At 43.2% G+C, this 72,089-nt stretch overlaps 1 protein-coding gene and 1 long non-coding RNA gene across 2 annotated transcripts; both read right to left on the bottom strand.

The window, feature by feature from the left end:
- Positions 1–46,182: 46,182 nt before the first annotated feature.
- Positions 46,183–47,674, bottom strand: LOC143416831 (uncharacterized). Its single transcript, XR_013097083.1, has 3 exons — positions 47,585–47,674; positions 46,714–46,871; positions 46,183–46,279 (listed from the first exon to the last, which is right to left on the bottom strand). It is a non-coding gene; the product is annotated as an uncharacterized LOC143416831 (long non-coding RNA).
- A 7,352-nt stretch (positions 47,675–55,026) lies between these two features.
- On the bottom strand, positions 55,027–56,098 carry LOC143414103 (GTPase IMAP family member 9-like). The gene is made up of 2 exons (XM_076877773.1): positions 56,068–56,098; positions 55,027–55,853 (listed from the first exon to the last, which is right to left on the bottom strand). Exons 1-2 carry the CDS (start codon positions 56,096–56,098, stop codon positions 55,027–55,029), a joined length of 858 nt encoding a protein of 285 aa, XP_076733888.1.
- Positions 56,099–72,089: the final 15,991 nt, after the last annotated feature.

The raw sequence follows: 72,089 nt of genomic DNA, 5'->3' as shown, positions 1-72,089 counted from the left end.
TCTTGTGGTCAAAGAGCAGGTTCTGAGAACTCACGACCACGGTGCGCTTCCCAAGATGTGATCCAATTTTTCGCTCAGAGGTGTTATTCCGAGCGAGCCCCTCCAGATGTAGTCAGTTTGCACTCAGAGGTCTTGTTCTGAGTAGTCACTGCAGCCGTGCGGCTCTCCAAGATCTTATCCGTGCTGCACTCAATGAGCCCATTTTGAGAAACTCACGCCTCGTCCCATCGTTTCAATCCCAGCGGGCAGCCTTGTGGGGGTTTGAACAGCCGGTTCCACTTCCTTAATTCTTCGATAAGCCAGGGCCAAGCCAGCTCCGATCAGCAAGAACCCTGTTATCATGGTTCCGGATAGGTAGAAATCTTCAGCACTCAGGCTCACCCAAGCCCAGACTTCTCGTTGAGAAGGGGGTGTCAATTGCATTCAGAGAGTTGATCAAATCCATAATTCCTCTTTTAGGTTTTGGAGAACAGACTGTGAAAGAGTGTTCCAGGGAAAAGTAATACAAAAAACACGAGACTAGACAAGGACACAAGAGGCTAAGCAGGGAAGCTAAGGGAGAGGAGAGGAGGAGGAAAAAAAAGTGCGACCGCCTTCGCCAAGAGCAAGAGAAATTTGCGGCCTTAAAAAAGTGAAATTGTTCAGAAAATCATAAAAATGCCTCTCTCTGTGAAGAACAGAGATGGGCAGTAACGCGCTACTGCATTACTATTACTAATGGATTACTATTGCAAAGGGATTACTATTGCAAAAACGGTAATTAGATTACGTTTTTCCGTTTTTCCCGTAGGAACGCTGCATTACTGCGTTACTAAAAATGTGATTTTTTGCGAGAATGTCTCATGACAATGACGTAAGCGAGTGCGACGGCTGTGGTAGCACGTCTGTAAATCAACAATAGAAAACATGGAGCGAGGAATAGAGTACGATCGTGCAACATTTAATACTTGGAAATACCGACATTACTTTGAATTTGACTATTTAATGCCAACTCACATCCTGGGCCATCTGACCTCAGGAATTCACATGACAAGGTGGGGCCAGGTTTCACAATGAGCTCACCCGAAACCCTGGCTGATTAGGTCCCACACCCACTTTCACACCTTGGCTCGTGTGATTAGAGGATCATCAGGGGGTCCTTTTGTCCCTCTGTGGGGGGAAACTCCCACTGGGTTTAAATCTGGGACTCTCGGCCATTTGACCTTAGAACTGAAGAAGCTTCTCGGATGAGAGGTGAAACGTCTTCAACTAACTTAAAGAAGTCCAGACGCTTTTCTTTGCAAACTCCTTAGACTGCAAATGCTCTGAATTTTGTATTTTTATTGTGTTTGTATTTGTATCTGAATCACCTTCTGAGCTTGTTTGAACTCCCTTAAAGAGGCGAAGTGAGGCAGTGTGCCTCTCTGTAAATCTCTGGCTAAAACTGTCAGTTTACGCTCAAACGCTAACACCTCCTCCAGGTGTTAGCGTTTAGGTGTGTAGCGCCCTTTGCTGCTCATGAAAGTTTTCACCTCCCCCAGATATGTAGCAAAGCATTTCAGCACCTCTCCTCTCGACAGCTACCAGACTCTCTTATACAGCAGGAGATCAAAGTGTGCTCCCCACCTCATCCAGTAACGAACAGAACTGACATTGATTTAAACCTTTTGCCACTATTTTATTGATAATGTGAATGACAACATTTATGACCTCTGGACATTCTGGAGGAAAAGTCTGCACGCACAATGCCTCTTGGTGCAGGATGCATTGAAACTGCCATTTTTATGGTTCTGTCTTTGACATTCTTCACAGAGAGAGGCATCTTTATGATTTTCTGAACAATTTCACTTTTTTAAGGCCGCAAATAGGTGTTCTGAAATCTTATTGAATGATTCCTTTATATATTCTCCATCCTTGAACGGCTTCCCATCCCTGACTATTTTCTGAGTGGCCACAAAACTTGCATATGTTTTGTAGCCACTCGAGTGAAGCTACCATAACAGGTGTGACTGATCAGATTTGACCTGCAGGGTTACTCAGGCTTTTTCATATCAGGGTGAGCAGGGAAGACACTTGAACATTAAAGCATCCACATAATCTCCATCTGACTTCTGTGTTATCTACTGCAACACTCAGTGGATGAGAGATGAGGACTTTCCTTTATATCAGAGAGCCTGAACCAGACTTCTTGGATCAGGGTGCTGGGCCAGCAGATTGACCACAACAAACATCAGTCAGTTTATCAAAGCTCCAGAAGTATGTGGAAATACAGTGTCATCAATTCCTGTCACAATCAAATATCATGCACGTGTTTTCTGTACTCCCAAAACTGGACTTTGGATTGAAATGGCACAATTAACCTTGGGCAAAAATCCTAATACCTTTAGAGCTGCAGAATATGCTGATCAGCAAGTATAGATAAACTGCTCAGTATCTTTATTTCAAACATTAAAAGGTTTAAAGTGTTCACAGGTGCAGCAGTGACAGCCTGATAACTTATAACCCTGACACACGCATTGCAAGGTTAGGGTGGACTTGTTTTAGCAATCTGGGTTGAGGTACATATGAAAAGTATCAGAGCATTTTCTAAACACTGTTGTTTTGCACTGTCATCTAGCTTTTATGTAAAGTACAGTGAGAGGTTTCCTCCAGTGTCTGAGTGTAACCAGCTTCACTTTAAGATCTAGTAAGTTCTTCAACACAATAAAAGCTTGTTGCCATGTAGTTGAAGATGAAATGGACGATGAAATAGTGAACAGTAGATCACTGCTGTAGATGAGATGATGATTTTCATGTTTGCAGCAGCACACCTCCAATCTCCACAAGCAGAGTAGCATCATTAGAAGATGCATGACACGGCACTGCTTGAATAGAGTGCAGCAGGAATGATCATCCAAATTACAACTTGTCCTAACATTTGGATTGATGTTTTCTTTGTTGTTAATGTACTTGAAATATCATGAATAATTATATTACTCAGATCTAATTACTGATTATTCAACTGAAAGCAGTCAGAATGTTTTGCTGCAAGAGAATATTTTCAGAAACTATCAAAGCAATAACAACAATTACAAAAGAGACTAAAGTATGGCAGAGGTTTATAACATAATGAAGTATTAACTGCACAGACATTTATCTAACAAACTAAACCACAAATGGTGACAGATATCATGGACGGTGTATGTATTGTTTGCAAAGACTCTTGGCAAGGATCTAGAATTGTGTCAATATTCTGGTGTATTTGTATCTGTACCCCTCCATGAAGCGCTACCCTATCATGGTGGAGGGGTTTGTGTGTCCCAGGGATCCCAGGGGTTATGTTATCTCCCATTGTAAATTGGTTCTGGGTGAGGGACCAGACAAAGAATGATTCAGAAGACCCCTCTGTTACCGGGGCCCAGCCCTGGAGCCAGGGCCATGGAGGGTGCCTGAGGGTGAACCCCTGGTGACCGGGATTTGGTCGATGTGGCCCTGCTGGGCATAGCAGGCCCACCACCCGCAGGGGGCACCGTAGAGGTTTGGTGCAAAGTGTGCCGGGTGACAGCCAGGAGCAGAGGCCCTGGTGGACAGATCCCCAGCTAGGAAGACTAGCAATTGGGACATGAAATGTCACCTCTTTGGAGGGGAAGGAGGCGGAGTTAGTGCATGAGGTTGCAAGATACTGGCTAGATATAGTGGGGCCCACCTCAATGCAAAGGTTGGGCTCTGGACTGTGTCTCCTGGAGAGGGGTTGGACTCTGTCTCAGACTGAAGTTGCCCTGGGTGAAAGGCACTGGGCTGGGGTGGGTATCCTAGTATCTGCTTGGCTTGTTGCCTGTACATTGGGGTTTCTTCCAGTGGATGAAAGGGTTTGTTCCCTGTGCCTTTGGGTCGGGGAACAGGTAATGACAGTCATCTGCACTTATGTGCTGAATGATGGTTTACAGTTCCCAGGCTTCTTGGAGTCCCTGGGCAGGGTGCTGGAGGGTGCTTTACCTAGGGACTCTGTTGTCCTACTGGCAGACTTCATTGCTCATGTGGGCAATGGCAGTGAGACCTGGAGGGTCATGATTGAGAGGAACGGCCTCCAAGGTCAAGGTCAAGGTAACTTTATTTATACCCATAGGCAAGGTAAATTTGCTTTACAGAAAAAATGACAGCATTTGGCATCCCTTCAAAAACACACATAACTAGTAAAGATATAAACCTCACTGTGGCACATATATAGTAATTTTAAAATATCGAATCAAAAACAGTTCTTATTTAATTCAGTGACAGCAACGGGGATAAAGCTATTTTTATAACGCTTTGTCCTGCATCTCGGAAATAGAAACCTCCGTCCTGAGGGAAGAAGCTGAAATTCACCCCTTAGAGGATGGGAACCATTTTTAAGGATTGATAAAGCCATCCTCTGTACCTGCTTAGAGTACAGGGAGGCTAAACAAGACTGTGGCTCACCTATCAGATGACTGGACCATCTCACTATCTGATTTAGAGAGTTTTTCTCTGTGACAGAGGTCTGACCAAACCATGTCACCAAACAAAAGGATAAAACAGACTCAATAAAAGAACGATAAAACAAAGTTAATAATTTTTGGTCAATGTGGAAATGAGCAAGTTTCCTAAGTTAATAAAGGTGCTGGTGACCCTTTTTACAAACTGATTTGCAATTTTGATCAAAGTTCAGTTTTTCATTGATTATGGTCCCAAGATATTTATATGATTGTACTTGCTCTATTTTCTGACCTTTAATTAAAGTGACTGCGTGCCCATTTTGTTATTTCCTAAAATCAACAACCATATCGCTTGTTTTAGATATTTTCGGTTGGAGATAAGACTCCTCACACCACTGAACAAAGTCATCAGTGACTGGACCGTGGTTAGTTTCACCCTCTTTCAGTAAGCTGACAATAACAGAGTCATCTGCATATTTAATGATGGCCCTGTTTTCATATCTGCTCTGACACATGTTTGTGTAGAGAATGAATAATAAGGGCGATAAGACGCACCCTTGGGGAGAACCTGTGGAGCAGAACACTGGGTCAGACAGAATCCCATTTATTCTCACTCTTTGTGACCTGTCAGTTAAAAAATCTAAAATCCAGCCCACCAGGTTTTTCCAGATTTCAAACTGTTCTAAAAGTCTTTTAACTAAAATATGGGGCTGTATTGTATTAAGAGCCGAAGAAAAATCAATGAAAAGAAGTCTTGCAAAAGTCCCTTTACTCTCTACATGTTTAAGAATCAGATTTAGTAAAGTCAAAAGTGCGTCCTCCACTCCTCTATTGGGCCTATATGCAAACTGCATTGGATCCAGCTGATGTTCAGTCTCTTTCATAATCACATTTCTGATGATTTTTTCAAAGACTTTCATTACAACTGAAGTGAGGGCAACAGGCCTGAAGTCGTTTAGAATTGTTGGACGACTAGATTTAGGGACAGGAACCACGACTGCTTCTTTCCAAAGAGAGGGCACATGTTGTGTTTGAAAGGATTTATTCAAAATAACCTGAAATATAGGACTGAGTTCGTCAGCACAAGATTTAATTAGGCGGCCACTAATATTATCAGGACCCTGGCTCTTGTTCACATTGACTGTATGAAAGGCCTTTTTGACATCACTGAGTTCAATGATAAAGTGCTGAGTATCTCTCAGTTTCTGTTTCAGTTCAGAAATATCCTCGCTAAAATCAGAAGAACTAAAACGAGCATAAAACATATTTAAAGCATTTGCAAAGTCTCTGTCTGAATTAAAACCATCTAAAATGATCTGACTGCTGCTCTGGGGAATTTGAAACCCTGCTATGGTTTTCATGCAAGTCCAGGCAGACCCAAAAATTTTTGCAGCAAATTTGCTTTCAAGAAGGTTTTTGTAGCTCTGTTTTGCTTTCTAGATCTCGATTTTCAGTTCCTTGGTGGCTGTCTGAAAATCAGTAACAGCCCCCTCTTTAAAGGCATGTCTCTTTTTTCTTAAACAGGATTTGATGCTTTTAGTGACCCATGGCTTATTGTTAGCATAGACTTTAACGCGCTTACGGGGTATAATCATATCTTTACAAAATACTGCATAAGAGCTAGTAACATCCACCAAAGCGTCGAGATCATCTCCACAAGACTGAATAAAAACTTCCCAATCTGTACACTTAAAACATTCCTGCAAGGTAAGCACAGATTCTTCTGACCATATGTCAACATCCTTAGTCTTTGTCTTCTCTCGTTTTAAGACAGTTTTATAGATGGCAGAAGATGCACACAGTTATGGTCAGAAGATCCCAGAGGAGGAAGCGGGAGGGATTTATAAGCATTCTTCACCGATCCGTAACAAAGGTCCAACATTTTATCCTGTCTGGTAGGACAGGATACATATTGATACAGATTGCCCAAAGTTGATTCAAGAGAGACATGGTTAAAATCCCCCATTATAAAGTTTGGTGCGTCAGGAGAGAGCGACTGCAGCTTCTGCAGTACGTCTGAGGTGATGCTGCAAGTGGAGGCGGGGTGAGCCCTCGTGTGAATGTAAACTACGGTAATAAAAAGTTGTGGAAACTCACGAGGGAGATAAAAAGGGCGCAGTGACATGGATAAAAGTTCAACATCTGGTGTACAAATACACTCTCTAACAGTCACAGCGCTACAGTAACGTTTGTTCACATACAAGCATACTCCCCCTCCTTGAAATTTCCCTGTTACCCGTGCATCCCGATACTGGCGAAAGGGAGCTCCAAAACCGTCAATTGAAAAATCAGCGTCCTGATCCAGCTCCGTCAGCCATGTCTCGGAAAAAGCCATCACACAGCTGTACCTGAAGTCTTTCTGGAACCTGACGTTTCCCTGGAGTTCATCCAGCTTGTTCCTAAGAAACTGAACATTTCCAAGGATAACAGATGGCAGGGGAAACCGACTGACCTGTTGTCTCCTCAGACGCAATTTAACACCTCCACGTCTCCCTCTTTTCCTCTTCCTCTTCTCACTCGTTCTGTTAGAGTCTTTATGTATAAAATCCGGCATAAATGAGGTGAGGTCCTTAACATTATACGGTAAGTTAAGTTGTAACAGTTCGTCGCGGGAGTAAACAATCCTCAGCTGACTCACGGCCTCGCCCACATCATTGGAAACAAGCCAGCACAGTAGAAATCCAACCACAATGAAGAAAAAAGAATCCATGACGTTCTTACTGTTGTGGAGTGTCACTTTGTAAGAAAACTGTCACTTCCTTCAACCAAAACACATGCCAGCGATAGAAACAAAATTAAACGATAAGAACTTAAAAACTTAGGATGCCAAGCTCTCACTCACTGCCAGTCGCTGCGTGCGAAAGCGCTCCCAGATCTGAACCCGAATAGTGTGTCATTTTTGGACTAATGTGCAAACCACAATTTGTCGAACATTTTTACGTGGCATCAGGACACCCCAGGCCGCAGGTTGATGATTGATTTTGTAATCGTATCACCAGAACTGCGGCCATATGTTCTGGACACTCGGGTAAAAAGAGGGGCTGAGCTGTAAACCGATCACCACCTGGTGATGAGCTGGATCAGGTGGTGGGGGAGGACGCTGGAAAGACCTGGTGCACCTAAACATATAGCGAGGGTGTGCTGGGAATGCCTAGCAGAGGCCCTAGTCCGTGAGATCTTCAATGCGCACCTCTGGCAGAGCTTCAACAGCATTCCGCGGGAGACTGGGGATTGAGTCCAAATGGACCATGTTGAGCACCTCCATTTCCGAAACCGCTTTACTCAGCTGCGGCCGTAAGGTGGTTGGTGCCTTTCATGGTGGTAACACCAGAACAAAATTGTTGACACCAGAGTTGAAGGGAGCCACCAGGCTGTAGGAGTCCTTTCGTGGTACGTTAGCTTGTGACACTTTGAAGGCAGCTCATAGGTACCGACAGGCCAAGCTGAACGGGGTGGTGGCTGAAGCAAAAACTTGAGTGTGGGAAGAGTTCTGAGAGAACATGGCAAAAGACTTTCAGAGATTCTGGCAAACTGTCAAGCTACTACCCACTTGCACTGTGTGTAGTGCACATGTGGCACTGCTGACTTTGACTGAAAACATTGTCGGGCGGTGGAAGGAATATTTTTAGCACCTCCTTAATCCCAATGGCACATCTTCCTTAGAGGAAGCAGAGTCTCCAATGTTGGTGGAGATTGGGGCAGTACCTCTGGATTGGCAGACTAGGGTGGTGGTCCTTCTTTAAAAAAGAAGACTGGAGGGTGTGTTCCAACTACAGGGGGATGACACTCCTCAGCCTCCCAGAGAGAGTCTATAAAATGCAAGAGCTTGGCCCACATAGCCGACAATGAGTCGGCCTCATTCCTGGTGGGTGACAGACTCCACCGTGGCTGCCCTTTGTCACCAATTTGTTTCTTAATTTTCATGGACAGAATTTCTAGTCGTAGCCAAGTGGTGGAAGGCTTTTGCTTGGGTGATCTCAGAATCTTCTCTCTGGTTTTTGCAGATGATGTGGTTCTGTTGGCTTCATTGGGGGATGGCCTCTGAGTAGCACTGGAATGGTTCACAGCCCAGTGTGAAATGGTGGCAATGAGAATCAGCACCTCAAAATCTCCTCCAAGTGGAGGAGTTTAAGTATCTCAGGGTCTTGTTCACGAGTGACGGGTGAAAGGAACGGGAGATCAACAGAGGGATTGGTGCTGCAGCTGCAGTGATGCAGACGTTGTACCGGTCAGTCAGTTTGAAGAAAGAGCTGAGTGTCAAAGCAAAGCTCTCAGTTTACTGGTTGATCAATGTCCCTATACTCACCTGTGGTCAGTATAGGGACACTGCTGAGAGTTTAGTTTCCATCCCTGTATCTCATAATGTGAACTCCCTGATGAACAGAAGATTGACACAACTCTGATGTGATGCTCTTTACTCGTCCCCTGGATTGTTCACTCCCTACACACTAGTCTGTGGTTTTGACACAAAATCTCATGGTGCAAGGACAACTGTGTTTCCTGTCAGCCCACCTCTCCAACAGGAATCCACAGCAGACTCCTGCATCTTGGGCAAAGCAGAGATGTAGGGAGCACCAGATATAGGGAGTGCCATGGAGAGCTGAAGTTGAAAGCCAGCCAAGGACTTGGTCATGCAGTGCCCAAAAGGACCTGGTGACAGGGTTAATGATCCGTTCACAGAGTCACTGTTTACTTCCTCTAAATCTCACTTGTTAATCAAAACCATCTTTTTGACATCTTAGCTTGGGCTGAACTAAACTGTGTGTTTAAACCTTTAGCCAGAGGAAAAAGTACACTTCTACAAAGGAAAGGGCTGTATTTGATTTAAAAGAACTTCATAATGACTGTTAATGCAAAAAGAAATCATTTTATTCCATTGATCTTGTGTTCATGAGTGATGGAAGTCACTTAACGGAGGTTAACATGTGATCATTTATCCAGTCCTAAGCTGCACCGTGGGCTCTGCATCCTGCAACATTCTGTGAACATCGTCAGCATCTTCCTCATCAACATACACATGTGTCTGAATGTCAGCACCTCGATGCTCAGCAGGATAGAACCACCAAACAGAAATGCATCAGAGCTGGAGGATGGGGACAGACTAGTGTCTGATGGAACAGCTGTTGGTGGATGAAACAGGAGACAAAAAAGCTTTGAACCCCAAAGTAAAACTTTAATTTCTTTTTGGAGGAAGAGGATGACCTAGCAGGGAACAAGATTTGATGAGCAGGTGAGTAAAGATTGTGTGTATGCACACTGGTTTTGAAAGAAAAGTCTGTCTGGTTCTTAAGAAGGAGAATTTAGAAAAACTTGTGATCACACCAACCTTAGTTCTTTTACTTTGACTGTTGATGAAGAGAAACTTAATGTGGAAGTGTGAAGTGAAGGTAAAACATCTGTGAGCAGTGTTGCTGGGATGGGTTCTAACAGACATGTTGATGGTTTAGATCAGGGGTCCCCAACTCCAGGCCTCAAGGGCCGGTGTCCTGCAGGTTTTACATGTGTCCTTGGTCCAACACAGTTGATTCAAATGGCTAAAGGACCTCCTCAACATGTCCTGAAGTTCTCCAGAGGCCTGGTAATGAACTAATCATGTGACTCAGGTGTGTTGACCCACGGTTATATCTAAAACCTGCTGGACACCGGCCCTCGAGACCTGGAGTTGGAGACCCCTGGTTTAGATGAAGTTATTGTTGAAGTCAGCTCAGAGATCAAACAGAGAGTCTAAATAAAGATTTGCAGTTTTTAAAGCTGCTGTCCTTGATGATACATCTGTGACAGTTTGAAGGATGTTCAAAACATCATTACTGCTAAGAACTAAAGGAATGAAACAGAGAATCCAACACAGCTCAACAGAGTGCTGAGTTTGTCTGTTTCTCAGTGATAACAGGATGTAGTCCCAGATGTACAGAGGACTTTTTAAATACGGGCTAGTTAAGATTCTTCTGAGTTATTGGAAGTTCATAAAGATTATTTAAACACCACACCGGCTGCCTTTACCCAGTATTTTTCTCGCCAATGTCCGTTCTCTGGCAAACAAAATGGATGAGATACGGCTCTCCATCACTAACAACAGATGGATTATGGACTCAAATGTCATGTTTTTCACCGAAACATGGCTGAACAACAGCTGCCCGGACAATGCTATCGAGTTAGCAGGACGCCACACACACCGAGCCGACAGGCTAGCAGATGACTCCGGCAAGACCAGAGGTGGAGGTTTGTGCATTTATATTAACAATGCTTGGTGCATGAACTCCACTACTACTGAGAGTCACTGCTCACCTAATGCGGAGTTTTTAATGGTCAAATGCAGACCTTATTATCTCCCCAGAGAACTCACCTCTATCATACTCACTGCCGTGTATATCCCCCCCCGACGCTAATGCTAGGTTGGCCATGAAAGAACTTTCTGCAGCCATTAACAAACACCAGAATAAACACCCCGAGGCTGCTTTTATTGTTGCTGGCGACTTCAACCACACCAACTTAAAGACAGTCCTCCCCAGATTCCACCAACATGTCTCCTGCCACACCAGAGGAGACAAGACTTTAGACCATGTGTATTCCAACCTGGCTGGAGCCTACAAAGCCACACCCCTCCCCCACATTGGACAATCGGACCATCTCTCCCTGTTCCTCACACCTCGGTATTCACCACTCATCCAACGTGTGAAACCTGCTGTGAGGACAATTAAAGTGTGGCCAGAGGGGACAGACGCAGTGCTCCAGGACAGATTTAAAAACACAGACTGGAATATGTTCACCCACACAGACCTGGACCAGTACGCCTCATCTGTACTGGATTACATCTCCAAAACCACAGACAGTGTCACCACCCAGAAACGGATCACCATGTACCCCAACCAGAAGCCTTGGATGAACCGGGATGTTCGTCTCCTCCTGAAGGCCCGCAACACCGCCTTTAGGTCAGGAGATGCACACGCCTACAGTACAGCCAGGGCTAATCTAAAGAAGGGCATCAAAAAAGCCAAACAGCATTACAAAAAGAAGGTAGAAGAACACTTCTCCAACTCCAACCCCCGACGCATGTGGCAAGGACTCCAGACCATCACAGACTACAGGACCACCAAACCCTCCCCCGCATCCTCTGATGTCTCCTTCCTCAACGAGCTCAACAACTTTTATGCTCGTTTTGAGCGAGGGAACCCAACAACCACAACCAAAGCAGACGTGACGCCAGACCACCAACCTATGACTCTCTCCCCCACCGATGTAGGAGCGGTGCTGAGCAGGATCAGTGTCCACAAGGCTGCAGGCCCTGATGGCATCCCCGGGCGTGTTCTCAGAGCGTGTTCTGGGGAGCTTGCAGGAGTGCTGACAGACATATTCAATCTGTCCTTGGCCCACGCTGTGGTACCGGCCTGCTTCAAATCCACCTCCATCGTCCTGATACCCAAAAACTCCAACCCATCTTGCCTCAATGATTACCGCCTAGTAGCACTCACCCCCATCATCACTAAGTGCTTAGAGCGACTGGTCCTAGCACACTTCAAATCCTGTTCCCCCCCCCCCCCCCCCACCCTGGACCCCCACCAATTCGCATACCGCCAGAACAGGAGCACAGAGGATGCAGTCTCCATCGCAATGCACTCTGTCCTCTCACACCTGGACACCGTGGAGATCATATTTGCTCTTATTTACAATGAACATGTGTTGACCCGATTTACTGTCAGTTAACAATCACTGATAGTTACTTGTTGTTTTCCTTGTAGTCTATCTTGACATCATGAAGATTACATTAGTCATTAATTCACTAGAATTACTTATGCCCTCAGTTATCGTAGGGTTAGTGAATCTAATGATACAGCGACCTCCCCTTTGCACTGTGTAATATAAAAGTCAGTCAGGGTTGCAGATGACACAGAGACTGTTGAGTTTTCACTGACAGAATGGAGATCATGGTGTTTTTCTCGCTGTTGCTTCTGGCCTGCTCTGTTTCCACCAATCCGATAGACGCAGATATTGAAAATCATAACCAGCAGATTTCAAACCAACAACCCTCTCTACAGGATATCCATGCTGTGCTCAGAGAGCTGACCGCCTCACTGACTGAACAGAAAGTGGAAATTGGGAACTTAAGACAAGAGAAACAAGGTACAGTATCATGTCAGTTAGGGAAAAAAGTAAAAGCTTCATAGAATATACTGTTGTGTTACAGAGATGTAGATACAGAGAGTCACTTCATAAATATTCACAATGACAGAAAAGAGTTTATTATTATCATCATTATTATCATCATCATCATCATCATCATCATCATCATCATCATCATTATTATTATTATTATTATTATTATTAGTAGTAGTAGTAGTACTATTGGGGAACATATCCAGTGTCAGTTCCTGATGTCTTTTGTTTGCTGGAAGAAAAGACTTTTTCAAAAAAACTTTAGGTAAGTACAGTTCCTGGTTCCAGTTCCTGGTTTACAGATGGTCGGGATTTAACTATGATGATCATCTGACTCTGTTGAAAGAAAGACATGCACATTAACACATCCAAAATTTTAACCTCCTTTGTGGAGGTAATGGATTGACTGCAACAGTGTTCAGTAAACAATGCAGCACACATAGAACTAACTAAACCTATTAGTGCTGTTTCACCATTACACTCACAGGCTGTTTTAGCAAATTTAGCCTAATTTCTGTGATCATTTTATTCTGTATTTGTGCTGTAGCGCCACATGCAGACAGAAGACAACAACCTCTAATCAACTGTTGGGTTATTATGTATTCATAAACTATGCTACATAATCATGAATCAAACCCAAGCCTCTGTAGCCATTTGGCATATGGGTCACCTGATTAATGAACAGAGCTAAAGCAGCATGGTTACAGCCATCATCCATCCTTTGAGGGCTGAGTAGAAAGGTGCTATATGAGTGTAAGTCCATACAGTTTATCACCTCAAATAATGATCATATGAGTGGTGTGGATACTTCCATCTTTTGCATACAGTCTATGGGCACACAGCACCTGTAAGAGGTGTGGTTCTGTGGCTGTGCAGTGTGTGAGGTGGAGGATGAGTGGACGTGGAGGAGACCACCGCTCAGTGTAGCATGAACAGAATGAGAGTCACAATCACTTTCTTACTTACAGATAAAAACATGTGAATCACTGTGTGCTGTCAGTGAGATTTCCTTTATTTTGTATTTTTCTCAGAACAAGAAGCAAAGCTGCAGACTGAGATCGACCAGCTGAAAGGGCAACTACGAGGTACTGTGTGTGAAGCTGAAAATAGAAATGTTTTAATTCTACATATCTGACATGATCACATTTATATAATTGATGTTTGACATCAAAGATTACATTTACGAGTTTAGTACTTGTGTTTAAATGTCTTAATGTTAGACACTGAAACTAAAAGCTAGTCTGTTCAGCTCAACATCACGAGCTGACTGGAATGTGTTACAGTTAAAGACAAGACAGTTTGAAGACATAACACTGCTCAAACTCTCATTGCTGTGAACGTTCGAAGCTGTATTTGTGCTGTAACGCCACCTGCAGACAGAATCCAAGAAACTCTGGTCGATCAACAGTGATATAAATCTGTCCACAAGGTGGCGTTACTGTGTTTGAATATCTTTAGTTCATTCACAGTGGCAACTTTAGTACCAACAATGTTTTTTATTTCTTCCACATGATATCTGAGGGCAGAAGAGCGAGTAGAGGATTAGTATGATTGTCTGTGATTAACAGAGGTGTTGTTTACAGGTGTATCTCCACTCTGTGCAGGTCATTAAAGTGAAAACACTCTTTAAGCTTCAGAACACACATTAAGTTCATTACTGGATCTAATTTACTGATTGACATTAAACTGAGTTCATGTTTGTCTGAAGCACACACCAAGATGCAACTAAAACACTGAATAACACAGTTTGTTGTCTTGGCAGAAGCTACAAAATTACTTCCTGTCTGATCTTAAGGACGAATTTGGGATCCTTAAAAAATAGATTAAATCAAATTTCAGTTTCCAATCACAGAGTTTGATTTCATCTGTGAAAATGAAATCCTTTCAGCTATCAAACATTTCTTTCATTGGAGATTAAAGTTTTTGTCATTGTCACGTTTTTTGGGAAGAGTCTAACTCTAAAACAGAAAGTTTCAAATAATGACATTTCTTTCTCTCAGCCACACAGGTGGCTTTCTCAGCCTCTCTGATGAATGGAGCTTATGGTGATACTGGACCCTTTAACACTCTGTTTACTCTGATCTTCAAACGTGTTGTCACAAACATTGGAAATGCCTACAACCAATACACAGGTAATAACACTGAATGTCACTTCTCAGCTATGTTGATGTCAGGCTGATGCTCCAGATGTTCTAACAGCTGATTTTCCTTTTAACATGACAAAAACAAATGTCCCACAGGTATTTTCACTGCACCAGTTAGAGGAGTCTACCACTTTGACTGGAAAGTGTATGGATATGGAAACATTGCTGCAGGTGCTCTGCTGTACAGGAATGGAGAGAAGATTTTTTTTGCATATGAATATCCAACATCTGGTTATGTGAGCGCCTCTAATGCAGCCTCACTGCTTCTACAGGCTGGAGATCAGGTGTCTGTGCGTCTCTATCCTAATTCAAGGATACATGATAGTGAAAACCATCATACCACCTTCAGTGGTCATCTGCTTTTCACCATGTGAGAGGTGTGACAGCTCCAACACTTCCTGTTTGGACTGTCTGCTGTGCTGCTAGAAGTAAATCAGAAAGTAAATCACCTGCTGGAATCAGTTTCTTGCTCTCTCTCTCTCTCTTTCTGGCTGGGTTCTAGTTTCGTGTTTATTTGTTTCTACTTCTCTGATTCTACTGACTCAGATAATTTACTTCTTCTTGTTATCTTTGATTCAAATAAATCCAGTTAAATGCTCAGTGATTCTCCTCTCTTTGTCCTTTCTTTGAGTCGGCTCTTCATAAAGTGCTGCTCCTCCATTAGGTAATGACTATTTTCTATAAGTTGGTAAACTGCATTGTTTTTATTGGCTCCACTGTCCTGTGTTGGTCAGTCTGTTATTTTGGTGACTGGTGGCCCACATGTTTGCTTTTAACTGGAGTCTTTCCTGTTAAGTTTAGCAAAATCCAACAGTTCCTCTTTTTTCTCTTCTTTCAAAATCATGCAGGTATTTTTCTTAAACACTTAACAGATGTTAAACTTAATCTGACTATCATGATAAAAATGTAAACAGCTGATTTAGTTTGATATAAAAATGTGTGTCAGTGCTGTGGAGAAATTTCTAGAAGCCGAAATGTTTCCTTATTTGTCATCTGCATCTGAATCCAAATCCAGACACAGATAACTGACTGTAAACTTACTCGGATTCATTTCTTTCAATTCTTTAGTTTCAAAATAAAAGCTTAATTGAACGAATGCTGTTGATTTCTTTATATGTGTTTCATACATAGAGCAGAGATCAAACCTACACCTACACGTGCTGGGAGTTGCTATCACAGGTAAAGTGACACCAGGGCCCTATTTCAGGAAGCCGGTTTAGAAAACTAAGAGTGAAAAACGATACTCAGGGTTGAGTAACCCCGAACTGTCCAACTCGGAATATTCGGTTTCAGAAAGGCTGATAACAAGTAGTTCAGTCAACGCGGAGTTGCTTTAACCCCAAGTGAAGCGCGCGGACGAGGATGCATAAAGCCCTGATAAGCGGCGCACAGAGTAAGCGAGTCACCATGGAGACGGAGGGAAAGAAGGCGCGGTCAATGTATTTTACAGCGCTTGAGGCCGAAATTCTGATGGCAGCATATGCCGATAACATGCAAATTTTGCAGAAAAAAAGGTAACACAGCCTCAGCTGCAAAAGAAAGGGAGCATGCATGGCAAAACATAGCCGACAGAGTCAATGCGTGAGTGTTAATATAAACATTGATCTAGGGATTTCCACCCATTTAACACGTTATTTTATCATATGTTATTTTATTTGTTATTTTATACATTTTATGTTGTGATGTGATGTGAGCGCAGGTGCAACCCAACAGGCCCCAAACGTGCCTGGCAGCAAGTAAAAATGAAATATAAAAATATAGTCCAAACAGGTAAGGTGTAATTGTATTATGAGCCATAGTGCTTGGTCTGTTTGTCCCATGTAAATCAATTGCAGTTAGAGGCTACATTAATTTTCTTTCTGTAAGCACTTACTCTGTATGCTCAAATGTGACCCCGTTATAGCCAACAGAAAAAAAGCGGAGGCCCGAAAAACAGGTGGGGGTCCTCCACCACCACTCACAGAGGCTGAGCAGTTGGCCCTCAGCCAAAACAGTGGGCGCCCTGTGGCTGAAGGCATCTCTGTGGGGACATCCTCTGAGTCAATAACCCCGCAAGACACAAGTGCCTACATAGGGGCTAAATTCAAAATAATACATGATGTGCATACATCCTTTCTTCACAGTCACCTTTGCAGTGCTGCTCATTCATTTGATAAACTCTTCACCATAATGAATTTGTTTGTAGTGAAGTTATTTTCCTACTGATTTTGCCTTCCCTCAGTCTTGGTTGTCTTTGAGAGCATAATGACAATGAAGTGTAAGCTGAGTGCTATATGTTTGTTAATTGCCATTTGGTCCCTTGTAAGTTATAAGTGACCTGTGTAAACCTCATATTCTATCAGTTGATGGTGATGGTGTACTGCATCTGGTGCAGCCTCCTGTTGAGCCAGACCAACATGCAGTTGTGAGTAATACTCCACAGATTATATGAGTTTACAGTAGAACAGCAATGTTGTTTATTTCTTTACTACAGGAAAATAATGAAGAAACATTGACAGCTGTTACAGAGGAGGAAGCAACAGAGACACTTTATGAGGTTTACATCTTTTAATACTTTGTGTACAGGAAATACAGGCGACCAATAAAGCCAGTTGAACAAAACATCTGTTTATTCTTCTTTCAACATGTTGAGGTGATGGGTCAAAAGAAATGATTGTGACATATGGTGTCTCTGACTGCTCTTCCATCTTGTATGTCCGTGGGAGGGTCAGGATGTTCATGGTTTGGATCACTGCTGATGTTTGGTTCAGAAGGACAGTGTTCTCCTCTAATTGTGGCAATGTTGTGAAGAATCACACATTCCACAATAATGTCACATGCCCTTTCTGGGGTGACCCTGAGTCCTTGCAGGCACTGGAACCGGGCCTTAAGCATTCCGATAGTCATTTCAATTCTGGCTCTTGTCCTGCAATTAGCCAGATTATTTCGCTGCTGTGGGCCCGGTTCAGGGTCAGGGTAAGGGGTAAGCAAATAGGGTAAACATGGATACCCCCTATCACCAAGCAAGTAGCCAGTGAACTCTCCTAAGACAGAAGGATACACTTCAGTTCAAATGTCCCTGAATCAATTGGTCTTTATATATTTTAAAGTATTCTCAACTCACCATGTCCAAATTTTGTGCTCAGTGTACATTCACGGAATATTTGTGAGTCATGGACAGAGCCTGGCCACTTGGCTTCCACATTTGTGATAATGTTGGCAGCATCACATATGATCTTCACAGTGCAGAGAACACAAATTAGCATCCATTACTATAATGAAATAATTTGTTAGTTTGAAATGCTACAGGGAACTATGTACCTGTACATTAATGCTGTGGAAAGACTTCCTGTTCACATAGTCTCCTTCATTTACTGAAGGAGCAATGATTGGAATGTGAGTGCCATCTATACAGCCAATCACGCCTGGGAACCCTGAAAATAAATGTAAAATTTAAGTAGTAGTTCAAGTATCACCACATCATAAATTAAGTTTTGGTCATCCTGCTACCTGCAACTTTGTGGCATCCCTCTTTGATAAATCTTGTGGGTCTATGACCGGGGAACACCACAAACGAGTGCAGGAGACGTTTCAGTGCAACTGTAACATTCCTGACTGCCCGACAGACGGTAGCCTTGGAAACGTGCTCAGTGTCACCAATATTATACAGAAAGCTCCCGTTTGCAAAAAACCGAAGTGCAATACAAATAATATGTAATGAACTGAGAGCATGTCCGCGATGTGTCACATGCGTAATATATGGCCTGAGGATGTTATCCAAATAAATTATAGATTGTGCTGAGAAACGGTAACGTTCGCACAGAAAATCATCAGGAAATGATAAAATGTCCAAACGCGCTCTGATCACTCTCTCCCGGCGGAGAGCTCTGCGGAGAATTTGGGCTTCACGATCTACTGGCTCTTCAAGGACGGGGCACGCCATGTCCGACACTTCCTACTGTCAGGTTTCCGACAAAGGGGCAGAGACAGTCAGGGTTAGTTGTAGTAAACCTGCTAGGGGGCAGGTTAGCTTCACGGCGTGTGTCGTCATAGTGACTCACTCAGGCTTCAGCTGAACTCGCTTTGTGAAACCGAAAACCCAGAGTTTTCGTTAACTCAGGGTATACTTACTCAGTTTTTCCACTAAACCGGCTTCCTGAAATAGGGCCCTGGTGTTTAGAACAAAGTGCTGTTTTTAAAACATCATCTACAGTAATGCTGACAGCTCTGTGAGGCTGAACTCTGATGTGATCAGGGCTGTGACGAGCACACCATCAGTTACATCATGATCTCAATAAACACCTCAAACAACAGCATGAATGAAAAAATTTGGTTCCATAAATATTTGATCAGTTTTCTGATAAATGACTAGAGAAAATTTCAAAAAGGGCATTTTGGGTAAACGTTCAATGGTCATGTTACCATGTGAGACACGTGGACGGTGGAACTAATAACCATGTGGTTCCTCCTCCTTTTAATGCACAAAATAGTGACAATTTGGTCCGGGGGTGCTGTGGAGCAGGCAGAGACAGGAGCCAAATGCAGGATGCGGTAAGCAAAAGTTAAAGTTTTAAATGCAGCTTTATTGCAAGAAACAAACAGAATTAACAAATAACCAAACACGAGAATATTAACTGACAGGGAGACACGGATGGATACACAGCCTGTGACAAAGATGAAAGGGAAACTGAGGACTTAAATACACACAAGCTAATTAGGGAAACACAGCTGGGGAAAACAAGACACAGGTGAACTACGTCAGGCTGACGTGAGAAACAAAACTTTAAACTAGCACTGAGACTTAAACACATAAACTTGTTAAAACTTGTCTTTTTATCAAAGACAAAAGTGACTAAACATGGGAGACCTTACAGAAACACAGACTAGGTATGGGACACATAGGACAGGAAAAACCTGAACTTTAACAAAGAAAACTAAAAAACTAAACAAAAAATCAGAATGCAAAACAGAACTGAAAGCAAGGCTAATATTCAAACTGTGCAATCTAAAGTCAGAGTCTCGTTCGGCATCACGTTTCTAAGATTTTATAATAACTTCAGTTTTGTCTGAATTTAGAAACAGAATATCAGAGGTCATCCAGACCTTTATGTCTTTAAGTCGTGCTGTAGTTTAACTACCTGACATGTAGAAGAAGTGATGAGCAAACAAGGCAGTGCTTGCACTGTGTATGTGTGTGAGAGAAAGAGAGCACACGATTGTTGGGAAGTGTGATCTTTGTGGGTGTTGTGTAGAAACAGATGTGCACCAGACTTGGTGAGAGACGGTTTCTCCTTTAATCTCTTTTATGCTTTTTCTTTCCTCTCAGAAAGGATTACCGAGTTTTTTCTTCTGGTACCAACAATGCACTCAGAAAAATAAAGGTGCCAACTGGAACCAAAAGTGGTTCTTTAGACTGATGCCATAGAAGAACCTTTTTTGGTGCCACAAAGAACCTTTCAAACAATGGTTCTTTGAAGAACCATTTCTTTCAGTGGTTCATTGAAGAACCTTTAAAGGTGCCCCAAAGAACCATCAAGAAATGGTTCTTTGGGGCACCTTTAAAGGTTTTTCAAAGAACCTTTTTTGAAAATGGTTCTTTGAAGAACTATTTTTAAAAAGGTCTTTCAGATGGTTCTTTAAAGACCCATCTTAAAGAACCCTTTTCTGAGTGGTTCTTTAAAGAACCATTTTAAATCTTTCAAAATAAAATGCATCTTAAATTGAATTAACTAGAGTAGGGTAAAATAAATACAAGCACATAGACATATATTAATGGTTTATTGGCACTTTGTATTACAGAAAAAGACAAAAAGGCATTTTAATGCTAAGCACAACACCACTACTAATAATAGCATAAGTCATTTAAACAGTAATAATTAAATATCTTTACTATAAATACATATAAATATTATACTATAGATAAAACAACAATTTTTAAATTAGAAATAGCAATACTTTCATAATAGACAATTAAACAACACATTTTCATCAGCATGTTTGCATTTTCAGTAAAACTATTTCAAGAACAATCTTTTTATTTAAATTATCGATGAACTGCAGCCTTAAGTTATGTAAGTTAAGTTTAATGTGGGAGTCATGGTCCTTTGTTAGTCCACATTGGGACAATTTCAGTCTCTCACCTGCACTATGCTGGCAATCTAGGAGATATTTAATGCGTTTGCCACTCTTTGCACAGCTACTGGTACAGGTGTAGTCAGAGTTCCCAAGTTGAGAACAAATGCCTCCAAAAAGCAAAATGTCTTTTTTAGTTCACTTGGATAGGCAACATTGTAGACATGGTACAGGGAGAAGACAATACCCATCGCCAATGAAATGTCCATTTCCCCACTGTCCAGAATCATTTTTTGTCCATCCATCTGGACATTGACCTCAGTTGAATCACTCAAGGGCTTGCCGTCACTGCTGCTGAGTACGATTGTAGGTATCGGGCTGTGTGGATCCTGAAACAGAAATTAAATTCTTGAAATGAGGAGTATAGTTTAAATAAGTATAAACAACAGCTGTCCCAATGAAAGTATAAAACTCCTGCAAAATACTGGATTTGTTCAAGACCCCCCCCCCCTCACCATACCAAAAAATATATAAATTTACCTTATTTATGACGAAGAGATGAGAAGCATTTTCTTTGAAAATAGATGGCAGAAGAAGAACAGCTGTGTTAACCATCTGACCTGAAAAATAAAGAGAAATATGTAAATATTTTCTGGCCAATTTTGTTAATACAAAGCAGTAAAGGCCATATGAGTGCCTTCATCAGGAGTTGAATGTCTTGCAGAACATAAGCATTAGTGCAGTAAATGTATACCTAATTAACTTTTCAGTGTAATTCAGTGTAAATGTTAAGCATTTATACAAAACCCCCAAAATGTTGTTCAGTTCTGTAAGTTGCTAGCTTTAAATAATTTGAGTCCTAAAGAACTTGCAGAGCAAGTCTAGCTGCCATTCAACATTTTTTGGGATAAACATTGTGTGAATGACTGAAAATCTTCATAGAGATACATATAGCATCGAGGGTATATCAGTTAAATCTTAAAGTACATCATTGCAGAGACGAGACAGGAGAAATGTCAGTCTGTGGATAAAGTAAGGCAGCGGTCCCCAATCTTTTTTGCGCCACGGACCGGTTTATGCCTGACAATATTTTCCATGGACCGGCCTTTAAGGTGTCGCAGATAAATACAACAAAATAAAACTAGTACCGATACCGAAAAAAAGAAAATTTATTCATAACACATGTGAAAAGACCCAGGAAAACCGAGTAAACGATAAAAACGATAACAAAATAACGCTGAAAACCGATAAAAACCCTGAAAAACTATACATTTCACACCTGAGCCTCAACTCTCGTGGCCCGGTACCAAACGACTCACAGACCGGTACCGGTCCGAGGCCAGGGGGTTGGGGACCGCTGTTGTAAGGGACACTGTGTTTACTAATGTGCTGTATGTGAAACCTTAAAAAGTGGTATCTGAGATAGGAGTCAAAAATGTTTTTGCTCATTATTGCCAAGTGCCCTCACCTTTTCTTTCAGTGTCTGTCTGGCTCTCATCAACAGATTTTAAGCAGAGGCTTTTAAGGTTGCTGTTTGGGGCTATTGACACAAGCTTCGCTGCCAACATACTGAATCCTCGGATTACTTTTTTGTCCACATCAGTTTTAAGTAACATGGAAGCCTCTTCAAGAAGCTAAAATAAAGGATAAACATATACATATTAGCTTTATACCATAATATATACCATTATATAGCAAACCAGAACAATCATTATTTCACACATAAATTATCATTAGAGAAGAAATTATAATTTTGCATTTGTTTACTTTAATTCTCAAGTACACATTGCTGTGCAAAAGGGATGTTTAGACTATTCTTCCCAAAAAACTATCATTGGCATCAGATTAGTCCAAAATTATCCTGTAGCATGAAAATAAAACCAAAGAGAAAGACATAGTCAATGTGGCAATTTCTGTTAGTGTTCTATTAGTGTACTTTTATTACTCATGAAATCTGCTGATTCAGTCACTTTGCCTGTCCTGTAGGTACGTGATTATTAGAAGTCTGTATAAATGTGCAGCACATCAGTACATATTCGTGTTTTTGCTGTGCACTATTGTTATTGTTGTTTTTTGCTGCAGTTTTTGATAAAACACTCACCACAACAGGGATAGTGAGACATGGGAATTCTCGTAGAACCTCTTCAGTAGTATGCTGAAGAATGTAGTGTGTTCTGTACTTCTGTATTTTCCTGAGGTGCGTTCGAATGACATCCACATTTGGCCTAGTTTTTTGGCACTCTTGCTTAATCACTGATACATGTTGGTCGGTGCTCCTTTCATCCTCCCCATCGTCAAGAGGATTGATATCCTGGTTATTAAAAAGTGTAGCAAATATTGAGAGGAAAAACAAACAAACAATACTTTTAACTTTTATGTACAATTTAAAATGGCAAACAAACATTGAGCATATTTAACTTGCCTTGGTTTTTTTCAAAAGGATACAGGGCTGGATATCTGATGATCTTTTTCTTCCTGAATTTGGAACTGAGTATTTGTGTCTCATTTTTTCAATTTCCTCTACGTCTACTAGTGGTCTTCTTTCCTTTTTAAACTTGTTCCTGAGAGACTCATGCAGAGCATCCTACAAACGATAAAAATGTAACTAATTATTCATAAATAGGTGCAACTAGGTCCTCCCTTTATACAAGACATTTACCTAGACAACTTTGAGTGACATAAAGCTGGTAGGTTTGCTGTAATCATGTCATAACCTAATTAGTTCCTATTTACAGATCTCTTCTTTAACTCTTAGGAGTTGATCGAACACATGATATAAAGGTTTGGAGCACTTTAGATTGGCTAAATACACTATAAAAGGTAGATAAAGTATTAATGGCATTATGTCCTACAAGCATACTCATCGTGATCTTTCAGTCTATATGTTAATACCTCTACCTTTTAATAATAATGTATACTTTATTGATCCCCACAGGGAAATTTCTCTCTTTGCATTTAACCCATTCACTCAGTGAAGCAGTGGGCAGCCACTAATCAGGCGCCCGGGGAGCAGTGTGTAGGGACGGTACCTTGCTCAACGGTACCTCAGGGTAGCCGTTCAGTTGATTCAAACCCCCGACCTTCCGATCATGGGATAACCACACTACCTACTGAGCTATCCCTGCCCTATTTTCAAATTTAATTTTTTAAATACAAAAACTACACTATCCTGATACAAAGGCAAACAGAGCTAATATAATGCTGAATTTCACACCATTCACTTGAGAATTCACAGAGAAATGACACATTAATTTAAAAGAGCAATTGATATTTTATTTATTGTTTGACCATACTGCACGAGATCTGCCTCAAAAATCACAATACTAATACTTGTATTGTAGTGGCCACAAGGGAACAGATAACCTCTGAATATGTAACAATGAAAATGTTAGCATGTTACACTCGTTAGCCAATAATTGGGCAATTCAAAGACAATTTGTTGGACAATTGTATCAATGTTTGCTTTTCAGGAATACTTACATATCCAGAGCCATAACTCTCCTTCAAAAAAGGAAAACTCAGAAGGACAGTCCTCAGAAGCTCTACATACTGCACATGAGAGGGATACCTGCAAATTTTGAATGATGAACTTAAATTCTGATGTACATACTGTATTTTAAATGAATCAAATCTTAATTATATATAGACTTACATTGTCTCATTACTCAAGTGGTCAAACAGTGCTTGAATAAGCATGTTTTTGAGTCTGTTCTTGGTGGGTGGCTTTAGTGCTGCATCTTTATTGGTCAACGCAGTGAGCACAGCTGGAGGAAACTGCACTTTGCAGTTAAACATAGGTTGGAGTGCTGACACAGTATGCTTTTCTTTGTGTTGCCTTCCACTGCAAGAAGAAGTAAGAAGTATGTTTAGAGTTTGTTACAAGACATGAATATGCGTGTCCTTGTGTCCTGCATCAGGAATATCCGCATATTTAAAACGTACAATAACAGCTGCTGAACTACAGAAACACAACCATAACAGAGAGTAAGAGTGGCTGTGCCATTTCAATTTGAAAGTAAATGGGTGTGTGATGCACATCAACGCTGGAGAAACAGAACAGGGCTTGCGTCAACCCCTTGTCCCCCACCCTCCAACACCGTAAACCTAGGGGAGGGGAAACACTGGATAGTATGAATGTACAATTCAGTGAATCAACCAGTCAACTTAAGACTCACTCTTTCAGCTTCTCTACAGCAGACAAAAATTTCACTTGGTCTTTCACTTTTGGAAAAAGACGCTCACTCATTCTTTCAGTCACCTGCAGAAGTGTCGATCCATCGATTTCATTGTCTGTGGCACAGAAAAACAATAAGACACGATCAAAACAGAAATGAGCATGTCGAAGATAGAGAATAAAAATATTATAAAACATTACTAAAAAGACAGCTATGAGTTCATTAGTGACTATAGATGATGACAGACCTGTGGAATAGCCAAAAATTGGTTAAAATCATTTTAACAGTGGTTGACAACTCCTAACTAAAAAGTCATGGTTTAGGATGTATCTTACCTAACTTTGGTATGGACTGCCTTAAAAGGTCGGTGGATCAGTGTAATGAAGTCTTGACCATCACATCTGTATGCGTCCAAAGCATGAAAGTCTACCTCATCCCCAGGCTTGAATATCAACAGATCATCAGTCTCTCTGATGTGGTATGATTGAAGGTGTCTTATAAACTCCAGTGTTGTGAAAAGTTTTCCAACAAGAAACCAGTTGGCCCTGATATACACAATCAGGACTATTTTCACAAACAGTGGAATTTGCTCTGCATGCACAAGTTCCAAAATGAAGAAATCTCCAACTGCATATTTTACAGAGTTTAAAATGATGCATTTACTTGTCCAGAGTTTCTCATCCACAGTAACAGCTGTCTCCAAGTTTTGCAAACAAATCTGCAAGTTCACTGGAAGTTCTTGAAGTGATAAGTTATTAACTGCTGCTTGTGTATGATCGCTCCTGATGATCCGTTCAGGCTGCCACTCCCAGCATTGACGAAGCTGATTCCTCTTTGCCAAAGTCTGACAAATATTAATATAGTTATTGGTGATTCTTGCTACCGTCTTGAAATATTGATGTCTGGCTTCAAACCTCATGCACCAATGAGAGCGGAGTGACCCATAATCAAGGATGAGCCGAGGATAATGTAGCAGAAAATGCAGCTTGGGTGTAAACACACCAGGAAACAGATTGTTGAAATCTGTCAAAAAGTAAGTGATCAGTTCATGTAGATTACTAATCCAGTCAGTGCTGATGGTTGGAGCAAGAATAATCTCTCCTATTTCTCGAACCAAAAGATAAAGCTGCCAAAACTTGTTACCCTTTTCAATCCTGGAGCCTATGAGGAAAGGCAGAGTCCTAAATAATGTCCATTTCTCAACAGCAGTTCCAGAGATATTTCCATCCAGTGCTACCTTCTCAGGTATTAGAGCAGGTTTGGAGGTGCAGTCATTCTGTCCAAAACTAAAAGTCCTTATGCTGTCATTCACCTCTTGGATAGTAACGGTTTTGTCCTCATGCAAGGCTTTTAAAACAGACTTCAAAACAAGAGGAACGACCCCCTCAAGAAAATCATGCATTACATCAGGTGGGAATGCATTTGTGGTATCAAAATATGACAGCTTGTTGAAGGCACATGGGCCAGTTACACCATACACTGACCTACAGTGGGGGTCATCTTCAACACATTGCAGATGGTATGCATGAACAGTCTTTGTCCTAAGAACACAATCTCCCTCACTAATGATCCTAGACAGGTCCTTGTAATGACACATACAAAACCTGCATATTCTACCATTACTGAATGAGCAGCTAAAACCTGCAAGTGTGTGAGAGGTTAGATTGTCTGCAGATATTGTGGCCAGACCACCTTTGATGCAGTACTGTCTGTCTTCAAATTTTAATGGTAATCCACGTTCTTGCAAAACCTGTAGGTCACAAATTAATGGTTCTAATATTTTCTCAAATCCATATGTTTTCACCCATCTATGTTTGACAAGTATCAACAGATGAATATGTCTTAAAACAGATCTGTCTTTTGGTGGAATATTTCCCAAAGTAAAATAAAATGCAGACACTTTATGTAGACGTTTCTTTGATCCTAATGGATTAGCAACTTCAAATTCATCACTGTACAACTGAATTCTCAAATGTGGGTTGTCTGTGTTAAAAAAAAAAAATCACTTTCTTTGTAAATTTTCCCATCACTAAAATCTGTTAAGGTTTCAGGAGCACGGGATTCTGGCCTAAAAATTTGTCTTAAAATGTTAGGATCATTACATATTAATTCTAAGACTTTTAGAAGTGGAATATACTGAAAAGTGTCCTGTTTCCCAGTAAAAGGATCTATCCCCAGGATACATTCAACAGGTTCAATCAAGTTTAATTTCTCAACACAGTATCTGTCTAGTTGATATGTGTTGCTGACTGCACTGAAGCAATGTTCTACCAAACTATTGTCATCAATATAATGAAAACTTGATATATCAAAATTAAGAGTCTGCAAACATTTAGTAAATATCTCCCTATAGTTTTCAATAAAATACTTGAAAAGTGACTCTACTTCACTAAGAACAAATGTTTGAACTTTTCTATTTACAATACTTTTCTCTTGAAGATTCAAGGAAAACAATGCCAGTTGTTTTCTCACAGTCTCTGTAAAGTTCTCTATAAGTTCACTCAGAGTTCGTTCAGATGATTGGGGAAATTCAACAGTTTCCTGGATGACAGGGTCACAGTCTAGGGCCGACTCTAATCCTTGTTTCTGATATTTATGTTTCTTCCTTATGTGATTTTTCAAGGATTTCACAGACAAAAACTTTCTGGGACAGTCTTCTAGTCCGCAGACAATGAAGAATCCACATTCACTTTCATGGTATATCTGTTGATGTTTCAGCAGTTTTTCATATGTTGGTTTTCTTGTGGAGCATCGTGGACACTGATATGGCACATCCATAGAAATGCTCACCTACAAAGACCTGTTGATAATCTGCCAATTCATTTTCCCCAAGCCAAAGAGATACTTCTCCAACAGTCCACTGCTGAGCCATGATCTATTAAAACAAAACAAAAGGCCATTACATTGTTTTATTCTGTGACATCAAAAACTTATTTATTTATTTTTTGTTCATTCATTTTCTAAGCCGCTTTATCATCATAAGGATCGGAGGGGTGCTGGAGCCTATCCCAGCTGTTTTTTTTAGGTGGGGTAGACCCTGGACAGGTTGCCAGTCCATGGCAGGGTCGTCATTCAGATATGTATGTTTGGATTGTGGGTGGAAACCCACACAGAAACAGGGAGAACATGCAAACTCCACACAAAAAGGCACCCGGTTGACCCCGGGAATTGAACAGAGTCTTTCTAGCTGTGAGGCAGCAGCGCTAACCACTATACCACCGTTTATTCTAACTTTTAAGCCTTCTTCAGATAAATATTGATTATTTTATGCTTTGGATTATCTGGTCTTGTTAGTATAATGACCTCTTTTTTGCCTAATATATGATGTTGGATAAATGAAATGTACATAAAAAAATTTAACTATACTAAAAACGGACATTATCTTGGTAACATCAAATGACTGGAGCATAATTTGTCAACTACTCTGAAAATAAGTTATACAGTAACAGTCAAAGACACAACTTCTCATGTGTCACATTTCTATTTATTCAAAACACTTATGCATTGCTGTATTTTATACAGCTACTCCACAATTCAAAGTACAGGCTACTGAATTTCTGAGTTTCTAGACCAGACACAGAGCTCACACAACAGGCTTCAGGCGCCATTTTGGTGACTTTAACAATATTATTAATTTTAATATCTGTCTAGCTGACATTAGTTTATGTACGCAGCACGCAATAGAGCCACATATTTTAGAGGCCAAATTAATTGGGAGCACCTTCACTTAATTGTAACAGTGGTTTTGTTAGGAAAACAGTTCTATATACCAGATACTAAACTGCGTTAACGTCAAAGGCTAACGTATCTAACCATTACTGTTAGCACAACATTAACAGCAAGCTACAATGACGAGTAACAAAAACAAAACAATAAAAAGGTTTTATGAAAATGTTTTACCTTTTCCAACAGTCCAGGAATCCAAAATCATTTAAAGACCAGCAGGTACTGAAGACTTTTATCCACTGGCAACGTCCGAGAGAAAGTTTTTTCCCTTAGAAAGTTCAAGGCTCGCGTGATCCATGTGCGCATGCGCGTCCCTACAGTTGCCCCCCCCTTTTGGTTGTACGACGTGTTCTAACGTCTCTCTCTCTCTCCCTGTCTCTCTCTCTCCCTGTCATTTATTTGGCTTGACACAAATAATAATAAATTGCGCCGTGATAAACAAGTACTCAGATCACATGTGCAATTATTATTTATTTATATTATTTTATAATTTGACTTTACATACTGCTGGGTGGTTTGTAAAGTTCACAGTAACTAGTATTATCATTATGCTATATATATAAAAAAAAACACCCAGCACGCCCCTGCGGGCGGTTTATCCTTCAAGCTCGGGTCCTCTACCAGAGGCCTGGGAGCTTGAGGGTCCTGCGCAGTATCTTAGCTGTTCCCAGGACTGCGCTCTTCTGGACAGAGATCTCCGATGTTATTCCCGGGATCTGCTGGAGCCACTCGCCTAGCTTGGGAGTCACCGCACCTAGTGCTCCGATTACCACGGGGACCACCGTTACCTTCACCCTCCACATCCTCTCGAGCTCTTCTCTGAGCCCTTGGTATTTCTCCAGCTTCTCGTGTTCCTTCTTCCTGATATTGCTGTCATTCGGAACCGCTACATCGATCACTACGGCCGTCTTCTTCTGTTTGTCTACCACCACTATGTCCGGTTGGTTAGCCACCACCATTTTGTCCGTCTGTATCTGGAAGTCCCACAGGATCTTAGCTCGGTCATTCTCCACCACCCTTGGGGGCATCTCCCATTTTGACCTCGGGACTTCCAGGTTATACTCGGCACAGATGTTCCTGTACACTATGCCGGCCACTTGGTTGTGGCGTTCCATGTATGCCTTGCCTGCTAGCATCTTGCACCCTGCTGTTATGTGCTGGATTGTCTCTGGGGCATCTTTACACAGCCTGCACCTGGGGTCTTGCCTGGTGTGATAGACCCCAGCCTCTATGGATCTTGTACTCAGAGCTTGTTCTTGTGCTGCCATGATTAGTGCCTCTGTGAGTCTGGAGAGAAGGTGTGCCTCCTTAAAAAACAGCTGGATGAATGTGTTTGTCTCTGGTCCTCACTGATCTATAACATTACTGAGTGTTGGGCAGTCAGCTGTAGTCTCGTCTCCCCATGTGCCTTGTAGGTGGTTCCTGTGAGTTGGGGGTCTGTGGCTGCTGTTGTGAGGTATCTGTGTGGAAATGGTAAATGGACTGGTTCTTTTTTCTACTCTGAGTGCTCAAAGCACTTCACACAACTTGTCTTATTGATACCCCATTCACACTTTTTTCTGTGCTCCATCTATGTAAATACTTTCTGTCTAACATTCATACTCCAATGGTTGCATCAGAGAGCAACTTGGAGTTGCTTGCTCAAGGATATTTGGCAGACAGGAATGGAACCACCAACCACTCACTAGTAGATGACCTGCTCTACCACCTGAGCTACAGCTACCCCGTATGTCTGCCTCTGTTCGTGGTTGGGTGCTGGCTGCTTCTTGTGTCCAGATGCGGGGTCTGGGGCCACCCTGCTGACTCTGGAGGGTATTTGTTTCTCCAAACTTTAGAGGGTGGAGTTGATGTGGGTGGATGTGTGTCTTTGTGCAATCACTCTTTGTGTGTCTGAGCCAGTATGTGTCTGCGGATGTGTGCTTATGACTGGGCTTGGGCCTGAGTCTTCGCCTTTGTGGGATATGGTCATAGAGGGTGTTTTGGTTTGCTTGCTGACAGGCCACAATTAACCCTCGTGCCCTTCGGGGCAGCTCTGTACCCCGGGGGTCCCAGAGTTCCCCCTCCACCCTCATTTGAGACAGATGAACGAAAAATGAAAAAAACCCCCGCACAGAACGATCATTCGGGGTCGTCGAGTGCCCCGGAGCGATTGTAATAGGTTTGTCAGGAGATCGGGAAAGAAAATATAGCACTTGAGGGCCATGCAGAGAAGCTGCTGTGGCAATATGGGGTCATTGATACCCCAGTACATGAAAATGAAGCATAATCCAACACGTTCTCACTCCCAACTCGTCAAACGTGTGACGCATGGTCAGGCTCCCTCTGCTTCACTTATGGACGCGCAGGGTACCCCCCTCGCGTTGGGAATTGACGTGAAGGGTCCTCCGATTGAAGAGATTGCTGCGGAAGTGCCTGTTGTCGGTATATTTAGACATTTTCCAAATCACATTGTAGTGACGTATACAGAACACAATAAATTATAATGTAATGTAAACAACTACCTGAAAAACAGGTAGAATGATACTTTTGTATCGTTTATTACATTTATGGAGGGAGTGGTGTATGCTGGGTAATGGCACAGCTAGCTACTGGATGACTTTATTCACCCGCTTCGACTGTTATCAGTCCATACAATGGGCGTTATTAGCACAAATCAGTCCCATAGATATGGGCCATCTCCTGCTAGATTGTTCAGAAGGTGGTTCTCATCCATCCAGATGGAGGATCACTAACCGTCTTTATGGTGCTAGCTTAAAGATACGGTGTAAATGTTAGCTTATATTGGAGGAAAGCTGTTACTGTTTAAACGATGTTAGCACAGAAATATTAGCTTCTGTCATGACTGATGAAGTTACTAGTTAATAAAGTTTCCAGTAAAGTGATTAATCGCAGCCACAGACTGACAGCAAATATCTCGATTAGCTTCAATGCATCTGTAACAAATATGTGCAAGTTTCAGTGCTTCGTTTAAACTGTATGATACTTATACTGACCCAGGGTCAGTGTAAAATACAATCCTAGCTGTGTGAACAAAGCCTGGCTCCTTTAATCCTGCATGACAAACCTCAGGATGCAGGTTATTATTACTCTTTCCTGCTGGCACACCTGTCACACCTGAGAGTCAGCTAGAAACTTACAGTGACGTGGACATCATGCAAAGACTGCCAGACTCTGTAATACTGTAAATGATCAGTGACTCAGGTTAACACTAAACTTTAAACGGTATCTCTGTGTCTCTCTGTGTGTGCTGAACATCTAGGATTGAGTCAGACTGCATCAGCTGAAGCTGTTATTTGTATATATCAGTATTTTTTTAATTCAGGTGTGGGGAAAATACGTAAGACTGCAGTGAAGCGATGCACCAGATTAATCCCTGGCCAAAGGTATCGTACTTAAATCAGACTACTGATCCAGCCACATCAGCCTTTTGTGAGGTCTGTTTAAAGTAGACTAAAAGTGAACTGCAGGTTCCTGAGAGGTGGACTGTGAGCACAGAAACACATGTTCATACATACAGCTGCAGCAAACTTACATTAATTTTAAATAGATTTGTTACTCTGATGTCTGTCTCTGTGTTAGTCCTCTGACAGACTGGTGACCTGTCCAGGTGTGCTCTACCTATGACTACTGGGACAGGCTCTAGCCTCTGTAATAGAAATTTTCTGTTATTCTGTATTTAAGTGCTTATGCATATGCTTAGTTGTGACACTGTTACTGTTCAGTGAAAGTTTCTAAAACTAGACGAACTTACTTCAGCGTCAGCAGTTTGAGAAAACAACTCCCTTTACAGGTGCTGATAAGGCCAAGGGCACAAAACAGCATAACCATTGATACGTTAGGTTTCATAGCGAGACACGTGAAGTGTGGTAGGATCAGTTTGTAACTTCCTCCCTCTTCCTTGGAATGCATAAAGGAGGAGGAGCACCACTTCTGTGGCAGAGCTGACATGACTGAACTGTGATGTTTGATGTGTGTTGGCACAGTAATAAATAGCTTGATCACAGCTCTTTCTGTGTTGCAGACTTTATTTAAAAAATTCCACGACACCCCCCCACCCACAGAAGACATTTGTTTAAATAGTTCTAGAAATCTGAGCTGTTGGTGTGTCCTTGGATTGTGTGGTAATAATATTAGAGCCTGCAATCTTTCTTACTGAATCTCTACTATGAGTCATGTTACCTGAGATTAATTCTATGTTTACCTGTCAGCCTGGACGAATGTGCTGTGTGAAGGAAATTAAATTAAATCAGATCTGAACTGCGTACATTTAAGGAACCTGTTCATATTTAATTGAAATATGAACCAGTGATTTTTTTGATTGCTGATTCCAAGAGAGTCTTTGTGGAAATCCTGTTTGGCTTTTTGTTATTTTAATTCTCTTTTCTGTTTTCCAGAACAGTTCTCCACAGTCGCTGTCCACATGGGTCAGTGGGACCAAGAAGCACTCTGCTAATGTGGGACTCTGACCAGCAGCATCCAGCAAGACCCAGACAGCGTTTCCTATCTCCCAGCTGGAGTTTTTTGTTTGTCTGTGACTGGAGAGTCAAATTTTTGTTGAGCTTCACACTTGCAGAGGTAAGTCAGTTTGCAGAGATCCCTCCCACCCTGGCTTTTATGTCCTAGATTTCTTATCTGAAAGAGTAATATTTCAGTGACTGCTGCTTATACCACAGGTTAATACACTCTACTGATCCCTGATGGGAGAATCATCAATTTTGGCAACAAAGAAGCCTGGTGGATGTTTGTTTACAGTCTGATGATGGGACATCATGCTCTGCATCTTCAAAGTTTGCCTCCTCATTATTATTCATACCCAGTAATGTGAAGTATGCTTATATCTACTATAACTGAACCAACCTGGTGCTCTTCATTTATGGAGGCTGTTGAATCTGAATGTTGGATGTTGTGTATCTCGTGTTCTCTGGGCTTTGTTGTCCTCAGTCTTTTTGCAGGATCAGAAAACAAAACCAGGAGGCGCATAAATGTTTCTTCTCCATGATGTTTCTTCAAATGTTTCTTCTGGATGATGATATGACCGTGACACGGGATGCCATCTTTGGTCTCGTGATGAAGCAAAGCTCAGGAAGAAGTGTGATTAAATGTTACCCACATGTGTGCTGCTGAGAGGGATGTACAGGGGCACCTGCAGCCAAATCCAAGCTTCAGGTTAGTTGTAGTTGCAGAACGCTACAGGACTGAGACAGCTGAGGCATCAAATGTTTGATTAAATGGATGAAAAAGAGAAGTTTCTTCCCTATAATTATCACTTCTTAAAATCTGTAGCAACTTCAAGTCTGTCAGCGTGCTGAGCATGCTCAGAATGTGACAATATATTTTTGTTCAATATTTAATTTCTTTCAGTTGCAATTGTTAAATGAAAAAAAAAAATATATATATTCTTATAATTTAGCAAACTAATTTATCAAAAAAATATATATACATATATCTGTATTAGTTTTAATAAATTAATTTGACAGCTGTATTGAAAATACCATATTGTATTCATACAGAATCAGTTTGGTATCATTGTTTGTCTGTTCACTGATTCTTGAAACTAAGAGCTAGTTTGATCTGTTTAGATCTAAAGTATCCAAAGTTGAGCTCTGATGTTTCTTCACCCCTGTGTGTGTGATATGTGATTTCCTACATGCTGGCACAGCAGCAGTTTGTGCTCACAGATGGTGACGGTGTGGAGAGACGGTGGTGTTTCCTCAGAAGAACCAGCAGAGTCACAAAGGACACCAGTCCATCTCACCACTGTGACTCGCTGACTGATGCTCGTCTGCACTGCACAGAGGAAATCAACTGACCGAGGTTTGTCCAGTGACGTGTTACGAATGTATATTTGTTTTATGCTTACAGATATGTTTTTCTTGACAGAGGCTCTGCAGAGGTTAGACAAAGCAGAGAAAACATGTGCTTTACATTTTACTGTGATTTATTGAGATATTTGCTGCCTGATGTTCAGCAGGAATGGAGAAATAGAATCAAAGGGAGATGTTTTTGATGTTTTTGTAATGATGTAAGTAAATCTTCAATATTATTTATTTGCTTGGTTATATTAGGAGTGTTTCTGAGTGAGGGGAGAGGAGTCATCATCCAGGTAAAGTGACGTAGATCAGTGGATACACTTGTCTCCCCTTTAAAGGAGACGATCCAAGTCATCCTTAAATGTTAGTGCTTTCAAATACACAAACATTTTTAAAGGACAAAAATGAACATCCAACTTTGACTGTAACACAAAATAAATCTTTGCATGTGTGTTTTCAAACTCTCAGATGGGCAGCATATCAGTCTTGGACTGTATAACCTGCCGGAGCAGCACTGAATGACCACCGCACATGAGCATGTTCCTGCAACATTCAGCATCTGATCCTTCATCTGTGTGCTTCTGCTTTTGGTAAGTAGAGTTACCCAACTCCAGTAACTCTAAACACATGCCATCCATTTCTAATGGCCTGGTTACTTCCTGTCAGTTACTTTAGAAACCATGTGGTCACCTGACCTAACACTGTTTCATCTTCTTCCCCTTAATGTTCAAGTGTCACATGTCAAACAGCTGGAGAGGAAACTACACCAGTGTACTGGGATGTTTCAGCAACACGTGCCAGATGCTGTTCCTTCATGGTGACATCACCAGAGACAGCCCCACCCACCTACGGACCTCGCCATTGATCATGATGATTATAATGATGACAGCGAGCGGAACTAAGCCTGTAAAAATCCACGACCAGAATGTTTTTTTCTAATTATTAATGAATACTGAGAGCCTCTTTCTGTGTTTTGACTGTTTTGTTTTTTTTAACCTCATTTGTTACTAACAAAGTTCACAAACTCACACAGTTTACATTCTGTATGTTTCCATGTTTACCAGCCACACTCTAACTGCATTTAAGAAAATAATCCTTAGAAATCGTCATTTTTCTCTGTTGTAATTGATGATAATTGTCATGTCTGAGTGTGGGCAGGCAGGGAGAGAGGACCCAAAATGCAGGACTCACTGAGGCGGAAGTAATTCAAAACACACAGCTTTATTGCTGGTAAGAAGCAGAACAGAAAAACACTAACTAAACTGGAAGAACGGAATGAGTAGGCAGGAAGGCTGGCTGGCAAACGGAGGAAGTGAGGGTAAACAGACGTTAACGATGCGACACCGAGTAGGGGAAGACACAGACACTAAATACAAGAGGTGAACGGAGCAAAGAGGAAACAGCTGGGAGACACGGCTGACGTAGATTACACTGACGAGACAGGGAGAGCACAAAGCTGAACGCACTGACAAAGGGCACAGACCTACAAAATAAAACAGGAAGCACACGCCAGACAGAGACAGACTCGTAAACAGGCATAATGACGTCATGGACAAACAGAGGGACATACGGGCAGAGAAGACTAAGCACAGGAAACCTAAACCAAACATAAGGGCAAGATAACAAAACCTAAACTAGAAATAATCATCATCAACATAATCATCAGATAACTAAAGAATCAGAATATAATTGTAATCAAAACAGTATCACCAGAGAATAACTATTCCATAATGCAAAATAAACCAAAACATAAGAAACTCAAAATACTGGGTCGACCCGACCCAGGACCGTGACAATAATTCAGTGAATATACTGCGCTGCCTCCTTTTATTGTGTCACACATTGCTTTAAGTTTTTCAGTTCCAGTTTTTTTTACTGCTGTTTGAATTCTCTGTATGTTTGACCCTGTAGACTGTTTGATGGACTGCTTGTCTTCCTGTTTGTTACCGCCGCCTGTTTTTTAATAAAGATTTGGATTTCTGACTTCAACACAGCCTCTGCGTGTCCTCCCTTTGTGTCCTCTTCCTCTGTGAATGTGTTGCATGTGAGATTCCTTTTATTAACAGCTTTCCCACAGTGAGTTGCATCAGCATTCATTCACAGCACATTTCAGAAGGATTCAGATTAATACAGTGATCTTACAGTCAGAATGATCCTGACAGAGTGCCACTGTGAATGATCTTTCATCAGGTAAATTTTAAAGTTCAGTATTTCAAAGCAGGAGTTATGACGAATCATGCTGGCATTAGGACTAATAATATGTACTTACAAAGTGGATGAAACTGCTGCTGCAAGCGTGGATGAGGCTGCTGGTGGAGCAGCTGGTGGCTGGATGGGCTCCTCGGGCCCCCCAGCTGACGAGGCAGATGGCTGGACGGGCTCCTCGGGCCCCCCAGCAAAAACAGTCTCAGAACCAGTGGGCACTGGAGCCCCTGGCACACACAGAACAGAACCAGCAGGTGCGGAGACTTCTGGCAGGAACGCAACAGGACCAGCAGGTGCGGAGACCTCTGGCAGGAACGCAACAGGACCAGCAGGCGCGGAGACCTCTGGCAGGGACGCAACAGGACCAGCAGGCACACGGGCCTCTGGCAGGGACGCAACAGGACCAGCAGGCACACGGGCCTCTGGCAGGGACGCAACAGGACCAGCAGGCACACGGGCCTCTGGCAGGGAAAAAACAGGTAGCGCTGGCTTCTTTACATCCAGGGGGCCAGAGTTAACTGAATGCTGACATCTAACCTCTGGGGAGGCCCTGGAGAGAGCAAAAGTCACAAAGGTAGCCAGGTCTTGTGGAGCAACAAAAGTCTGCGTGGGGCTATCCTCCTCCTGAAAACGAGTGGGTGGAGATGGTGGCTGAGGTGCAGGCAGTGCTAGTGGCTGAGGTGCTGGCAATACAAGAGAGTGCACTGAACTCGACTGAACTGACTGGAGAACAGGAGGAGACTGAACCGGGGACTGCCGGGCAGCTAACTGAGCTTCTGGCTGAAGAGGTGTTTGTAGCAAATGTAAAGAAGGTGGTGGCCTATGTTCTCCTGAGCCTCCAGAGCACAGTTTAACCCGCTGGATGGGCTCAGAGAAAACAGTTTTCCTTGGGTTCCCCTGCTCTGAGTGGGCAGGTAAAAAACAGTCTTTAGCAGGCAGGCTGAGCTCGTCTGGGCTCTTAGTAGAAATAGGAGACAAAGACGGCTCGGCTGAGCTGCCAGTGGGGGGAAGAGCAGGCTGCACTAGCCCAATAGGGTCAGGAGACGCTAGTTTAGCAGCAACAAGCGCTTCTCTGGAATTTTTAGTCTCTGGGTTAACCTTCGGTTTGCCGTGTATGGTTCTAAGCTCCAAAGGACAATGAACAAAGTCCTTTAAATCCCCTGAGAGGGAACAGCCCCCCGCAGACGAGACAGAAAAAGTGTTCTTGTCACTCACCCCAGCCGGCTGCTCAGAAGTTCCCGAATCCAGTTGAGGTAAGGGGTGCCGGCGGCGTGAGCGGCGTTTCCTCCCAGACGAGGGAACGGAAGTGGCGGAGGAAACTTGTGATGGCGGAGGGATGACAACTTGCTCCTCATCCTCTGACCACATCGCTGCCAAGAAGGAGGCCGGTGAATTTGGCTCGGAACAGCACGCGGAGGAATCCCGCGGCAGAGGAGTGGAGACGCCTCTCCCCCGTGACCGTCGCTGCTGCTGCGGTGGCTTCGGGTTAGCAAACTGGGAGCGGGCAAAAGCCGCGAGTTCCCGAGCTTGTAGCACCTCCTGGGCTTCGTGCAGCTGGTCCATATAGCCCATAAATCCTCTCAGCTGGCGCAGGTGAGGATTTCCCTCCAGGACGGCTTTGATGGCGTTAATCCCAACCACTATAGTCTTAGTGTCTTTGGTGTGGGAAATCCGCTTCATCAAACCTTGGATGCGGGAGAGGTCATACTCCCGGGACGAGTCCGCTGGGTCCTGGTTGTGGTCGCATCGTTCTGTCATGTCTGAGTGTGGGCAGGCAGGGAGAGAGGACCCAAAATGCAGGACTCACTGAGGCGGAAGTAATTCAAAACACACAGCTTTATTGCTGGTAAGAAGCAGAACAGAAAAACACTAACTAAACTGGAAGAACGGAATGAGTAGGCAGGAAGGCTGGCTGGCAAACGGAGGAAGTGAGGGTAAACAGACGTTAACGATGCGACACCGAGTAGGGGAAGACACAGACACTAAATACAAGAGGTGAACGGAGCAAAGAGGAAACAGCTGGGAGACACGGCTGACGTAGATTACACTGACGAGACAGGGAGAGCACAAAGCTGAACGCACTGACAAAGGGCACAGACCTACAAAATAAAACAGGAAGCACACGCCAGACAGAGACAGACTCGTAAACAGGCATAATGACGTCATGGACAAACAGAGGGACATACGGGCAGAGAAGACTAAGCACAGGAAACCTAAACCAAACATAAGGGCAAGATAACAAAACCTAAACTAGAAATAATCATCATCAACATAATCATCAGATAACTAAAGAATCAGAATATAATTGTAATCAAAACAGTATCACCAGAGAATAACTATTCCATAATGCAAAATAAACCAAAACATAAGAAACTCAAAATACTGGGTCGACCCGACCCAGGACCGTGACAATAATTCAGTGAATATACTGCGCTGCCTCCTTTTATTGTGTCACACATTGCTTTAAGTTTTTCAGTTCCAGTTTTTTTTACTGCTGTTTGAATTCTCTGTATGTTTGACCCTGTAGACTGTTTGATGGACTGCTTGTCTTCCTGTTTGTTACCGCCGCCTGTTTTTTAATAAAGATTTGGATTTCTGACTTCAACACAGCCTCTGCGTGTCCTCCCTTTGTGTCCTCTTCCTCTGTGAATGTGTTGCATGTGAGATTCCTTTTATTAACAGCTTTCCCACAGTGAGTTGCATCAGCATTCATTCACAGCACATTTCAGAAGGATTCAGATTAATACAGTGATCTTACAGTCAGAATGATCCTGACAGAGTGCCACTGTGAATGATCTTTCATCAGGTAAATTTTAAAGTTCAGTATTTCAAAGCAGGAGTTATGACGAATCATGCTGGCATTAGGACTAATAATATGTACTTACAAAGTCAAAATTTTTTAATTATGCTAGAATACTGGAAGATAATCAACTTTTAGTGTTTTCCGCATATTAATTATTCTGAAATAGAGACGGTGACCCTCACTGTACAGAAGCACTAAACAACTGACAATCTAACAGACATCATTGGCCCGAGCTGTCATGCACAGTGAGTCTGATCCTTTGCTGTGAGAGTCTGACAAGCATGTTTCTGGTCAGTTTGGAAGAAATAATATCACAATGTTGATCTTTCTTTCCAATATTCCTTCTCTTTTACAACATAAACTGTGATCAAAGGTACTTATGTTCACAGCATGTAATAATACTGACAGTCCAGGGCATTGTGGTCTGTTGAGCTAGGAATAGGGTTAGGGTTAGCAATTCAGACATATGTAATCAATATTAAACGTCTCTGACGTGGGCCACTGTCCGCAGTGTTGGGAACCGTGTGACCGTGACTGTTCACTGATACCATGAACGCCACTTCGCTGAAGCCTTCGCTGATAGGTTTGTAGCTTGAACCCATCCACAGAGCCCAGAAAGACCCAGAAGGTCAAGTTCAGGGGGCCGACCCGGAGGCCAACAGCGCAGGAGGCCAAAACAGTTCAGGTCTGGGGGCCGACCGTGTGGACGGCAACTGCGGCGACGGGCAAACAGTTCCGGGGGCCGGCCACGCGGAAGGCAGTGGCGGCGACAGAGCAGATCCGGGGGCCGGCCACGCGGAAGGTAGTGGCGGCGTCCAGGAGGGTGTTCAGGAGGGCGCCCACGGTGGCGGAGATGCCCAACAAGCGGCCTGGCAGATGACCGACGATGTGGAGGCGGTAGTAGGGGACCTGAAGGCTTCGTGGCCCCTGCAGCCCCAGGCGAAGCGGAGGCCGGACCAGACGAGGCGGAAGCGGAGGCCGGACCAGACGAAGCTGATGCTGAAGTTGAAGTTGGACCAGGTGACGCTGAAGCAGGTGAGGAGGCTGAAGCCGGGCCAGGCGAGGCAGCAGCTGGTGAGGAGGCTGGAGCCGGACCAGGCGAGGCAGCAGCTGGTGAGGAGGCTGGAGCCGGACCAGGCGAGGCAGCAGCTGGTGAGGAGGCTGGAGCCGGACCAGGCGAGGATGAAGACGCGGGAGCCGGACCAGGCGAAGCGGATGAAGCCGAAGCAGACGCTGGACCAGGCGAGGAGGATGAAGCCGTGGCTGGACCAGGAGAAGCGGATGAAGCCGAAGCAGACGCCGGACCGGGCGAGGAGGATGCTGAAGCAGACGCCGGACCGGGCGAGGGGGATGCAGATGAGGATGCCGGACCGGGCGATGCAGATGAGGATGCCGGACCGGGCGATGCAGATGAGGATGCCGGACCGGGCGATGCTGAAGCAGAAGCGGAGGCCGGACCAGGCAAAGCAGCTGATGAGGATGCTGAAGCTGGACCAGGCAAAGCAGCTGATGAGGAAGCTGAAGAGGAGGCCACTGCAGGTGATGCGGAGGCTGGACCAGGCGAGGATGAAGACACGGAGGCTGGACCAGGCGAGGATGAAGACACGGAGGCTGGACCAGGTGAAGCGAATGAAGCCGAAGCATGCGCTGGACCAGGCGACGCTGAGGATGCTGAATCCGGACCAGGCAATGGCGTGGAGGATGCAGACGGAGGAGCTGCAGCAGGTGGCGGCATGGATGAAACTGCTGCTGCAAGCGTGGATGAGGCTGCTGGTGGAGCAGCTGGTGGCTGGATGGGCTCCTCGGGCCCCCCAGCTGACGAGGCAGATGGCTGGACGGGCTCCTCGGGCCCCCCAGCAAAAACAGTCTCAGAACCAGTGGGCACTGGAGCCCCTGGCACACACAGAACAGAACCAGCAGGTGCGGAGACTTCTGGCAGGAACGCAACAGGACCAGCAGGTGCGGAGACCTCTGGCAGGAACGCAACAGGACCAGCAGGCGCGGAGACCTCTGGCAGGGACGCAACAGGACCAGCAGGCACACGGGCCTCTGGCAGGGACGCAACAGGACCAGCAGGCACACGGGCCTCTGGCAGGGACGCAACAGGACCAGCAGGCACACGGGCCTCTGGCAGGGAAAAAACAGGTAGCGCTGGCTTCTTTACATCCAGGGGGCCAGAGTTAACTGAATGCTGACATCTAACCTCTGGGGAGGCCCTGGAGAGAGCAAAAGTCACAAAGGTAGCCAGGTCTTGTGGAGCAACAAAAGTCTGCGTGGGGCTATCCTCCTCCTGAAAACGAGTGGGTGGAGATGGTGGCTGAGGTGCAGGCAGTGCTAGTGGCTGAGGTGCTGGCAATACAAGAGAGTGCACTGAACTCGACTGAACTGACTGGAGAACAGGAGGAGACTGAACCGGGGACTGCCGGGCAGCTAACTGAGCTTCTGGCTGAAGAGGTGTTTGTAGCAAATGTAAAGAAGGTGGTGGCCTATGTTCTCCTGAGCCTCCAGAGCACAGTTTAACCCGCTGGATGGGCTCAGAGAAAACAGTTTTCCTTGGGTTCCCCTGCTCTGAGTGGGCAGGTAAAAAACAGTCTTTAGCAGGCAGGCTGAGCTCGTCTGGGCTCTTAGTAGAAATAGGAGACAAAGACGGCTCGGCTGAGCTGCCAGTGGGGGGAAGAGCAGGCTGCACTAGCCCAATAGGGTCAGGAGACGCTAGTTTAGCAGCAACAAGCGCTTCTCTGGAATTTTTAGTCTCTGGGTTAACCTTCGGTTTGCCGTGTATGGTTCTAAGCTCCAAAGGACAATGAACAAAGTCCTTTAAATCCCCTGAGAGGGAACAGCCCCCCGCAGACGAGACAGAAAAAGTGTTCTTGTCACTCACCCCAGCCGGCTGCTCAGAAGTTCCCGAATCCAGTTGAGGTAAGGGGTGCCGGCGGCGTGAGCGGCGTTTCCTCCCAGACGAGGGAACGGAAGTGGCGGAGGAAACTTGTGATGGCGGAGGGATGACAACTTGCTCCTCATCCTCTGACCACATCGCTGCCAAGAAGGAGGCCGGTGAATTTGGCTCGGAACAGCACGCGGAGGAATCCCGCGGCAGAGGAGTGGAGACGCCTCTCCCCCGTGACCGTCGCTGCTGCTGCGGTGGCTTCGGGTTAGCAAACTGGGAGCGGGCAAAAGCCGCGAGTTCCCGAGCTTGTAGCACCTCCTGGGCTTCGTGCAGCTGGTCCATATAGCCCATAAATCCTCTCAGCTGGCGCAGGTGAGGATTTCCCTCCAGGACGGCTTTGATGGCGTTAATCCCAACCACTATAGTCTTAGTGTCTTTGGTGTGGGAAATCCGCTTCATCAAACCTTGGATGCGGGAGAGGTCATACTCCCGGGACGAGTCCGCTGGGTCCTGGTTGTGGTCGCATCGTTCTGTCATGTCTGAGTGTGGGCAGGCAGGGAGAGAGGACCCAAAATGCAGGACTCACTGAGGCGGAAGTAATTCAAAACACACAGCTTTATTGCTGGTAAGAAGCAGAACAGAAAAACACTAACTAAACTGGAAGAACGGAATGAGTAGGCAGGAAGGCTGGCTGGCAAACGGAGGAAGTGAGGGTAAACAGACGTTAACGATGCGACACCGAGTAGGGGAAGACACAGACACTAAATACAAGAGGTGAACGGAGCAAAGAGGAAACAGCTGGGAGACACGGCTGACGTAGATTACACTGACGAGACAGGGAGAGCACAAAGCTGAACGCACTGACAAAGGGCACAGACCTACAAAATAAAACAGGAAGCACACGCCAGACAGAGACAGACTCGTAAACAGGCATAATGACGTCATGGACAAACAGAGGGACATACGGGCAGAGAAGACTAAGCACAGGAAACCTAAACCAAACATAAGGGCAAGATAACAAAACCTAAACTAGAAATAATCATCATCAACATAATCATCAGATAACTAAAGAATCAGAATATAATTGTAATCAAAACAGTATCACCAGAGAATAACTATTCCATAATGCAAAATAAACCAAAACATAAGAAACTCAAAATACTGGGTCGACCCGACCCAGGACCGTGACAATAATTCAGTGAATATACTGCGCTGCCTCCTTTTATTGTGTCACACATTGCTTTAAGTTTTTCAGTTCCAGTTTTTTTTACTGCTGTTTGAATTCTCTGTATGTTTGACCCTGTAGACTGTTTGATGGACTGCTTGTCTTCCTGTTTGTTACCGCCGCCTGTTTTTTAATAAAGATGTGGATTTCTGACTTCAACACAGCCTCTGCGTGTCCTCCCTTTGTGTCCTCTTCCTCTGTGAATGTGTTGCATGTGAGATTCCTTTTATTAACAGCTTTCCCACAGTGAGTTGCATCAGCATTCATTCACAGCACATTTCAGAAGGATTCAGATTAATACAGTGATCTTACAGTCAGAATGATCCTGACAGAGTGCCACTGTGAATGATCTTTCATCAGGTAAATTTTAAAGTTCAGTATTTCAAAGCAGGAGTTATGAAGAATCATGCTGGCATTAGGACTAATAATATGTACTTACAAAGTCAAAATTTTTTAATTATGCTAGAATACTGGAAGATAATCAACTTTTAGTGTTTTCCGCATATTAATTATTCTGAAATAGAGACGGTGACCCTCACTGTACAGAAGCACTAAACAACTGACAATCTAACAGACATCATTGGCCCGAGCTGTCATGCACAGTGAGTCTGATCCTTTGCTGTGAGAGTCTGACAAGCATGTTTCTGGTCAGTTTGGAAGAAATAATATCACAATGTTGATCTTTCTTTCCAATATTCCTTCTCTTTTACAACATAAACTGTGATCAAAGGTACTTATGTTCACAGCATGTAATAATACTGACAGTCCAGGGCATTGTGGTCTGTTGAGCTAGGAATAGGGTTAGGGTTAGCAATTCAGACATATGTAATCAATATTAAACGTCTCTGACGTGGGCCACTGTCCGCAGTGTTGGGAACCGTGTGACCGTGACTGTTCACTGATACCATGAACGCCACTTCGCTGAAGCCTTCGCTGATAGGTTTGTAGCTTGAACCCATCCACTGGAATGTTGAAGGCAATATAATTACACTGCAAAGCAAGACACAAGTAGGCAAAGTTCTTCATGTTACTCGTGCACGGGAGAGAACCGGACAGGCGCCGTTCCTTCGCTTGACCCCAGTTGCTCTCGTCCGTTCTCCCGTACCACTGTTCTTTTATTGAGGTTACATGAATATGCATAAGTTCATTAACATATGACGTCTAAATACACACAAAGAGTACCTTGCCTGTGTGTGTGTGTGTGTGTGTGTGTGTGTGTGTGTGTGGGATTTACATTGCTGTGCTTGAGAGCCACCATCTACCGGAACCAAATTCCCTGCTGATCAAAGGGTCAAACATCCTTGGTCAGGAAGAGGGTAGTCTCCCCCTCACCCTAGATGGTTCATCCTAGATAATACGGTGAGGAAGTCCTGCAGTTCATCTAAACAAAGAGCACTTAGACTAGAACAGACGCAACTACGTTAATCCTACCATAAAACAATAAGACACGGTATGACCTCTCATGCTCCCAAAGTGCTGTCTAATACACACAAAGTTTGCAGACTATCAAGGATCAAAACCTCTACCAATCTACAACTAATTACAAAACTCTAAGCATGTATAAGTAAATATTTCTAAGCATAAATGACAATCAACAATACAAATCTAACATTCGCCTTCTTCTTCTTCTTCTTCTAAATTGGAAGCAGAAGGAGCATGAGCTGCTTTGATCTACTGAAATGAAAAAGCAGAACATCTGAGCTGAAACCAGTCAACTGAAATCATTAAGACAGGAACAATCATTCAATGCAGTGTCTCAGGTGGCTTAGCCTCTTACAACTGTTGATACAAGTTAAATACGGTTAACACACAGTGTCAGGTAGCTCCAGTGTGGAAACTAGTGGCTTTAGGTTTGTAGTCATTTAACTTTCATCCATTCATTCATTTAATTCAGGAGGAAGAAATGCCAGGTTGATGCAGGCTGGTTACATGCATTTGGTCCCATGCTGTCTTTAACTAAATGACTTGGTTCACTTTATGGCTGGGCTGTATGTGGGGTTATATCATGTTATTTGGGCAGGAGTACCTGTCCCCTGTTAGACTTAGAAAGTTTCTCCATAAGTAGAGTTTCTAACTCTTCTAGCACATCTGTGGCTGAGAGCTTTTTGGTGGCTCTTTTTACCCCACACTGGTTGAGAGTATGTAAATAGCCCCACTAGTTGTTTTGGGTTGCAGTTAATTAACTTGGGAGGAAGAGGTAGGTCTGCCATGACCAGATGAATAACAATTATCTGGGATACATAACTTTCATAATGCATGCATATATCTCTATCAATTAAACCTGGCCTGAGGGCTGCCATTTTTTACATTCAGTTATTTCTTTGTTGAATCTAAATAATAAATGTGTCACAGTTAAACTGACACTGGTCAGTGTAAATGGCTCATTGGGACACAGAAACCTTTAAATTAAACCCTATCACCTGATATCGAGTGTCAAACAATATCAAAGCTGTAAAAGCTGTTTACAGTCAGAATTTATAAAACTATGATTGTAAATAAATTCAAACAAGTGAGCTTTTCTCTTTGTGCTGAATATCAACACTGTGCTTTCTTAGACTGTAAGCTTTACTTTAGCACAACCAGTTGTAGAAGCCGTCACTCCAAATGTCTTTTGATAACAAGAAAAAAATACCTTTTCAGTCCACCGCCTGAAGTTCTTCTCTGACATCTTCTGCAATCGTCTTTGTCTGCTGGTTTGAAGACAATAAACCACAAAAAAGATGATTTAGTCACTTTGTCTGCATCGTGCAGCTCGAATGTGTTGTGTAACGATGTTGAATAGCCGTCGTTATCCCTCTGCTGTGTCAGTAGGATTGTACTGTACAGCATCTCATTGATATGTGAGGAATGCTAATGTAACACGATAACAGACGTCTGGTCTTACATCATTAAAACATAAAGGACAGGAAATATTTAGATATTTTTATATTTATATTACATTTTATAGCTGACAGATATTACTAAATAGATAGAATTTACTAAATAGCTGGATGAACATGAAAAATATGTCTATAATAACAAATGACCATGAGAGCCAGTAGAATTAATTCAACTGGACACTCGAAAGACGTCCTTAAATGCTCTTTAAGTGGCAGAACAGATGAACAAACAGTTAATCGCTTACTTGAGATGAAATCTGCTCAGCTACTTTGAAAACAGTTTCTAACTGGTTCCTCCTTTAACAGGATGGCTGCTCAGGGGTAAGGGCATCATGCAGTCCAGCAACCTTTATGGTTCTGCTTTGATTCACCAGGAACTATTAGGGAAACCTTCCAGCGCCTCCTGTGAAAGACACAGGCATAAACACACAAACATTTATTAACATGTTCCACAGTCTTCCAGTTTGATTTTCTCATCCTGTGGACAACAACGTACATAAATGCAGGTTTATTGTTAACTTTTGTAAGGTTTATTTAGTGAACATATCCAGCTGCAGCTCCACTGTGATCCTGAACTGGATAAGCACTTAAGAAAATGTGTCAATAAATGGACATACATCAATTTACTATATTTATCCAAACAGACGGGACGGGAGTTAGAGACTCTAACTGTCTCTTCTATGTAAGAATGTCTCGTGCTGATAGACCTGCAAACTTGACAACAAAGGTTTTTCAGACTGCATGTAGCTGTCCTCTATGTCAGCTCACACATTTACATTTATGTCACACTTATTTCTACTTTCCCATTTTATAATTATTACTTACATTTTGATTAGATACCTTGAGTTTGTAAATGATCAGATTACATAATTGGAATACAATGTATCCAATTCAGGATTGCGGGAGGATGAAGCCTATCCCAGCTGATACAGGACAAAGACAGGCTGCCAGTTTATTGCAGGGCTAACACAATATGTGTAACAGAAAATCCACTTAAATGTTTGATATTTCTTATAATAATCATAATTATGACTATTATTTAAAGGTTTCTTTATAAATACATTTAGATTTTTTATAACACCTAAAATATAAATCTGAGCTGTTTCAGATTCTGACCTCTGACCTCAGTGACCTGGCTGTGTCCTCACTGCAGCTCCCTCTTGGAAGTACGTCTGCTTCTTGTCTACCCCCAGTGTTGACCGCCTGCTCTTAATATCACGTACTGTACCTGAGGAACAAAAAAGGACAAACACTTGCCTTCATTTAAGAAGTACATTCATACAGAGGTAATCTATGGAAACACACTAGTTCACCCTTTGGGAGAAATCAGTTCCTGTGAAACATTTCTGTAAATGAACATCATGTGGAGAATGAATGAAATGAGTTCTTCAGGTGACTCAGCAGTCCCACACTGACAAATGAAATCTAGTTAAACTATGTGCAAGGCAACGGCGGCGACGAAGGAGACGACGGAGCAGTTCAGGAGGCCGGCCGCTCGGAGGGCAGCAGCGGCGGCGAAGGAGACGACGGAGCAGTTCAGGAGGCCGGCCACGCGGAAGGCAGCGGCGGCGGCGAAGGAGACGACGGAGCAGTTCAGGGGGCCGGCCGCGCGGAAGGCAGCGGTGGCGAAGGAGACGACGGAGCAGTTCAGGGGGCCGGCCGCGCGGAAGGCAGCGGCGGCGGCGGCGAAGGAGGCGGAGCAGTTCAGGGGGCCGGCCGCGCGGAAGGCAGCGGCGGCTCTCCAGTGTTAGGCGTGCTGGCCATGGCCCAGTGGGCACAGGACCAGTCGAGGCAGGACCAGACGGTGGCGATGCGGGGGCCGGACCAGGCGTCGCTGCAGAAGCTGAGGCTGGACCAGGCGACGGCGAAGCAGGAGCTGAGGCTGAGGCCGGACTGGGCGAAGCAGAGGCCGAAGCAGGACCAGGCGGAGCAGAAGCAGAGGCCGACGCCGGACCGGGCGACGTTGAAGGCGATGCAGAGGCCGGACCAGGCAAGGGCGACGACGGGACCGGACCAGGCGAAGCACAGGCTGAAGCTGGACCAGGAGGAGCAGAAGCCAAAGTCGAAGCTGGACCAGACGAGGACGAAGACTCCGAGGCTGGGCCAGACGAGGACGAAGACTCCGAGGCTGGGCCAGACGAGGACGAAGACTCTGCGGCTGGGCCAGACGAAGATGAGGCTGAAGCCGGAGTCGAAGCCAGACCAGGCGACGGTGAAGCAGAGGCTGCAGCCGGACCAGGCGTAGCAGCAGCAGAGGCAGAGGCCGGACCAGGCAACGGCGAAGCGGCTGCAGGTGGCGGCTGGACAGGCTCCTCGGGCCCTCCAGCTGACGCGGCGTGAGGCTGAACGGGCCCCTCGGACCCTCCAGCGGAGACAGGAGGCTGAACGGGCCCCTCGGACCCTCCAGCGGAGACAGGAGGCTTGTGCGGTCCTCCTGAACCCCCAGCTGACGTGGCATGAGGCCGGACGGGCTCCTCGGGCCCTCCAGCTGACGAGGCATGAGGCCGGACGGGCTCCTCGGGCCCTCCATTCGAAACAGGCGGCGGCGTGGGAGCAGCGGAGTGCTGAGCAGACTGTTGAGCGGTTGGATGTTCAGAGGATTGGGCTAAAGAGAGGGGTATGGGTGACAAAACTGTCGCCTGACCTGGAGACAAAACTGAAGCCTGACCACATGACTGAGCTGCACAGTGGGCTAAAGGCTGAGCCAACGGAAGCACAGGAAAGTGTACTACGGACTGGGCTGCTAACAGAGCTAATGACTGAGCTATAGACTGAAAAGCATGCAGTAGTGATGGTGGTGATGGTTGTGGACTGAACTCTCCTGAGCCTTTAGCAGAAACAGGGACGGGTGCAGGCACATGCCGGACACTAGCCACTCCCACCCGAGGAATAGGTACGGGTGCGGAGACGGGCTGTATCCTGGCTGACCTCACCCTGGGGACCGGAACAGGCACCGGCAACGGCTGGGCAACAGCCCTTCCCACCCGAGGAGCTGGTACGGGTGCAGAAAGGGACAGAGCCTCAGCCGGCCTGGAAACCAGAGCGGGGACCAACTGGGCCTCAGCCTCCCCCACCCGAAGAACTGGTACGGGTGCAGAGGTACACTGGGCCCGAGCTGCCCCGGGAGGAGAAACACGAGTAGGAAAAGGAGCAGGCTCAGAAAAAACAGTCCCAGAAACGGCAGGCTCAGGGTCAACATGAATAGATCTATCAAAAATGAACCCGCCGTCCACTTCATGTTTTGCAGTCTTAGTATTAGCAGTCCTTGTTTTAATAGTTTTTGAAATCCTTGGGTTAACAGTTGTAGAGTGAGCTGACTTGGGGATGACTGAACCAGACTTAACAAAACCTGAACTGACAGAACGTGAACTGAGTGTTTGAGACCTGGTGGAGTGGTTCACAGTTTTTCCTTTAACCGCATGTGCAGATTTAGGCGAGCGGGTAGTGTCTTTCATCTCTCCCTGTGTAGAGGGAGCAAAGCAGAATAACTTTTCCCAGTCCGTGTCATCATCCATAAGGGAAGTTCCCCACGGATCAGAGGTGAGCTTATTGTTCTTTTTAGTTATGGCTTCAGGTGGGATGTGTGAAAGGCAGTCATTATAACTCACCACCGGGAGTTGCTCAGCAAATGAAAAGTGACGGCGGCGTGAGCGTCGCTTCCTCTGAGGTGAGGAAGCTGACGGGGGATACAGCTGAGCCTCTGACGTGCGGGACGGCAATGCAGAGGCTGGAGCGTGAGCATCCGAAGCAAAACGGAGCACTCCCACCTAGGGATGGGTACCGGTGTCCGGTGCCATGATGACACCGGTTCTGACATAAACGGTAGTAACCAGACCGAAAAGCAGCGCACATTTCGGTGCTTTATTTCGGTGCTTTTTTTTCCTGAGCTGTGATACACTTCTAGCCAATTATTTTACGTTTCCGAGGATAGTAGGCGGGGCCAGATACGTACGTTCTGTTAGAGCAGAGCTACAGATTAAAAATGTCCAAGGCGAAGCGGTCAAAAGTCTGGCTGTACTTCACAGCAAAATATGCAAACTCAGCAGCCTGCAACAAATGCTTTAAGCTGATACTGTGATACTGTCAAAGGAGGTAACACCAAGAATCCGATTAAACAGCTGGCGACGCATAGCGTTTTTTTTAAAAGCCCAGAAATGTGCCGTATTTGATAGCTTGCTGCGAGACCTCACACCGTGCACGTCGGGTGGGTTGCCAGTTATCGGACCCGGAGCAACATCCCCCAAAAACCCGAAGAATAGAGTCCTGGCCCCTAGCCCTGCCAGTGTAGCAGAAATGATGAGGATGATGATGGCAGCAGCAGCCATTCTTCTCTGCATGAGTAGCTTCATGTTGTTCGTGTGTAATTTACGTTGAGTAGGCTAACCACGTTATTACATTAATGCATGTAAGGTGAACTAGCAAACATCATCATAGCTACATGCGGCTGTCTTCTTGTTTGATGGCAGATACTCCCTTCACCCTGGCCAAAAAGGCTAAAATGACCAAAGAAAAAGTGGGAAACAGCTAAACATGAGAGGTTTTGGACAAAGTTTGTGTTTTTTCCATTGTTTAAGCACTGCTTCCAGCCAAGAGTGATGCCATATATGCCACATAGCTGCAGAAAAGGCACACATTGTTATCTTTTTACAAAAAAAAACAGCTGAACATGAGAGGTTTTTGGACCAATTTTGTGTTCTCCATTCTTTAAGCACCGGTTCGAGCACCGTTTAAGCACCGGCACCGTTTCAAAAGTACCGATTTGGCACCGGTATCGGATAAAACCTAAACGATACCCATCCCTACTCCCACCTGAAGCGGCCGAGGCTTGGGTGCGAGCGGGGCAACAGGCGGAGGCTTTTGGCAACTTCGGGGACCTCCAAAAGCCAGCCGAGTTCCGCGGAATAAGTGCTCATAATCCGGAGCGCGCCACGGCTTCCAGCGGAGCTCCTCCTCCAGCTGGGCGAGGGCTGCCTCCTGGCGCTCATACAGCTGAGAGCGGTTTGCTGGGTCCATGTAATGGTTGTGTCCTTCTGTCACAATACGGCTGTGTGCAGGCAAAAGTAGGACCCAAACGCAAACTCACAGAGACAAAAGGTAAACTCAAAAAACACAGCTTTATTGCTGGCGTGGAGTGGGACACGTAAAAACAATACAAAATAAACTAAACTGGGAAAACTAAAGCACAAGGAGCCACAGGGAAAAATCACACAGCTATGATGGAGGACACAACACTGACAAAGAGAAACATGGGGCTTAAATACACTGAGGGATAACGAGGGGGAATGAGCCACAGGAGGAGAGCACAGCTGAGAGTAATTAAGCAGGACGAGGCAAGGGAAGCAAAACTAGAAACATTAACATAGAACAGACTGTGAAAGTAAAACAGGAAACACACTGACTGAACTCAAAACATGTGAACTTAACAGACTGGGGGAGACAGAACATAGGGATCTGAAACATGGAACAGAAAGGCACAGTAGATCAACATGAACATAACAATGCCACAGGGGAAGAGTAAAACTGAACACGATGAACACAGAAACACCAGACCTCTTCACAATAAAACAGGAAACATAATGAGACGTAGACATGACAACCCAAACTTCACAATGTAAGACACAGACATGAAACACATGAAGAGCAGGGGAGATTTACCATAGTTGGAAACACGAGGGGGAAATAATAAGAACTAGAAACACTTAAGCATGATAACAAATGAACTTAGGAACCTGAAGGGCTTACATAAACTAAAACATCAAAATGAACTAAAACTCAAAACACTGGGTCATAAGACCCAGGATCGTGACAGCTTTACAAACCACCAGCAGCCATAATGCTAAATTTTAATCTTCAAATGTTTCTGAGCCGTCTTCAACCTGCTTTTAACACATTAAAGTCCCACAGTCAATGCAGCCTGACTCAATCCTAGATGTTCAGCACACACAGAGAGACACAGAGATACCGTTTAAAGTTTAGTGTTAACCTGAGTCACTGATCATTTACAGTATTACAGAGTCTGGCAGTCTTTGCATGATGTCCACGTCACTGTAAGTTTCTAATTGACTCTCAGGTGTGACAGGTGTGCCAGGAGGAAAGAGTAATAATAACCTGCATCCTGAGGTTTGTCATGCAGGATTAAAGGAGCCAGGCTTTGTTCACACAGCTAGGATTGTATTTTACACTGACCCTGGGTCAGTATAAGTATCATACAGTTTAAACGAAGCACTGAAACTTGCACATATTTGTTACAGATGCATTGAAGCTAATCGAGATATTTGCTGTCAATCTGTGGCTGCGATTAATCACTTTTCTGGAAACTTTATTAACTAGTAATTTCATCAGTCATGACAGAAGCTAATATATCTGTGCTAACATCGTTTAAACAGTAACAGCTTTACTCCAATATAAGCTAACGTTTACACCGTAACTTTAAGCTAGCACCATGAAGACGGTAAAACACGTAATAATATCTACAAATGCATCTTAAAGCTGTTATATTAGCACTCGGTGTATTACTAACATAACCACATTAACATTACTGACACTTGCTGACTTTTAATAGTCATTCTATAAATGCTGTCCGTTTAAACGGTCTTACCTGTACACCCTGCATATCCACCGGATTCCAGCCAGAGTGGATTCTGGAGTCTTCCACACTCCTGTTAGTGATCCTCCATCTGGATGGATGAGAACAACCTTCTGAACAATCTAGCAGGAGATGGCCCATATCTATGGGACTGATTTCTGCTAATAACGCCCATTGTATGGACTGATAACAGCCGAAGCGGGTGAATAAAGTCACCCAGTAGCTAGCTGTGCCATTACCCAGCATACACCACTCCCTCCATAAATGCAATAAACGATATAAAAGTATCGTTCTACCTGTTTTTCAGGTAGTTGTTTACATTATATAATTTATTGTGTTCTGTATACGTCACTACAATGTGATTTGGAAAATGTCTAAATATACCGACAGCAGGCACTTCCGCAGCAATCTCTTCAATCGGAGGACCCTTCACGTCAATTCCCGACGCGAGGGGGGTACCCTGCACGTCCATAAGTGAAGCAGAGGGAGCCTGACCATGCGTCACACGTTTGACGAGTTGGGAGTGAGAACATGTTGCATAATCACAACAATAAACCCTCGTGTTCCCCTTCGGGGCAGCTCCGGACCCCGGGGGTCCCAGAGTAATCCCCACTCCCAGTAGAAACAGATGAAAAAAAAAGAAAGAAAAAAACGCACAGAGCGATCATCCGGGGTCGTCGAGTGCCCCAGAGTGATTGTAATGGGTTTGTCAGGGGATCGGGACAGAAAATGTAGCACTTGGCAGCCACGCATACAAGCTGCTGTGGCAGCGTGGGGGTATTGATACCCCAGTACATGAAAATGAAGCATAATCACAACAACAACAACAATAATAATAATAATAACAATAAGAAGAAGAAGGAGAAGAAGAAGAAAAACAACTCACAGATGCTTCTGAATTTTTGTTTTATTTTATTTGAAATTACACTCATGATACAAGTGAGGCAGTCTGGAACGTAAAATATAAGTCAACAACAGGGTTACATGTAAAAAAAAAATCACTGTAGGATGCGTGCATTGAAAGAATCAGCCTTTCAAGACAAACAAAATTCCGTATATAAGTCAACAACAGAAATACATGATAAAAATATCACAGTAGGATGCATGCTTTGAAAGAAGCAGCCTTTCGTGACAAACGAATCTCAGTAATCTAGTTTGTAACACTCTGTGACCAGCCACAGCTGGCCGATTTTCACCACATCCCCTGCCACCAGTTTGTCATAGGCCTCGGTGATGGCGTCGAAGATTTTCCTTGCCGATTTCAGCTCATGCAACAGCATCTCCGCCACGATGCCAACTTTGACGTCGTCCGATTCGATGATGCGGGAGAACAGTAGACGTTAAAAGGAAGGAATGAAATGAAATGAGTCTGTTCCTGATGCTGTAATAATGTTCAGTGTAAAAGTCATCCTCCAAGACTCACAGACACTCGTGTTGTCTCTGGCTGGGGTGATTGGTCTTACACCCGTTGCATGCGTTGGTGTGGTACTTGTTGATCACTAGGTCGAGTAGGTGATACACCGCAGTTTTCACGGTATCGACAAATAAAGAAGACGCCCAACTGTCAAGCTCGGCGTCTTGCCGCTCACCCACCGCTGCCGACGCATCACACTCCGCGTCGGACAGTATCTCCCCCTCTTCCGAGGAACTGTCAGTTGAGCTGTCCGAGGAATGGTCCTCCTCGTCGCAACGCAGGGGTGCAGAGTCCATCTTTTTCTTTCTCTCCCTCGGTTTTGAGCCGGGGACAAAAAAAAGTTTCAGAACGAACGAGACAATCGCCTTCTGTTGAAAATCCTAGAAAGGGGGCTTATTTGTTTTGTTGTTTTATAGCAACTTCATAGAACAGCTACAGCATAGGAAAACATTCAGTGACTAAGTACATAGATTGTATTAGAACTAGAAATCCTAGAAAAGAAGTGAAGAATGAAACTCAGCCTTCATAGTGTGACCAGGAAAAACGGGGTGGGTTTAGCTAAGCGAACAATGCCAGTGTACAGTTTAACTGAGAATATCCAAGGGCTCCACCAAGCCCCATGAGAACATAAGATGTAAAGTACGCTCCTGCGCCGAATAATCCCAGGGAAGCGGGGCTGAAGAATTTACACCGCTCCTTCAATTCAATCCTCTCCTCTTCTTCCCTTTTTCTTTGTTCTTCCTCCTTTCTCCTCTTTAGCCTTTCTCCTTCGAGTTTCTTATACATCTCGTTGGTGTAGTGGTTTCCTCCATTGAAATCCACCATTTTTTCATCCAGAAGACTTTCCACTTGGTTTCTGCTTTGCTTCTGATCGTTGATGAGCGAATGGTACCTTCCTTGGCACTGGTTTATCAGTCGTTGTAGATGTTTACTTTTTTTCACGTAGTCTTTCACTGACTTGCTGTCCCGCAACAGGTCTCCATGCGTAAACAGAACTACGACGTAGGTAAAGGCATCTTCAACAAAGTTGTCTCGAATCCACTTCACGGCATTGCATTCCTCTTGCGTGAACCTCGACTTGAGGCTCACCGCTAAAAGGAAAGCGTGGGATCCGGGAGTCGACAGTTCAACGCACTCTTCGATTTTCGTTTTCACCTCGTCTCGCGTTTTGGTCGTGTCAAACAGCCCCGGAGTGTCGATCACAGCGATTTTTCTTCCGTCTTTGCCCGCTACCTCTTTTCTGAGACAGCCGTGGGTGACAGACTTGGGAGAAACATCCTCTTTGAAAGCGTTCGCATCCCCCAGGATAGTGTTTCCGGACGCACTCTTTCCCAATCCTGTTTTACCGACCAGAAGGAGTCTCAGTTCTTCACAGGTCGCAGAGCCTGCGGGGTTGGGGAAATGACAGTAACATTTGAATCATTCGAGAATTTTTTCTTTATTTTTTTTCTTTACAAAAGCAGACAAAGACAAAGACAAAAAATAAATAAATAAACCACTACTCTACACTAGGTTATTATTATTTTCTTTTGTTATCTTTGTATTGATGTTGACAGCGAGCAATTTGTCCACATAACGCGAGTACCACAAGCAGCACACATCCCTGGATCCGGCCTTTGGTTGCCAACATTTTTAGTAAGCTAAGAAAAGAAGGAAGAAAAAAGAAGTGAAATTAAAGGACATTCAAGGAAAGACTCTCTGATCAGATTAGCTAGTTAAACCACCCTGAAAATACACGTTGAATAAACAAGAAGAGTTCCCAGATGGTACAGTGGACACATGTGTGACTCCTGTGATTAAAGAAGCTTTCTTTCTTTCTGAACCGTCAGCTCGTTCAAACACACGTTAAAGTCCGTTTGACTCGACACCACCGAACAGAGGCAGCAATATAACATAGCTAACATTAACAGTGCAGTGAATCCTGCTTGTGCCGTGATATTCAGGACAGCAAACTGAGCAGCATCACTGACTTTCAGCCTGTTGTCTTTGTGGATATATGACTGACTTTAATTCAGAGGTGGGACCAAGTCATTGTTTTGCAAGTCTCAAGTAAGTCTCAAGTCTTTATCCTCAAGTCTCAAGTCAAGTCTCAAGTAATGTCAGGCAAGTCAGAGTCGAGTCTCAAGTCACTGGTGTAAAAGTCCGAGTCAAGTCACAAGTCTGAAACTTTGAATTTCAAGTCCTTTCGAGTCTTTAAAAAAAAAAAAAAACGAAAAAATAATGTTGCAGTTATATGCTAAATGTAAATATTAGACCATGTAATTTTAAAATCTGTGTTTTTCTCAACACATGACAAAATAGTGAACTTAGAAAATATACACAAATTGTGAAATTGCACCTCTTTAAAATGCAGCTCAATTAAACCTAGCTCCAAGAATAATTTTCACCGACAGTTCTGAGATAAGCTGCATGTTATTCTTGGATGCGGTTGTAGGACCAGCTTTAAAATCGCATGACAAAAATATCATACATATTAAAAAAAAACTGCATCACCAACGTAGCCTGGACAACATTTGCTAGTTAGATGAAGTCAGCTATCTCATCTTAGCATATTTATATGCATATTTATAATCATACGGTTCTTGGAGTGAGTGCATACACTCATGAAGTTTAGTAACTTCAGGTCACTGCAACAAGCCCAGGTACAGTTTACTGACGGATGGGTACAGGACCTTGAAATGCACCGTGTAGAACGAAAGACCATCGTACGTATCATAAGTTTACCAGTCTCACAAATTGTCGTCATAAATACACATTCGTTAACCGTTTATTAATAGGACCTTTGAGCTCAACGGTAATTAATTAGTAGTGGAAATAATTTCTGGTACGCGTTACAGAAATGTAGCAGTGACAATAATACTGTATGCTGTAATCGTACTGGGCAATTAGTGATACAAAAAACCTGTTTTATCCTGTGAATAAAAGTATATGTTTTTGTCAATGTACCATAATAACAGAAGCGAAACGCAATATTGTGTCAGGACAATTCACTATTTATGCACAATAAACAAAGGAGCATAGCGCGACAATTTCTGTTCAGCGCCAGGCTTGCTTGTAACCTATATCACCAATTATGTTAAGAAAAATGACGCATTAACTACTAAAAAACACTGACCTTCGTGTAAATGCTTGGAGCAGACTAACCTGTGAGCTGGAGTGTTCTGGGACGTTATATTTGATCTTTGAATGGCTGCAATCCAGGCCATCCGTCGCCTCTTTGTTACTTCGGAAACATGGCTTGAACAATTTCTCTTCAACGACGTAATCCGATAACAACCGATCTCTTTACCCGTTGGCTTCCCGTGGCTGTCATGCGACCGGCTATTGCAGTTAATAATACAACGGCTTCTTGACATTTTTGTGTTTCTTTTTATCGCTGTATAACTGATTTTAATTGAAAGCCTGCGCGCAAACAGTATTATTAAAGTTGTTCATGACTGGGCCAAGTGTCCTCTTTTTTGGAAATCAAAATCAAATCAAATCCCTTTTATTGTCACATCCCATGTGCAGGTACATTGGTACAGTACATGTGAGTGAAATTCTTGTGTGCGAGCTTCACAAGCAACAGGTGTGCAAAAATACAATAACATAAAATGAGCAAAATATAAGAATGGGTAAATCTGAGAATTATATGAATAAATATATATACAATATAAGAGTGTATGCATATTACTGTATGTGTATACTAAATATGTATATCTACTTGTGTGTGTGTGTGTGTGTGTGTATACATATTTTCCGAATTAAATAGAGTAAACAATAAAATAAAATATATAAAATATACAGAGGTTGGTAGTTGGATATTGTGCAAAACAGTGGCATTAATGTACAGTATGTAGTGCATAATGTTGAAGTTCCAGTAGTGAAGGTGAGGTGTCTGTGAAGTGTTCAGCAGTCTGATGGCCTGGTGGAAGAAGCTGTCTCTCAGTCTGCTGGTACGGGACCGGATACTGCAGAACCTCCTTCCTGAGGGAAGTAGTTTGAACAGTTTATGGCTGGGGTGACTGGAGTCCTTGATGATCCTCCCCGCTTTCCTCAGGCACCGCTTCCTGTAGATGTCCTGGAGGGAAGCTCAACTCCAATTATCCGTTCAGAGCACCGCACTACTCTCTGGAGAGCTTTGCGGTTGTAGGCGGTGCTGTTGCCGTACCAGGTAGTGAGGCATCCAGTGAGGATGCTCTCAATGGCACAGTGATAGAAGGTCCTGAGGATGTGGGAGCTCATGCCGAATCTTTTCAGTCTCCTGAGAAAGAAGAGGCGCTGCTGCGCCTTCTTCACTGTTTTGTTTATGTGTACTGACCACGTGAGATCCTCAGCCAGATGTACACCAAGGAAGCGGAAGCTGCTCACTCTCTCCAAAGCAGCGCCGTTGATGGTCACCGTACTATATGATGGTAAAAACCTTGCTATCAGTTTTACACGGTTTTAAATGTAGATCCCTGACTCACGAGTCACCCACTGCAGACCAAACACAGTAAGTTATCGTGTATTAACCCCGATTCTTTTGTCCCCATGATAGAACAGAGAAAACAGACTCATAGTGTGTTAAAACATTTAAATTTCTTTTAATTTAATCATCGTCTGAAAGAGAGAGAGCCCTGCACAGCCCAAAGCCAGTTGCAGGATCTCTAACATTAGAATCATAAACTATGTCTCATATAGGTGTTATTTTTGTACTTTACACGTCACAGTTTCAATACAAACATTGCTTATATGGCAAAGTTCCCCTTTTCTGTCTGGCTTCCTGTATTTATTAATATGCTTGTACAGCTCTACACTTCCTGTTTTTCAGTCTGGCTGAGCACTTAGTTTGTGAGTCAAAAGTGGCCTTGCTTTACAAACCTTCATTATTAAAGTACATAAAACAATATAATAAGAAAATAAGGATACTAAGGATATTAATTACATGACACGTGTTAATGAGTTTCCAGTTACAGTGCCCTTCATCTAATCTGGAAATGTGTTTTTTGAGGTGTTGTTGTTCTTCCTATTCAGAATCAGAATCAGAATCGTGTTTATTGGCCAAGTATATGTGCAGACACATACAGGGAATTTGGTTCCGGTAGATGGTGGCTCTCAAGCACAGCAATGTAAATCACACACACACACACACACACACACACACACACACACACACACACACACACACACACACACACACACACACACACACACGTCTCTATATATACACATTACACATACATACACAAAGCTGTGTAAACCAACTATAAATAACGAATCTAAACTTATATACATAAAATACAGAAATGAATGAGGTGGAATGAATACTACAAAATGTACATAAGGTGCAGTTGCAGTCTGGCAGTGGGGGCAGTGTGACAGGTCAACTGTTTAGAAGGGAGATGGCGAGGGGAAAGAAACTGTTCCTGTGTCGGGTGGTTCTGGTCTGTAGGCTTCTGTACCGTCTGCCAGAGGGCAGCAGATCAAAAAGTCTGTGTGCAGGGTGTGAGGGGTCTGTGATGATTTTCCCTGTCCGTTTCCTGGTTTTCTTCCTATTGTGTTTAGGCCAGAGAGTGCTTTTCAGACAACTGACAGACATGATCACGTTATAAGAAGATGGTTTGAGTCCAATTTGATTTTCCAGCCTTTTGATATTAACAAGCACTTTTTCTTTGTCACAGAGAGGGAAATGTTGTATTTTCTGCATCACTTCCTCACAGTAAAGATATTTGTACTCCTGCAAAGAAGATTCTGCAGGTAAGCTGTTGATGGGACAATAAACAAATTTAACTTTGCAAAATGTTGTGCAGGGAAGGTGTGGTTGCTTCTTAGACCATGACCTGGATGACTGAGAACCTACGCAGACACGTTCTGAAGGAAGGGCTCCACACTTATTGTACTGATTTAACTGTGCTTATTGTCATCGAGCAAAGTTTGCTTTAATGTGTCTCTATTGACAACCCCAAGCATTTTTTCTTCATTATTTATAAAACGTAGAAGTCTTCAAATATATCTGAAGTGCTTGGTGTAAATTCAATGATTCAAGCCCCAGTTGGTTGTTCATCTTCATTGAAAATAAATATGAATAAATGATTATAATATATAATAAATAATATCATGTGATGTTGGTGTTTTGTGTAAATGTCTTTAATGTAAATGCTTTGTTCCAGACGGACAGTGAGTCGCTATAAGGCTGTCCAAGCAAATCCACGGCTGTAACAGAGACTGAAGAAGATTGTAACATAGTCCAACAGTCTGCAGTGGCCACCACAGTCCACCATCTTCATATCACAAGGACACTTTCAACATGTCTGTGACGTCTCCTTGCACTTGTACTCATGCCTTGATGAACAATTAGTTAGAGTTCAAAGGTGGGTTTTCTGTGAATTTATAAGTACAATTTACTGTTACTGCTGCTGTTTTTGTTTTGTCAGGTTTGTTTCATGAAGAAGGTGATATTCCAACAGAGCTGAAAAGGAGAGCCGTCGATGCCTTACATTTGAAGAGCAGAGCAGCTGAAGAAAAACTGTGAGTCCAACGTGAGATGGACCCTGTGATTCATCGCAGAGAGCCGACACTTTGATGATGCTGCTCTACTCAACTTACTGTTAGCCTGGGTTGGACTCTATATGAGCAGCTTCCACTCTGGTTTCACTGTTAAATACACTTGTTTGATTTCACTTGTAAAAATTGAAAAATATTTTATTGCAAAATTATTTGTTGGTACATTTTTTGAGGGTAAATATCTTGTTTGATTTGAGGAATGAACTGTTAAGGTGGAAAAATGAATCAGGTTAAAATACTTTAAATCAGTGAAGATGTATAATGTAATTTAACATGTTGACAATGGTTGTAGTGGGCTTGTAATGTAAATGTGTCTGATTAAATGTGATGCTGCATAAACCTGATAAAACAGTTCTATTAGTGGGTCTGTGTGATCAGCATCAGTGGGTGAAGGTGAGGCCTTGACTAGTAGAACGTCATGTTGGTGTATGACAACACATGAGCCAACATCAGACTCCGAGCGCTATGATGCTAAAGATCAAAAGATCCAGTGTGACATCAAGCGTTACCTGGCAACAGAAGCCCTCATCTGACTTTATTGGAGGATATTTACCCCAGCAACACTGTTTAGTTTGATATGACAGATTAACAACATGCTGTGATATCCAGTTCATCTGTAATAGATACTGGATCTAATCAGTGAGCAGATATTTGATCAGTTTATTTATAACTATAGTAGAAAAAATACAACTGTGTTGGTGATTCATGCAAACTTGCATATCAGCCTTTTAAGGTTTTGTAGTATTGAGAACAAAGAGGTTGTGTTAGGGGTTGTTCTCCTCTGCAGGTCATCAAATGCACCACAGAAGTTTGTATTTGCACAAACCTGTATATGTTTGATGGCTTTATTATTCTCTGTTCAAAGACAATAAATGTGGAAAATGTCTCATGTAGTATCAGCTTCATTTAAAATGACTGCAAACATTTAGAGAACATGTGCTGCTGTTTGTCCTACATTTCCAACACTGAATGAACCCTGAAAACGTGATGGCAGGTGGCATATTGGAGTTCACATGAAATATCGGCTGTATGAAAACTGGAAAATAGAGATGATAAAAATATGCAGCCAAACATTTGCGGACATGGATAAACTATCTGATCCAAAAAGCAGGAAATGACACAGCTAGAAAATGAAAGTGTGTAACAGCTGAAGTCAAATGTAATGCAGAGTTGAATCTGCACTTGGATCCATCTGTGAAAGGTCCACATGTAGGGATTACATGAGTCATGATGTTTGTCAGTGCAGCTTGATAACTCCATCTACTGTGGGCTACATATACTGGGCTGGTAGCTCCATAGTGCTGGAAAGAAACTATTCAATGTGCAAAGTTTAAAATCAGAGGCTCTTCTAACACAGGAGCCATGTTGAGTTTAGATCACAGCCGACCACCAGCAGTCTGAAATGGAATGAAGCCCATTGACAGCCAGCAGGTCTAAACAGGAACGCACCCATTTGTATGCGTGGCAATGATGTGGCTGCCGCTGACACAGGATTGGTTCAAACTAAACATCAGACGCATTTCACAGAGTTCACAAATAAACTCACGTTTTTATCTTTGAAGATCATCATAAAGTAGAATTGATGGTCCAGTAGAAACAGCAGGAGGTTTGAGCCCTTCTGATGCAGCAGAAACAGGATTTGGAGGAAGATGTTAATAGATTAGAAAGAATTGTACACTGTGAATCAATGTAAGTCTTTCTAGATAGACAGATCTTTAATAATCCCTCAGGTAGGTTCCTCTGGGACAGTCACAGATAGAGACACCAATTCTGACGTCCTTTGAAAGCCTGACTTTGAATTTTCATAACTCGTCATGTACACAGATGTTAATTCTACATATTCCTAGTACTGAACTCTAAATCAATATGAAGAAAATGCTCCTACTAATCCGCATATATGTTGATATCAAATCCTTTTCCAGCACATGGATAAATCTCTATAAATCTTTCAATCTGATCAGAATGGGCACAGTGTTGTTATTGCAGCACTCCCTGATGTTTGAAAAGCTAAATGTCCATTTTAAAGTGGTCGTGTGTAGGATTGTGTTTTCCTTCCTTTGTGCAGTTCTTACAGTAAACATGTTTGAATGCTTCCTGTTCCCCTGATGCTTCTTCCTGTTGGATAAAGTTGGTTTGAATTACATGTTCTTTAAGGTTTCAATGAACTTCAAACTGTGATCCACTTATAAAACTGTCTCATTTTATTGGAACGATCCACATTTGCATCCATTCACGGTACATTTGACATCTGAACACGTTTGTACACATGATGAAAGGACAGATGGTGTTTGTGTGTCCTTCTTAAACTTAGTGTGAATGTCTCATCATGTAGAACTACTTAGAACAAAGTCTTTGGGAACATTTGGAGAACACGTTTAGGAAAGTAACATCCTGGTAGAACATTTTCTTAAAGCAAAGCAGAGCTGCAACATGACTGTGAGGATTCACAATAATAAAGTCAGAATACTTTATTATTATGAAGACTAAAGCGCACCTTAATGCTGCCGATGAATACACATGTTATTTGTGAAAGCATGTGTGAGCACAGCTGACATGCGCCACACTGACCCCACTCGCCCCATTTCTTCATCCACTTCTTGCTCTTGTGCTTGAAATGAGACGCAGACGCAGCAAAAGTAAGAGGCTCTAAAATCCACAAAAAGGGGGCTTGTTAGATCAGGATATTGGATGTGATCCATAGAAAACATGGATAATACACCACTTTATTAGAAGACATCTGTAGCACTGCCTCAGTTCTGGATGCTTCCACAGACTCCTCTGTGCACCTAAAGAAAAGGTCAAAGGTCAGCAGCACATGTAGTTGGGACAATTCTTCATTTACAAACAACAGTTGCGCAAACTACACAATTATTTTCCTCCAATTACGACTTTTCACTTGCAGAAATGGTCCTGTGTGATTTCTAGGCTGTGATATGAAAAACTAGTTCCTAATGGCAGCGATTCACTCAGTAAACATGTGTTTCCTTCACCAACCTCACACACAGATCCAATAAGATCAGGAAGTGGGCAGTATAGTACAATATGTGTTATTTTGTACTGTACTGCCCAAACTAAAGATCTGCTGAAGTGTTGGAAATGATTCAGATGTTTATTTTGGACGATACAGCAGAAGATCAGACATGAAAGTGGAGATAACACAGAAGACCTGCAGCAAAGGGTCAGAGGTCGGACTGGGCCCCTGGATTCAACAATGAGCCAATGATCATCAAGTAGTGACTAAAGCAGAGCCCTGACGTTCTGACATTCATCACACAGTTAGAACAAATGTCTGCTGATGACTTCATCTCATGAAATGACTTATAGATGTCAATTCATTGATCAGCTGAGCTGCTGCTGCTGATCTTCATCGTGCACAGAAACATTCAGCTTGTTTCAATCAGTAAATAACTCCCACTACTCTCAGTTTGAACTGTTCCCACTCAAAATGCTGTGAGAACAATGATCATTGTAGAACTCCACAAACATCACGTGTTGTTTTCCACATGTAAGATCAGCAAACATACAGAAACTTCCTGTTGCCACACACGGCCTCTAAAATCTCTTCCACGGTTTCTGTCTGAAGTCCACTCTCTGTGTCGGATCCACAGGAAACAACAAGATCTTATTAACATGGTTTTCAATGTGTCTCCTTACAAAAAGTCCAACCAATGAACAAATGTGTATATTTGTGGAGGCCGAACAAAAGCATGACACATTTCTCTGTTTCTATAAACTGGAGTCAAACACAAATATGAAGAGTTTCACTGACAGACTCCAAAATGCCCCCACAGTGGATCAAAGGGAAATCCTACAGTGTGGCCAGAGAATCTTAATGGCTCCAACATCAACACATCCACAATGTTGGATCCAGTTCTAACTCACAGAGTTACTAAGACACACCCTCTGCCAGCATTACAACAGCTCCACCTGCTTCACCTGCCTCCTCAGCATCTGTACACCTGAAGAGAAAAGAAAGGCTCCAACAGCTCAAATCTACAAAGGATTCATGAAGTTTCATCCAACAATAACATGTTTGCCTTCCACAGTGTGCTGTTAGACACCACTGTACCTCTGCCATTTCAAAAAGAGCAGCTTGCTAACATTTTGGCTCCAAACACTTTGTGTTAAGTTCCTAATCTTTGTTTTCTTTGTGAAGCCGACAACATCTGGAGCTTTTTGACTCATAGAAACATCATTTTGTTCTTTAGATGACAGCAGATTGGGACTGAATAATCAATCACTACCAAACCAATAAAGACAAAAATGCTGATTTTACAGGAACTTTGTTGGAGAAGCTGTAAAGACATGAAACTGGTGGAGATCCCAAACCAGTTAATAGTGCTGGTTATTCCAAATAAAGCTGATAGGTTTGTAGCATAAACCTATTCGCTGGAACGTTAAGGACAATCTGCTACGCAGCAAAAAGCAAGACTCAAGGCACCAAAGTTCTCTGGTTACTCATGCATGAGGGAGACCTGGCTGGAGCCAAGCGTCGTTCCACCACTTGACCACTGTCAGACTCTCAGCCAGGTTTCCCCACAGCACTCCTTTTATTGTGGTTACATGAATATGCATAGGGTCATTAACATATAACATCTTACATAGGTATACATGTGAACAAAGAATACTGTGTGTGTGTGTGTGTGCGCGCTGATCAAAGGGTCAAACATCCTTGGTCAGGAGGAGGGTAGACTAGACCCCCCCCGGTGAGGAAGTCCAGCAGTTCATCTAAACAGAAAAGCACTTAGACTAGAACAGACGTAGCTACGTTAATCCTACCATAAAACAATTAAGACAAGATGCGACCTCTTCCCGTGCTCCCAGGATGTAGGTGTGCATTCTAGTGTGGAATGCACACCAAGCCTCTGTAGCCTGTTAAAGATCACACAACTTATCACTACACAATTGATTATACACCTCTAAGCATCTATGGTTAAATATTTCTAAGCATAAATGACAATCAACAATACAAACTCTAACATTCCCCCGTTTTTGACCTTTATGCTAGAAAGTTCCCAGTTATGAATACCTCATGTCTGACAGTTTCAATGCAAACATTTTTTTACTCAGCATATGTCAAATAACCCTAAATTACTGTAAAAGTTACACAGTTTAATAAATGTATTAGCAGTTACCCCATTCATTGAGCTCATCTCATGGCAAACTGCATCTTACGAGCAACCAAAGAAATTGTTAATTTAATAGTGAAACTAAGAAAGTAACATTGTCAAAAACATCTCAGCTTGGTGATGCTTCCTCCGGGTGTGCAAATCACATGTCTCTCTGCAGAGTGGTTTGAGTTCTGCAGGGCGTCATGAATGTCTCTTCTAGTTGTTTCGTTGTCCATAGGACCAGAGTCCAAATGTATGTAGAATAAACATTCAAACATACCAGTTAGTTTTGTTGTTTGTCAACATGGGTCTCAGCTATTTCCAAAGCTGCAGACCTCTCAGCACTCTAGTTTTATGGCCTCCCATCACCTCACTTCAGGCCTTCATCCTGCGAGGGGGATATTTATGACTCCTTCATTGTCCACGCTCTGCAGAGAAACACCTCTGTGGAAAGGGTGCAGGGTTCAGTTGTCTTACTGCTGTTATGATCCCAGCAGCCTTCAGAGTGTCATCGTATGCACAGTATAGTGGCACAGCATTAGGTGATGTTCATAGGAAACTGCTGTCATCACCACCATAGCTTCTGGTTCCTGTGCTTTCACAGAATCATGATGTCATCCTCGAACTCCTTCTGCGCTGTCGATGGAGCTTGGCACGCTCCCCTCATCCCACGAGTTTTCATGTTCCAACGCTGCTGAAGGTTTAAGGCAGAGCACGTCGTACACCTTAGTTGTCTTCCTCAGCGTCAATATTGAATCTTTCATTTTATTTAAAATCTCCTGGAAGCTCAGTAGCACAGCTCTCTGTGTGATGTCTGCTGTGCTGAAGATGATCTCTGATCCTCCTGAAGCCTCTCTCCTGGCCTCAGCTCCCATCTTGTGGACGATCCTCTCCTCTATTTTGCAGGCAGTTTCATGGTCCTTGCTGTGGCTCCAAGGTCTGATCTCATGATGGGCCCCAACCAGCTTGACCTTTGACCTCAACCACTGCCTGTCTGTCAGCTATGCCTGGAATGGTTCACGCTTCTCACTGGGCCTCTGAAGATTTCTCAGGAGATTACTGCTGCACCTGTATTTCCTTGCTAAGAAGAAAAACTTCTATTTGGAGAGCATGTCAACAATCATCAAACCACATTCTTTAGTTCAGTGAACTTCACTTATAGGCCATCAAAGCCTCATCTGAACATGGATGCACCACTTGCATAGGTTTAGTATTTGTAAATAAAACGGCTAATCACACAAATCACTGCAACAATAATAAAAAACATTGTTTAATGTTAATCCTTGGACCCCTCCTCTCGACGCATGGACACACCCATGCGTCAACTCACCAAACCTGGATTCCAGTCTTAAAGAAAAAGATTAGCTAGAACATGTCCCAGGCAACATCAGGGCACCTCCTCCGGAGTAGCTCCGTAACCCTGCAATAAAAGATGTTAGCGTGCGTTGCATATTAAGTTTGCTTAACACCTGGCTCTCCCAGGAGCCTGTATACACACCATCACGGCCTGGAAAGCAAAATCTGGAAGTGAAATCAAACTTCATACCTGTAAACAATTGTATCATAAGAGTAATAAGCATTCAACATCAGCAAGACAAGTGTCATGTGCAGGTTTTCTCAAATCAGTAACTACAACTATTACCCTAATTCACCTCAGACATGGATTATCCCATGTACTCTGTTAACATTAATGTAATCAGTGGCTTCTCTTAAGCAAAGTCACTCCACTCATATATTATTATTATGGGTTCAAAAGTGGCCAGCAAATGAGCCCATAATAAACTATTCCATAATTACCGTAATCTCTTATTTGTTTTACTCATGTCACTTGTCCGCTTCAGCTGATTCTTCTAAATGCAGTCTCAGAAAAACAAACATTAGCAATACACATTGACCATCCTGGTGGGCAGGCGTCGGCCATCCACATTCCAGAGGTGCCATAAAACACCATAAAGTTAACACTCGCTGTGGAAAAAGTAACACTGGTCTCATCACAGTATGTCTCAAACTATATTAATTTCTCCATCAACATATAGCCTGTAACTACAGTTTTCTTCACACATAAACCCAGAAATCTTGTAGTAGAGAAACATTAGCCAGTATTCCTATAAATCACATGATCAAACACATGAAGAACCGTAATGCTGTAAAAACGAAAATGCAAATGTTAGCGCTTGCGCAGGCGTATGCATACTTTGTCACAGTTATCTCTGTGAGCACACAAGCTAGTGAATGACACACACATAGTAAATTCACAGACACAGAAAATGGCATTTAAAATGTTAAATCATCACGCAACCTCGAGTGTTGCTGTCATCTTTCTGCTTCTGTAAAGGGAAGCACACACAGACTCATCTGCACCCCTGCCAGGCGGGGGTCAACTTCACACAGTCGTGTTACATCAGTAAAGTCTTGTCAGCTTTTGTCAGCTTTTACCAGTCAGTCAGTTTGTTTTCCTTTCACTCACTCATTCATGCATTCATTCTTTCTTTCTTTGCTGATAGTGGAACCTATCGTCGCATTTAGTTTCCACTCTCAGCAAAATGACGTCATTTCAAAAAGAAAAAGAAGAACTTTAGTTTGGATTACATCGCTGAATCCTTTTGGACTGGGACTGTAATTTAATAATTGTCCCAAATAAGTGGCTTTCTCCAGAGTCCATTTAAATGTGGAGAACTCACTTGACACAATTTTCTCGACGACGTGTAGCATTTTTAATTCCCGACGTGCAGATCTGCTTAAAGAAAAGAAAATAGACAAACAAAATCAGTGCCTGTTCAAAAGATAAAAATGAAAAATAACAGAGATTATCAAACAAAACTTTCAGTGCACTGTGAAAGTATCAAAATAAAAAGGCCTTGTTAAGTCATGACACAAACTCCTCATCTCAGGAGGGTAAATCATACCATTAGCATGGTTTATCATACCATCATACTAATCGGCAGGCTCAACTTCACAACAAAAGAAAAATCATCAGCTAGATTCACTCCAAATCAACCATCAGCTGCACAAAACAACATAACCTTAATGCCTTATTAGCTATGAGTTTAATCCCCAGGTCTGTGCTCTTCACTCATTTAGGTCACAGATCTATTTTATTCAGTTTTCCTTTTTTCCCTTCATCATAAAACATGTGACATGCTGTCATGCACTTCACAAAAGAAGTCTGTTCTGACGTATTCAGAGTTGTGTATCTAAATACAGGATTCACTCGCACATCAAAGCAGGAAACTCAGTGTTTTAGAGTCTCCACTCAACACACAACAACTCCAACACATCTCATTCACTCGTACTAGAATTCAGTCACCTTTCATTAATCTAAAACCGATCAACTAATTTGCATATCAACTATTAACCCACTAAGTTGACAGGACGACAGAAAAGCATGTTCAAAATAGTATCACAAAAGACAATTTCCCTCATACAGTAAATTACATGTGCTGCATTAATCAAGCAGGAAGCTTCTCCCAATTTACCATTTTAACAACTAAATTTATTGTCTGATCACTGGTTGGTCAAACCAGGATCTTTTTTCCCACAAAAGTTAAACTGTTGTCCTGCAACCTGGAGAGTCAATTTTTTGCATTGGATAAATTCAGTATTCAATAACAAGTGTCTGCTAAATTGACACTATTTTAACACTGATGAAAGATAACAAGCTAATTTTCATTGCATGGGTTTGTGTTATTAGGCAGGTCTAATGCATGTCTGTGGAGCTGCATCTCCAGCAGAGCATGTTCTTAAAGCTGCCTTTCCTACACATTTCTCTGCTATTATTTAATCATTTCTTAACTAATGTGCTATGAGTCTTCATGAGTCATTTTGTGTTTGGAATTGTTAGTAGGGTTAATGCATGTTCTGCTTGTGTGTGTGTGATTTTGTATATGTTTCTATTTTCGCAATGTTTCAGACTCCGTCTCAATTTTCCAACTTAAGCAGTCAGTTTTCTTTTCCCCAGGTTTGCTAACCCAAATTTTGATTTCCCACATTAAATAATTCCTATGTGTTCTCACCTAGTCTTCTCACTCTGTTGTCCTCTCCCACTTCAACAGTCCAATAGCCGGCAGTTCTCCTTCAGCTTTGTCCTGTGTCCCACTGTCTCTTCTTGCCATTTTACTCCACAGGTGGCAAATGTCAAACTCCAACTGTTCAGTTCTCCTCAAACGTTTTCTTCACATGCACAGTGAAGTCACAGCCACTCTCACTATTGTCCTCTGATGCGGTTGACTTCGTGCTAGTGGCTGAAGTGCTGCTGCTGCTGCCTTCCTGGGCGACTTCTTAGCAGCTGCTGCCGGTTTCTTGGCTTTGGCTGCGGCGGGCTTCTTGGCTTTGCTCTCAGTAGCCTTGTTCATCTTGAAGGATCCGGAGGTCCTGGTGCCCTTGGTCTGCACCAGAGTGCCCTTCGCCACCAGGCTCTTGATGGCGGTCTTGACACGGGCCTTGTTCTTGTCCACATCGTAGCCTCCGGCAGCCAGAGCCTTCTTGAGAGCGGCCACGGACAGGCCGTTGCGCTCCTTGGAAGCGGCCACGGCTTTCACAATCAGCTCGCCCACGCTGAGGCTGACCTTCTTGGGCCTGGAAGTCATCGTCTTCTTCTTCTTGGCCTGAACCTCGGCGCAGGGCGTGTTTATGATGGAGCCTTTCCCACCACAGCGCTGGCACGTTGAACGCATCATGAAGGGTCCATTTCTTTCATGTCGCTAGCCGCATGTGGCTTGCCCGAGTCACTCAGTCCTTTTTGAGCATTTCAACATGCTGCCACCGCCATCTTGCTCGCCCCTCCGTGGAATTCATCCAATCAGACAGGAAGATGGGTTTGCTTTCTTCTGCTGTTGCTGTTTATCCACATTGCTGCTGCTTTGCTGGGACTTTTTGTGCTCAGGACTTGCTGCTGTCTCTTTATCATGGAGCTGCATTCCTTATCTTCAGGGAGGAGTGAGCTCGCTTGTGAGGTTGAGAAACACATGGCACTGTAAATAAGTCAGCCAGAAACTTGGCCTGCATGTTTCCAATGATGTTAAACTATAACTTTCTTCCGACCGCTGCATGTGGAAAATTGATTCAGGTCTGCTTTTCACCTGAAAGTGACAAACTAAGACATTTCATTATTATCATCACTGCTTAATCAACACACATCTCTCTCTCTCTCTGTGTTTTTGTGAACAGTCTTTTCTTAAAAGCAGAAAATGAAATTGTAGATGTTTTTGGCTGATCAACACAAAACCTTTATCCTATGATTTTTCTTTTTCATCTACAATATAAGTTCATTCTCTTTTTCACCCTTTTTTTTCTTCTTCTTTACAATAGCTGGTGATCTGCAGAATCACCGCTCTCACTCACGATCAAAGGCAATTACTTTTACACAGCGCACAAAAACACTGTGACGTCAGACACATTCACACTCACTTTGTCAGCTGCATAAATAAATCATATGGCTGGAGATATGTGCCATGGTGATCCATAGGCATGATCACACGTTTATTTAATTATTTCCAACCCAACAAAACAAATAAACAAAAACATGATGCTGATGCTATGAACACTCCACACACAAGAGTCAAGATTAAGGAAAACTGCTCATGGAAACGCTGCACACTCCAGTTATCACAGTTAACATAGTGCTGTTTCCCTCTCTTAGAGTAGTTCTCAGACAGCTCTCGATCTGATAATGTGTAGCCTGCTCATCAGCTCAGAAGAGAAAAAAAAAACTGCAACGCAACATCACACAGTAGTTGCATGCTCTGCCCACAGCGGCAAAGTCTTACACTTTCATATTCAACACAGCTCCTCCATCATGTACTTTTAGATGTTTTCATACAGGGTTGAGCATATTAGTTGTTTTCACAGGTGTGCTGTATATCTCAACAATGGTTCATAATAAGACGACAGTCTTCCACACAGGTCAAGTGCCTCTATGCACTTCATTAGCTTAAATATTTATCTATAACACTTCACCTCATATGTCATTGTACTGAATTTGAGCAA

Source organism: Maylandia zebra, linkage group LG3, assembly GCF_041146795.1.
Source record: "Maylandia zebra isolate NMK-2024a linkage group LG3, Mzebra_GT3a, whole genome shotgun sequence".
NCBI lineage: Eukaryota > Metazoa > Chordata > Actinopteri > Cichliformes > Cichlidae > Maylandia > Maylandia zebra.
This window is presented reverse-complemented; position numbering and strand designations above follow the sequence as displayed.

What these genes read in the sequence shown, in the direction of transcription:
- LOC143414103 (XM_076877773.1), bottom strand. Translation starts at nt 56,098, where the DNA reads ATGTTGGCAACCAAAGGCCGGATCCAGGGAT. An exon ending in CAAAGGCCGGATCCAGGGAT is followed by an intron (nt 55,854 to 56,067) that starts GTGTGCTGCTTG and finishes CCAACCCCGCAG; the next exon opens with GCTCTGCGACCTGTGAAGAA.